The sequence below is a fragment of the Ixodes scapularis genome, unplaced genomic scaffold, assembly GCF_016920785.2.
Source record: "Ixodes scapularis isolate PalLabHiFi unplaced genomic scaffold, ASM1692078v2 PGA_scaffold10__122_contigs__length_95168666, whole genome shotgun sequence".
In the NCBI taxonomy this organism is placed as follows: Eukaryota; Metazoa; Arthropoda; class Arachnida; order Ixodida; family Ixodidae; genus Ixodes; species Ixodes scapularis.
Window position 1 is genome coordinate 4,204,652 of NW_024609836.1, and position 72,089 is coordinate 4,276,740.

The 72,089-nt window shown below is 48.0% G+C and overlaps 1 protein-coding gene, 1 long non-coding RNA gene and 1 pseudogene across 2 annotated transcripts; 2 read left to right on the forward strand and 1 right to left on the reverse strand.

The window, feature by feature from the left end:
• The first annotated feature begins 1,260 nt into the window (after positions 1–1,260).
• Positions 1,261–2,982, forward strand: LOC120840924. The gene has a single exon (XM_040211711.2). It carries the CDS (start codon positions 1,261–1,263, stop codon positions 2,980–2,982), a length of 1,722 nt encoding a protein of 573 aa, XP_040067645.2.
• Positions 2,983–8,981: 5,999 nt separating this feature from the next.
• Positions 8,982–46,491, forward strand: LOC120840925 (annotated as a pseudogene).
• Positions 13,742–16,515, reverse strand: LOC115319992. Its single transcript, XR_006076795.1, has 4 exons — positions 16,473–16,515; positions 15,470–15,689; positions 14,292–14,652; positions 13,742–13,903 (listed from the first exon to the last, which is right to left on the reverse strand). It is a non-coding gene; the product is annotated as an uncharacterized LOC115319992 (long non-coding RNA).
• Positions 46,492–72,089: the final 25,598 nt, after the last annotated feature.

The window sequence follows — 72,089 nt, forward strand, 5'->3', positions numbered from 1 at the left end:
GATCGACGCAGATTATGAGAAGTTGCGAGCGGTTCGACGTCGTGCTGAACGACGTGCCAGGCGAACTGGTAAAGCCGCGGACTGGGTGGAAGCATGACGAACCCTGGCGGTCGTACGACGACACTTAATTCGACTCTCTATGCGATGTTGGAGAGGTACCTGCGGTTCAATGGACCTTCACAAGCCGTCAACGAGACTATGGAACGTGACCCGAGGGCTCAAGAAAACACCCAGGCAGAAGTTTCCCTTCCGAGCCTTGGCACTTTCAAAAGGAATCACTGAGCATGCTGCAGCCAATGCGTTCTGCCAGCTCCAGCAGCGGCGCCCTGCGAGCGGTTTGTCACACGAGAAAACCACAGAAGCCGCCGTGCTACCGGAGCTAGACGAGGCTTTTACCATGAGGGAACTCAAAAGTGCTCTACAGGAGTGTTCCCAACACACCTCTCCAGGCCCGGATGGTGTTACATACAAGGCACTAGCCAATCTGGGACCCCTCGCCCTCGGTGCCCTCCTGCAACAATACAACGTCAGTTGGAACACAGGACAGCTCCCAGAGTCATGGAAGAAGTCTCGCCTCGTTCCCATCCTGAAAGCAGGAAAATCGCCTCTGTCGCTTGAGTCATACCGCCCCATTGCGCTCTCCAGCTGCATTGGGCAGTTGATGGAGCGTATGATCCTAAACCGTCTGCTCTGGTACCTCGAAAAGACAGGGGTCTTCCCCGAGTGCATGTCGGGGTTTCGTCGTGGCCGTTCTGCCATTGACGGCGTCGTGGACTTAAGGGCCGTTTATACTCCGACGTTGAGCGCAGTGAACGCAGCGTAGTGCAGAACGCGCGCCTTTCATTGGCCAGCAACCAGGAACTCGATATCTGCGTCCCATCAGAATCTGTGCGCGCTGCGCTACGCCGCGCCCGTCGACGTTACGTTGGAGTATAAACGTACCTTTAGTCTCAGAAGTTTGAACAGCATCGGAGCCGTCGTCTCTCCACGGTAGCTGTGTTTCTGGACATAAAGGCTGCTTTCGACAGCGTGGAACACTCAGCAATACTCACGTCCCTCATTAAACTTCGCGTACGTGGTCGAATCTACAACTGGATCTTGGATTACCTTCAAGGACGCACAATTTACCTAACCACGACAGAAGGAAACAGTGACTGTTTCTCCGTAACTGCCGGCGTTCCACAGGGGGGCGTCTTGAGCCCCACATTCTTTAACGTCGTCCTGGCCCACCTGCCGCAGGAACTTTCAGAGCATGTAAAGATGTCGATGTATGCCGATGATCTGTGTATCTGGTATTCGGGCCCGAACCGCACAGTAATCTGTGGAAGGCTCCAGAAAGCACTCAGCAGAATCGAAAGATACCTGAACTGCAGAGGCCTACACCCGTCGCCCAGCAAATGCGTCGCTATGGCTTTCACCAGGCGAAGTTGCAAGCGCTTTCCCATACACATAGGAGAGCAAATTATCCCCTACGTCAACAAGCACACCTTTCTTGGATTAGTTATCGACAAGCGGCTCACCTGGGCACCTGAAATGAACAGACTTCGATGCAAGGTCAACTCGTACGTGAACATCATGCGCTGTCTTTCTGGCTCGAAATGGGGAAATTCAGCCGCCCTCATGCAGCTACACAAATCAATGGTACTGGGAAGTCTGCGCTACAGTCTGCCTTTACTGCACCGGGTCAGTTCAACAACCCAACGGGGACTCTTGGCACAGCAGGCAAGAAGCCTCCGCGTTGTGCTGGGAGTGCCCCGAGCGTCGCCTTCTGCAGGAGTTATAGCAGAAGCGCACGAACAACGTATAGAGGCGCTCCGTGTTCAAGAGACCCTCCGGCACTACAGTCGTTTTTCAACCCAGCACGAAGCGCATCATCTGGCGGGCCTGCACATTTCACGTCCAGCGTCGAGTTTTGCAGAAGTGGTAAGAAACCACGTCGAAGCCTTTCCGGCGAACGCTGCACCGTATCGTCACCCCCAGCGAGCACCTTGGACATGGCTGACCCCAACGGTCCACCTCTCAATACCGGACGTAGGCAAAGGCACAGCCTTCGGTTTTGTGAAGCGGCTCCTCACTCAATATTACATTGAAGAGAACTACAAGAACGCCATCCAGATATACACAGATGGATCAAGCACTGCGATGAGCTCGTCCTCTGCAATCTACGTGCCGGATGCGAGCATTTCGGAAGGGTACAAACTCTCCCACCGTACATCGTCCACGGCATCCGAGCTCCACGGCATCTTGCAAGCGTTACACTACATAGAGGCAACTTCTCCGAAGAGCTATGTGGTGTGCACGGACTCAAAATCGGCGTTGGCATCCCTATCAACCACAGCCAAAAAGTGCGCATACCCGGGCCTGCAACAGGCTATACTCGATAAGAACGACACCCTGCACAAAAAGGGGTATGCCATTACATATCAATGGGTCCCAGGACATGTTGGCGTCACTGGCAACGAGATAGCCGATATGACAGCAGCTCGGGCGCACAAAAACGAAAGAACAGAGGCCATTCCCGTTGCGAAAGCTGATGTGAAGAGCTTTCTCTCTGGTGTCGCAAACCAGATAACGGTAAAAATCTGGGAGCAACCTGAGGGCCACCCTTATCACCTGTACAACTTGGACCCCAAGCTTCAAAAAAGAATCCCTTGGAGCACACCTCGAAACCAACTTTCAGTTTATTTTAAACTTCGCCTTGGGGTCGCCCGGACTGGCCGCCAACGCTACAAGTACAAGCAGCGAGATTTCCCAAACTGCGCGACTTGCCATACCGAGGACACAATCGAACATGTACTCGTTAACTGCAAACGATACGAGAAAGAGCGTGTGATCCTCACTAAGGAACTGAATCTTCTGGATGACCAACCAATGACCATGCGAAAGGTGCTAGGACCCTGCACCAACACTCGAAACCAAGCACGGGCGTTTAAAATACTGATGGATTACTTAGAATCAACTGGTTTGCTGCAAACACTGTAGACGCAGAAGGACGCTCAAGAAGGTCGCTATCTATAACAGAAACAGAGTAGCAAGAGGGGGCAAATAAGCCCTAGCTAACATCTCTGTCGCTCGATGAACCAAAATAGCAAATAAAAAAAAAAAACCTTTCCGACGTCATAGTCAGCTTTTGGGCCAATCGTGGAAGGCCGACCACAGCGACGGTTTCGGTCGCACACGTCGCCAATAACTGTCGGGGCAGTGTTTGTCGCCTGATTTATGAAGTGGAACCACCTTGCCAGTTTTCCAATCTTCAGGAAGGACACCAGTAAAAATATATTGCTCAAAAATCATAGTAAGAAAAATTGCATGTAAATTTTAGTATTCTTTAGAAACTTAGTGTTAATATAATCAATACCACATGATGAGGACACCTTGAGGTTGTCAATCAGCTTAACAATGCGATCAAAATTAAATACAAGCGGGTTCATAGGAAAGAAATCATGATTAGGGTAAGTAACAATAGAACAGCTTACATCCCTACAAAACGATTGTACAAACACCACATTGAGGACTTTTGCAGAGTAATCGTTAGACATAACGATGCCATCAGAGTCATAAAGCAAAATAACCTTGTCTTTCTTGCCATTAATAACGCTCCAAAACATTTTGACATTAGTTGATAACAGACGGAGCAAGGTATGGTTGAAAGCTTGTTTAGCGTCCTTGATTGCATTTCTGTATAAATTTTCTGCGTTGTGGTAAACCGCCCAGCGCTCAACCGTGTCTGTACGCTTAGCAGTGCGGAACAGGCGTTTCTTTTTATTTAAAAGTCTTTTCAAAGCATTGTTAAACCATGGGGACGTGGAGCTATTAGTAAGAAACCGACGTGGGACGAAAGAATTCATAAGGGAATCGACTTTATTTTTGAACATTGTCCAATTAACCTCGACAGAGCATTAAAAAACATGGGATAGGAAAAAGTCAAGGAATTGCGCCAACTCGCTGTTTATAGCCTCAAAATCAGCTTTGCCATAATCAAGAAAAGAGTTATTCTTCGCTTTTGAAAGGCAGATACAGGAGCGCTTAGGTAAAAGGGAAGTAAACAGTGACCGCTGATGGCAGGTAATTACGTAAGAGAGGATGCAAGATCAGGCGCAGTAGAAAGAATAAGGTCCAGCACGTTCTCAGAAGTTGCCGTAACACGAGTCGGCCTAGTAACTATCTGCGTTAACGAAAAATCGGAGCAGAGACTTAAAAACTCAAACACGCTGCAGAATTTGAAGATATGGTAGGATATAGACCAGACCAGTCAATGCCGGGGAGATTAAAATCGCCCAAAACAAGCAAAGTCAAGGCAGGAAACCTTGTACGAATTGTATTCAAAGCATCGTGTAAATCTATAAAAGCAATCCGTCATTCACACGATTCCTTGTAGTATTCCTTTTCATCATCATAAGAAGCGGCGCCGCAGACCTTCAAGGCATGGGCGACCTGCTTTTCTCCGGTGGTGCAGATCTTCTCAGCGAAAAGAAATATATCATATAATATTATAACTAAGAAAGTTTTTTTTTTTTTGCGCCGTTCCGGACGACGAGGACGACGACGACGTCAACGACGTCGACAAAAAAACACAAAAAAAACACAAATGTATTATTGTGTTATGTTAGCACATAGCCTCCTCTACACTCAAAAATCTTGGGAGTTCGGCGACGGGGCCATAAAGTGCCCGGTCACAGATTTCGAGCGCGAGCATCTGGTGCTCAGAGCATGAAAGAGCCATTTCTTGGGGAACTCATAGCCGTTTATACTGAAAGACTTCAGCCAATAGGCGGAACTTGTTGCCCGCTAGAACCAGCGGATTGCGCGATAGCAGAAAATGGTGTTACTTCTTTGTCTTCTTTATTCCTGAGGAATCGCATAGAGTTCCTGTGAGTCAGAGCCCCGAAATGGCGGACGGAAATAGTCATCCCCCGGTTGTCAGACTCATAGAGTTATTATAATGTACGCTAGAGGTTCAACTGGCGCTAGTGTGCTGCTGCAAATTGAAGCAGACAGCAACCAGTCCGAAATTGACTTCCGGTAATGCATTGCTATGGGAAAAAGCGGGTGCATTTTCTCGCTGCGCTCGATTATAAGAGCAAATATCACGAAAAATTCGTACGTACTAGGTAGCTTGGAACTTTTCTCAGTCACGCAGACGAAATAATTGGTCAGTTACAGCGTTTTCATTTGAAATTCGTGACACGAAAAACGATGCTAAAACCGCTTCGTACGTGTATTTATGTGCACTGTCGGACACTGTTAGCGCGAACACGGCGTCGGCACTTTTCAACATGAGGGACATACGTGCCAAACGAGCGAAGGACATGTGGAAAACCAAGAGAGACGGCAAGAACTACACAGTAACACTGGATAAGTAACTCTTTGTGCATGCAGACGATCAAATAAATTGAAAGTCACGTACTATAGTCAGATTTGTAATAAATAAGTACTGCTTTCTTCTTTCTGCTCATGAATATGTGCAAAGATGCATGTTCTGGGTTCAAATCATCACCCGCAGGCTCCAGATCTTTGCAAATGGGGAGAAGCCAGAGAACAGGTGCCCGATTAAAACTGCCCGACATAGGAAATAATAAAAAGACACACCTCTCGTGGCCCACATGCTTTATTTTTTTAGCAGACTGTAAAGATGCACGACGGAGTCTTCATATAGTGACAGAAAGGACATATTAGCAATATATAAGCGCCACCAAAATGCTATTGAACCTTAAACGCACTCTACATTCCTTTCGATTGTTATTTTGCTTAGAATCGTCGCTTGTTTTTACACACCGTCTGTTGAACAGAGGTTTGAGCCTGAAATAGAGCGAAGTTTAACGTCGTTCAGTGGTAAAGAAAAATGTTGTAACTCAATCAATTACACTTTCACAATATCAATAAAGGTACATACTATCCGGTACAACCGAAATAACAAAAGTTATTCGTGTTATTTTACGGCGAATAGACAAAATTCACGTGCGTATTCCCATAGGAATGCACAGGAGCACCGCAAAAGTAGACTGGTTGCTGTCTGCTTCAATTTGCCTCCCGGAAGTCGCATAGACACTAGCGCCAGTTGAACCTCTAGCGTACATTATAATAACTCTATGGTCAGACTACGCTGCACTGGTTGCCAGGCTGTCAAAATATCTTTAAAAAGGCCAAACTCTCTCAGTATAAACGGCTCTGGGGGAACCTGGACGTCATCGCACAGTTTTTGTAGCGGCAAGGACCCGAAACACACTTTCGAGTCCTCGCGTCTCGCCGCAATGTCTCGCGGCAGCGGCAAAACGCGTTTCGGCGTCTCGCCGCAGCGGGGCGCCAGTCACGTGGCTCTCCTCTCATACGCTGTCTGCCGCTCCACCTTTTCCATTTCGGCAGCCACTTCTTGAGGCGATGTGCGAGGCTTTGACAGTTTGTAGGAGGCTATGGTTAGCCAGATGTCCAAAATCAGCATAGTCTTAGTTTCAAAAGTATTTTCAGGAGCGCTTATCGTAGGCGATACTTAGTCGCGGAGCAAACAGCATCCGAATCGCATCGTCTGTATTTTTGTTTTCTCTTTTTTATAGGTGCAGAGGAAGAAGGCAAAAATACAAGCCAAAGTTGATGGTCAGCGCGCGTTATAGGTTCCTTTTTGACGGTGTGCTCTAAGTGTGTTAGTCATCTTTTGCGCTGTTCCCTTTACGTGACGTATCTCAGTGTCGACAGCAGCGCCAGCGCTTCGTCCTTAGCGGCTACTCCTCCTCTCGCGTGCCGATGCTCACATCTCCCCTTCCAGCCACCGTAACCATGTTTGTTCCATACCGCACAAGCAGTACCCGATTAAAAAATTTCCTTTTGTATGTGAAATTTCTGTGCCTAATAAACACATATGAATCATACAAGATGTATAAGAACATGTAAGAACCATATAAGAACTGTATAAGAACTATATAACTTATATAAGAACCATAAAATAAACTTGCAAAAAGTTTCTTATAAATTTTTTATATTTTTTTTTATTTGTTCTTATATATCTCATATAGTTCTTATGTAGTTCTTATATGGTTCTTTGTTTTTATATATCTTGTATGATTCATGTGTTTATTGGACACAAATATTTCTCATACAAATGATTTTTCCACTTGGGTGGCTCAAGAGAGCCTGGAAGTAGAAAAAAATAGTCAGTACCCAGCAATGGCGACACCTGCCAGTAACATCATGCTGGTGGTCATTCGCATTTTTTTCTTACGCTGCAAAAGGTACCTACTCAGCAGCATGGCTACTGCAACGGTAGCTGTTGGGACATCAGTGCAAGCTATAAGAACAGTGCGCTCCTGTCTGCGGTGTCGCTCGCGCTTATGGTGAAATAGAGCTATAATATCCTAGTCCACCATAATAAACCTATTCGTAAATAACCCAAGCCTCAAGGAGAATGCAGGAAATGGTATTCAACGCGCCGCACGCGCACGTCCTCCCTGTATAAAAGATTCGAAGTAAATAACCAAAACAAAGTTTTGATGAACGCGCGAGCAAGATGCCATTTGTTTTGGCTGTTGCTTTAGAATAGACTAGGGTGCCTTCATGTGCGCTTTGCTTAGGGTGGTGGCAACTCGCCATTTTGTCCCACACGTTTATGTTTATTTTTTGTTCAGAAGCGCGTGAAAGAGCGTGTCCCTGCACGCGCCTGTGGAGCTGACTGTGCTATGGCGACATTTTGTTTTCGTCGATTTCTTTGTATTTTCCCTGCGAGCGCGTGTTGTCGGCATCGGGTACTACAAAGGGTGGCATCACCCTAAACAGAAGGACATTGAGGCACACTAGAATAGACCCCTTTCAAAAGTATGCCAACACTAAAAAAATCTTGGCAGCAAAAGAAAAACATCTAGCAACACTGGGCGACCACCGCCATCGACAGCGTTTGTCGCGTTCGGTACGTTCGTCGTGCCGCTCCTCCGTTGACATACGTTTCGTATTTGAGTCGCGTACTCGTTGTGCTCTCTGTGCTATCAATGCTGGAGTGCATCATCGCCTGTTCCGGCGTTTTTCCAATCACAGGTTGGTAAACAACCTGTTGCAACTGCCTCCGATATGTGATAGTGAAGTGTAAACATTTTACCGACACCGGTCGGGCACGTACCGGTGCGTGGAACGGAGTTACAACTTCCTCGTCGAAGCTTATGTGGTGCCAACGTCGCTAAAGGCGAACTACACGCAAAAGAAGGCAAGTGTTATCGTGTTTAATGTCTACCTTGTGTCTGAAAGCTGTGTCGGAGCGAAGCAACGACCGAAAATCTCCGTCGCTCGTCGCTGTCTCTCATCGCCGTCGCTCGTCTCGTCTAAAGCTTTTTTATGCGGAAAAGTAGCGACATCCTTTGAAGAATGCCGCCAGCTATTTGGGGCCGATCCAGGTGGCGCCACAGTCGACGCACGGGTGTAAAAAAGCAAAACATAAAGATAAAAGGTGTGCGCGTCAGAGAAGAAGGGAGAAGATGTCGCTACAGTTTTTTATTCAGGGGCATTAGTTTCGTCAATCGCTTAATCGCTTACATGCGCTCTACCCTTGGGCGACTCGAACCCCGATTCTGCTCTGAAATACCATTTGGAAAGCCTTTGAGCTTTGGTGACCGCAGCCAGTATAACGTTTTGTTGTTACATGGTCTGCGAAAGGCGCTGCAAGCACATTCTTCTCTAGCTAGGAAGGGAGCCTCATCAAGAAATGTTTGGAATCACAGAAGGAGCGAATACCCTCGAAAATGGAGGAAGCTTTCCGAGCTTGTGCAGAGGGCTCCTTGCCTTCTGCACAGCAGGGTGCGGACGTTGGCTGCACAACAGAAGCCTGTGGTCATGCACCAAAGGCAGCACCGAAATTCCTTTCGCAGAAACGACCTATACCGCCTGCCGATGCGAAAATACAGGGCTCCAAGATATTCTTGCAGTTTCTGTGTGGTGGCTCATTTTTATGTGTTGATAAGACATGCTCCCCTACATAGAAGCACAAAAAGAAAAAAGACACAGTAATGGCAACAGTCAACAAAAAAGGCCAGTTTTTGGACGACAACTGTAAATGTCCTGCGGGAAGCGTGGCTTATAACCAATTAATAGCGCTTCAACGCACGATAGCCCTTTTACAGTCCAGGTGCTTCAACCAGGCACCAGCTGAACTTTCCTGTACCGACCTACTGCAGCAGTGGAGGGTTCCCCGAAGTCCACAGATTCACGGCACCTGAATCCAGGCCGTTGACTGTCGAAGTGTATGAGAGGGCGGACGCAACGCCCCGCTGCTATCACGACTCTATGACAGTAGGATGACTGTATGAAGCCAGGCCCAGCAAAACGAAGTAAGAAAGAAGTTGGGAAAAGCTCTCCTCGGCCTAGGTAGCTACACGAACTTCGGAGAGGCTTTGCTGCAGCAGGAGTACGGTTCTTTAGAGAACACAAAGTTTGGCCCGGCACTGGCCGCAGCACCGCTGTCTTACCAGCACCCAACCTTTCCCCATAGACTGTTTGTAGTAACAAAAATTCCCCGCCACGGAAGCCACCCATACGTGCCACCGGAGGACTGTTGGTTCTTCAAAACACGGGAATCATGGGACATCTCTGCTCCATTTGTGGGTAGCGATTTCTTGGAGGTAACTAATTATATTGTCACGGAAGGTACCAGTACATGCACACTCTGGGACAACATTTTGTGGAATTTCAGAGGTGAAAGTGTACCTGCACAAATTTGATCGGTGCTCAACGGGATGAACGCAGAACCCATTCTTTGGTGTTGTTGTCAGCAAAAGCTGTCGCCAAATATATGGCGGCAGGAGACTGTACAGCCGTAGCGGTCCACTTTCAGTGACAACGAATTACTTGTCAATTTCTGACGCAACATTCGTCGGATGAAGCCGAATAGCGTGTCGGCCTTCGTACTCGTGCTTCATCAGTGAAGCACTGATTGAACACAAGTCCCTGCTGAATGCTGACACAGCACTGGTGTCTGCAGTCTGCCCCATGCTCCATCAAGGTAGACTGTGCAGTGATCCTGTGCACAGGCCTTCGGTAAAAACCAAGCTTGCAGGAAACATGCTGGACAAAACATCCCTATAATTATAACCCTGTGCGGATGGCAGTTTGATCTTCCGCATCCGATCCACATCGCAGACATTGTATCCACATATGGACAGCATCCGCAATGTTCTTGAATTAGAAGGGCTAGTTCGGCTAGTTGGCGATCCATATTTTCGAGGGTAAGCGCGCTAAAAAAACAACGGACAAGTAAAAGAAACGAACAACACAAAGCGCTACTTGCAAATGAAGTTTATTCAAAGTCTTAGATTATTGTATCCGCTTCCGATTTGCATCCGCAGGCATAATTATTTTTGCATCCGCAACCTAACTGCACCTGCCAAATTCAAAACCGCATACGACCCGCATTTTGCGCATTTATTTAACATTATAACACCAAGCATGAATAAAAAAGCTGGTAGCTTCTAAGCCGTTTGCTTATCGTTGTACAATTAACTTTCCAAGTGAGAATACGGTGAATGTAATTTTATTGTATTACCTTTTATCGAATTTATATTATAAGCGATAATCATTCCAGAGATCGTTCGCGTCACTAGCAACACCTATCGGTTTCAGTTTCAAAGACAAGCCTGCAGCTGTTTGCTCGGGACCACATCCTTAGCAGCAAATTGCGATTTGTCTTGAATACAAAACGCACACACGTGCACGTTTCACTTGTCGAGGTCGCTGTGTAGAACCAGAATATCGTCAAGGATGGACTCGATGATGCACTTCATAATATCACTCACTTGAAGATTCTTCGTTCGGACACGTTTATGGGCCGCCTCGGCAAATATGTAAATCCAGACCCACGGATATCCACAGGATCTGGCATCTGCATCCGATCCGCCAAATCTGATTCATTTTTATCCGCATCTACCAGTTGCCTGCGGATATCCACGAATAAGACGTGAATATTGTCACGAAGAAACATCCAAGGAAACAAAGAATAACTGGGGGAAACTGAAACTTTCAATGAGGCGATCTTGTGCCCAAAACTAAAAAAAGAAACAGAAGATAACAGGAGAGCGTCGCGGAGCGTCCAAGTCGGCGTAACAGCAGAGTCGAACGCTGGGGCGAGACTGACTGCAGATCGCCACGCGGAGCCCCTTATGTACACGCGCTGGCTTCTGGAACAATCGACCTGGAAGGTTCGGCGACTAGAACTTTCCTACCTTGAACAAGCAACAAAGTTCTCGAATTCACCAAAAAGTTAAACTGCAAGAATAAATAAAAGGACGCGTAACTCCCGGTGATCGAACTCTGGCTCTTCGCGGGGGAGGCAAGCACGATAACAGTTAGGCCACAGCCGCGCTGCCGACATGGTCAGCTGCGCGCACGGCATTACTCCCCCCTTTAAAAAGTGCATCGCCCCGATGCAACACAAAACAAAACGAAGCACATAAAAAGAACGGCAAACTAAGGAGCCATTTGAAACACATAAGGTCCACACTCCTATCGAGCGTAGTACGGCTTCAGGCGCACGGCGTGGACGAGTTCAGGTCGTGGTGGGCAGCGTAATGATGTTCTTGTTCCGTCGGGCATCACTTCGTAGTTCAGCTCTCCGAGGCGACGAAGTACCTTGTATGGTCCAAAGTATCGTTTCAGCAGTTTCTCACTGAGGCCGCGGCGATGGAAGGGCGTCCACACCCACACCCTGTCTCCGGGCTGGAAGTGGACGTCCTTGCGACGAAGGTTGTAGCGGCCCGCGTCGACGCGTTGCTGGTCTTGAATCAGGAGTCGGGCGAGCTGGCCGACTTCGGCCCGTTGAGCAACCACCTGGGCGTCGTCGCTCTTATTGTCAACTGGCTCATGGACAGGATCGTGTCCAGCATGGTCGTTACCTTCCGACCATGTACCGGCTGGAAAGGTATGAATCCTGTGGTCTTTTGGACCACCGTATTGTAGGCGAACGTGACGTAGGGCAACACCTCGTCAGAAGTCTTGTGCGCTGGGGCGCACAAGACTTCTGTACATAGAGATCATGTCGGCGATCGTCTTGTTGAGTCGCTCCGTTAGCCCGTTGGTCTGCGGGTGTTGTGACTGAGCCGGTGGATTTCTCGGGTGAGCTGTGTCATGAACGATGATCCGCGATCTGTAATTAGAACTTTGGGAGCACCGTGCCGGAGTACGATGGACTCGATGAAAAACTTGGCGACTTCAACAGCTGTCCCTGAAGGAAGGGGCTTTGTTTCTGCGTACCGCGTGAGATAATCAGTGGCAACAATTATCCAATGGTTTCCCGGGGTCGACGGCGGAAAAGGATCAAGTAGATCCACTCCGATCTGCTGGAATGGTGCAGTTGGCGGAGGAATCGGCTGCAGGAGACCTGCCGGCTTTGTCGGCAGTTTCGTGCGTCGCTGGCACTCGTGGCATGATCGCGCATATAGGCGAACGGTTCTGGGGAGCTTGGGCCAGTAATACTTTTCACGAATACAGGCCAGTGTCCGGCTGTAACCAAGGTGTATGCACGTCGGGTCGTCGTGACATGCATGAAAGATCTTCTCTCGAAGGTGGGTCGAGATTACCAGCAGCCACGGCGAGTTGTTGTCCCCAAAGTTCTCTTTGTAGAGTACACCCTGTCGAATGGCAAAGGTCGGCAGGACTCGTGAGAAAACACGCGGTACGGTACTCCCGCACCCTTCCGGGTGCTCGATTAAGGCGCGCACCTCGAGATCGTCTCGTTGACGTCGTGCCATGTCGTCGGTGTTCACTGCTCCTAGAAAGCACTCGTCGTAATCGTTGTCGCAGCTGCCGGAAGGTGTTTCGACGGGGGCCCTGTACAGGCAGTCAGCGTCGCTGTGCTTGCGTCCCGACTTGTAAACGATAGTCATGTTCCACTCTGGTAGTCGGAGGCTTCATCGAGCGAGGCGTCCTGACGGGTCCTTGAGGTTCGCAAGCCAACAGAGGGAGTGATGGTCCGTGACTACGCGGAATGGGCTCCCGTACAAATACGGGCGGAACTTAGTGATTGCCCAGACGACCGGAAGACATTCTTTTTTCAGTCGTGGAGTAATTTCTCTCCGATTTGGTCAGCGCCCGACTTGCGTAGGCGATGAATCGCTCGGTGTCTTCTTGTACATGAACTAGTACCGCTCCAAGTCCTGCATTACTAGCGTCCGTGTGAATCTCGGTTTTTGCATCCTGATCAAAGTGTCCCCTACTGAAAAAAAACCATATGAATTTTCCATACGGGCCTTCATATAGCGTTATGGGATACGGGTCATATGGTTGGTACGGGTCATATGGGTCATATGGTTGGTACGGGTCATATGGGTCATACGGTTGGTACGGGTCATATGGTTGATACGGGTTGGTACAGTTTGTGTGGTTCATATGGTTTGTACGGTCCATATGGTTGGTACGGTCTATATGGTTGTTATGGATGATATTGTTCATGCAGTTTAAATCGTTGATGTGATCTATAGGCCCACGCACTATTTACCAACAAGCCCTCACGAGGTGTGGGCAAATTCAGTTTCTACACGAGGTGCGGGCACAGCGTGTGCGTAAGAACGACATTCACGTGACGTAAAGCGTCTGCACATGCGCCCTAACAGTAGCAGCGCCACCGTAGCGACGTGACGTCAGGGCCGCGTATTGGTGTATATCGATCGTATTAACCACATGGTTCACTCATCAGTGAAACATGAAGTTCAGCAGGGAAACACTTTCCTTTTAAAGCCTATGCAAGATGGCAGAAAGTGCATGCACAAAGAAATGCTCGAACTTCGAGAAATTGTGAACATGCATTCCACCCGCAGGCTCGTTTATTTGTCTTCAGTCTCGGGCTTTGAAGCAGCTCGTGCATGTTAATGATGCAATTCTTTGAGGCGAGCTGCATCTGCTTTCCCAGTTGGTCACAGGCTGACGCACCTCCAATGGGCGTCTGAAAGTAATGTAAACAAAACCGACAGTCACATTACATGTTCTCGTAAAATAGTTTGTACAGTATCTCTCTAGTCAGTAAACACTTATCAAAAGTCCATCAACCAACAATGGCGGTCAGCACTGCTTGCTCACGAAGTGCGTGACTGGATCTGAGTTCTCGCTGAACGCTGACGCAGGGCTCGCTTTCAGTATATGCTCAGAGTATGTGAGCAAGCAATGGCGGACAGGCGTTCGCACTGACGTTGGAAAAGGGTCTATTGACTTAATTTTTATGACTGACCTAATATTTAAAATCATCTACCTTCTGCAACTTTCACATTTTGAAAACAATCACAAACATTTATTAAGGCAATACATCACCGCATGACGGAAAATACATAACATACAACTTTCGTCACCACGGGACGTCTCTGCAGTCTCCTGGGACACGGACCTCCCACGTGGTCACACCCCGGTCAGAGCATCCCTCTCGTCCCGTTTCCCAGAAGAACGCAGGAACAGGCAGCTCTCCCGATCATACGCAGAGACCCAAACGTCTCTAGTTGTCTCCATCGTCCGTTAGTACCCGGTCCGAAGGCCGAGGAAGCGGGCCCCTGTTTCTCAGCGGGGTGTCAGGGGGGTCAGCTCCCGCTGTGCCAAGTGGCCCGCTCGGCGTCGCTCGGAAGCTGCACCCCACCCACGCTGCGTTGGTCGACATGTTCGGTGGCGCCAGAATGCCGAGCCCGAGACTCTGGTCAGTCGATGGCGCTGCAAGGAAGCCGAACCCGCTCTCTGGGTGGCCGATCATAACAGCATGCATCCACCAGGTGCACATTGAAAGTCGTTTATTTAGCTTTAAAATTAGTTTTATTGTGCTTTTCTACGGAAGACTGGTGTTTTTGAGGTTAGGGTGCAACATGCAACACATTAAAGCTAGAAAATGAGCGCTGAAATTTCGTTTCCCTACCCCTTTAACAGAAGTGTAGCCACATAATCTTAGTATAGTATAAATAAAAAATTATTCTATTCATGAACAGGAACTTTTAGTTAAGTAAATCATCCCTGCAGTCTATTAAGCACAAATTTTAGTTTAGACTAGACAAATGTAAGCCAGAAACACTCAAATCCTAGAATTACTAAGAAAATAACTTTATTTGTGCTTACTGTAGACTTATTTTTCGCGGGCTCCATATTTCGCAATTAAGGTCGAAGCTGAAGTTTTGAAATAATTTGCGGGTTCTAATTTTCGCGATGCATTCGGATCTCCATATAGATTCCAATGTGTTTACACTTAACCGGAATTGTTTACGGGACCTACTTTTTCCACAATTGTGGGCGATTCGTAAAAACGATTCGACAGCAACCTCAACCATGCGATTCGACAGCAACCTCAACCATGGGGTTGCTGTCACGTGCTTTGCTTCGACGCTCTTATTGGGTCGGGAAGGCCACAGCCTCCACAGCTCGTCAAGTTATCGTGAAACACACTAGATGGAACAGCGCGGAACAGTTGCTGCACTTGGAGTAAGGGTGAAGGATCGCAAACTCAACATGCCCAGCACCTGGAAGAAGGCATAGGACTTACACTTCGAGGTCTCCACTTGTCTCCATCATCCGTTAGCACCCGGTCCGAAGGCCGAGGAAGCGGGCCCCTGTTTCTCAGCGGGGTGTCAGGGGGGTCAGCTCCTCTGTGCCAAGTGGCCCGCTCGGCGTCGCTCGGAAGCTGCACCCCACCCACGCTGCGTTGGTCGACATGTTCGGTGGCGCCAGAATGCCGAGCCCGAGACTCTGGTCAGTCGATGGCGCTGCAAGGAAGCCGAACCTGCTCTCTGGGTGGCCAATCATAACAGCATGCATCCACCAGGTGCACATTGACAATTTTGAACTCACAAAACAAGGCTGGACAGATAGGCGGGACGGTGAAAAACCCAAAAAGATCACTCATACAGCGATATCTCTAACGGATCGCCATATTTTTAGAAAAGAGGTGCCCGGCCGAGGAGGCCGACGAGACAAGGCACGTCACGATTCTTATTCCCTCTCCTCCTCGCTACGTCCCGTGTCAAGCTGGTGAACCGAAGCGAGGAGGAGAGAAGCGAGGCCGCTTCCCTTCATTCTCAAATTCTCCCGGAGGACAGTGATGTCAAAGACCTCGCTTGATCGTGCCCTTCTTTTCCAAAAGTGCAGCGATCTGTTTGAGATATCGATGTACGAGTAATGTTTTGGAGTTCGTAGGGTCCTGTTCAACGCTTCTAGAGCCTTATTTCGCGAAATTCAAATTTCGGTTCAGTATCCCTTTAACAAGCCACACGCCAGATAAGGTGCTCCATCTGTGTTAAATGGTTCCAGAAATCTATCAATGCCCTTGCACCAGCTGAGTTGAATCGTTCATTATGAAAAGCAAACCAACAAAACTGCAAGATGTTCGGCAAAAATAGGTTACAGCCTGTGCTTTTGATTTGGGACTTCAGAGATGAGCTGAATTCTCTGGAAATTAGAAACTATGTATATTCTTAAAGAATTTCTGTTCTGCATTTCAAGGTTGTCTCGTTAAAATAAAGAAATAAATACCAGAAAAAAGTACTAACCTGATATGCACCTATGAAGTCTTGTTTTGGCTAGCAGTGACCGGCCCTGGTTAGTAATGACTCCATGTCCCCAGGATTGAAACGATGGTTAAGTAACGTCCACCCCTTATGCACTTTGTGGTACAACTGGAAGAGACAAAACATCTTGTTAAAAATTACCAATCCTTTTCACATGCGAATTTTGCAGTTCATGCTTCCTGAGAGTCATTTCCTACAATAGTGTTAAATTAGAACAATGAGAGCAAAGTTGTTTCAGTAAAGGGCCCCTGAAAAGAAAAACAAAATGTTTTTTTTTTAAACAGTCTGGTTGGGACACGCGCGTCAAATAATTAATTTTACGTGAAAAAAAAATTGGTCAGAGCAATTGTGACGGCGCGAGACGCAATTTAGTCGGTAGTCACCTCCTCTCCACATGTTTCCTCTGGGCATTTCGAGCGAGTGGAGGAGAAGGGGATCATCTTCGCCTTCGTGTTGAGGTGGCGAGAGCGAATGACCATTCCGGGACGTCATGGACTTTGCGCGCAGAATTTAAAATAAATCTCTTGCCGTCAATATTGCTCTAAAAAATTTATTATTTTCGCATAAAATTTATTTTTTGACACGGGTGTCCTTATCAGACTGTTCAATAACGTTTTTTTTTTTTCAGGGGCCCTTTAAGAGGTGTTTGCCTGATATGCATCAGTGGATTCAGGTATTGTCTAGCAATGACCTATTGCCCCCAGGACTGAAGTGCTGTTTCACTAAAGTGCCGTTCGCACTCTTGTAACCGAGTAAGACTGAGAGAGACCAGACCGGTTTTTAAGCCTTTCGCGAGTTCTTAGGACGGGATGCGCCGGAGCGGAGCTGGTTTTAAGAGATCGCAAGAGGCTTGAAAACCGGTCTCGTCTCTCACGGTCGTACTCGGTTGCAAGAGTGTGAACGGGCCTTAATGCTTCCTGCACAAAAAATTCAAATGTAAGAACACAAGCCCCAAAATCTTTGTGCCATTCTCCTCCCCCTACTTTTCTGTGCATTTAATTTGTTTCATCCCTTGGCAAATCCTAAAGATTTCAAAATGCTTATCCTACATCCTTCCGTTAGACTGAGTGGGTAACCTGGAGAATTCATTGTTCGTGAGGACACTTTTCCATTCACTCCATGCTGTTCTTCAAAGCAGAAACTCCTCTCTCTTAACCACAGTCATTAAGCACTTTTCATAGACCATACCCACAAGGTTGGCAATGCCAGCACATGCTCATGTCTTCACTTTGAGCATGGATTAAGCACATATAACTAAATCTGAGACAACGGAAGAAGGAAAAAGGAGGACACAAAAAAGAGGGCGACACACATAATGTCTTGAACACAGCTGTTGGTTCATACTAAAACCACACCATTTTATAGGGGTACACCGCAGTCAGTGCCAAGAACCATCACACCAAGTCACACCCCCAGATTGTCAGCAAGGGCGAAAAAAGAACTGCCCTCAACGCTCCCACACTTGCCAAAGTCAACCCACCGACTAACAAGTAAAAAACAAATGCAGCTGTGGTTGAGACGTGTTGTGTTTGTTGTTCTCTTTTTCGCGTCCTTCTTCCGGTGTCTCAGGTTTAGTTATGTATGCAATTCACCACCCTTGCCTGTACTTTTACTCTTCTCTCAATTAAGCATACGCCTGCAACTCGTAATATCTGATCTATGGAAAGTCTCTGTTCCACCAAGCCTTTTCGATTATGAGCAGGCATTATTTATAAAAACCTCCTTTCATTACATTGTTTCAGAGAACAATTGTTCTTTCTTAATTAGGATCAACTGATCATATTAGGATAATTGCCAAATAATGGCAAATTCGCACGATACATCGAATTGCAATTTTCATCCATGCACCATTTGTCAAGTTACCATCATGTAGGCTATTCCTGCGATTTGTCCCTCGTCCGCGGACACCCATACTGAAAGGGCAGAGCGCCTTCTTAATCGCAGATATTTGGCAAGTGAGTAACTGGAAAAGCGTTTTTATGGTAGAGTAGCAACAGCTCACCAGTATTTTTGTTTTCAAATCAGCCAAACAAAGAGAGTGGATCATTGTTTTGTCGCGCCACTCTTAAATCTCCACGCGTTAAAGAAGCTGCAAGAACTTTGCCCGGCTGACACGCCACAGGTTCGGGTACTCCTCCGGGTCGGTGTCAAGAAGCTTGGCAAAACTCGCCTAGCATGCTGCAATCTTTCCTGCAGATCCACCCAGTTTTCCATCCAGCAAGACCTTTCTTATGGCTTGTGCTGAAGAGTGGTGCACAAGCGAGCAGTGTGTAAAGGCATTTCCAAATGCCTCTCCGCGACCCCAGGACTTCATCGCTATGATGCTGAAGCCTCCTGAAGCAGGATCATATTTGTGTCATGTCGTTAGTAAAGTAAGTGACACTTCGCTCTAAACCTGCCACTATGTTTTGGCCCACTTGGTATGTAACAGCGGCACACAACGATTCCTTTTCATGATAGCACCGTGATCCTAAACGCAAACATCACTTCTGCTCTTGGAAAACAGTGCCACACTGCGATGTTGGCGTTTTGCAAAATTGCAAGGCTGCGAATAGGTACAGTATGTCCTCGCTGTCGCCTGCTTGTCTCCTTTGTGTAGATGCGCTTGGGGGATTAACGTTTCGTGGACGTCTTGTCACGTGATAAACCCATCCGCGGATTAGCACGTCGTGTAAATCAGCCATAGATGGACTGCGTAGTCTGCACTCACTTAACATTTTTGTTGACGTTGCCTGTACGTCATGAAAGTGTTTCGTATCCAATTAGATATTCTCAAAGAAACAAGAAAACTGCATAATGATGTCGCACAATATTCACCTTAACCACTTAACCGGTTTTTGTTCTACAGTTTTTCATCCTAAATTTTTTTTTCCTTTTTTAAAGCTTGTGCGGCTTGGGCCGCACGTGCCTCCACAATCGGTCGCCATCCTTAAAAACGTGTACGATAAAAAAATGCGTGCTGCCATCTCTCAGCTGCACCGCAAACTAAGCTCAGAGCGGGCCTGGGACGTCTAAAACAGCCAAGGGGCAAGGTAGGATGCGTGGACGTGCTACACTCCTCCTAAACGCCTAGGGAACGGCTCTAGGTAGAAGAGCTAGGCTTGTTTAAAACGGTTAAAGGACACATCCAAAGGAAACAAACTTTTTTTTTGAAACAGCCGGGTTAGGAAAAGGAAGTCATAAAACAAATTTACAACGAAAAAGAAAAATGTTTAGAGCTATATTTACAGCGCTAAACGAATTTGTAGTTGGCGCCCGCGGGCACCGCGGAGAAGTGGCCCTTATTTATCACGTGATTGGCCGCTATTTGTCACATGGTACTTGCACTCTTTCGGATGCTTCGTATGGTCTCGAAAAGTTACTTATTCCTCTTCGTTTGAAGTGCAACAAAAAACAAAGATTAATAAGTTACTTTTAGAGCCCAAAGGAAGCTCCTGAAAAAGCTCAAGCAGACGTGATAAACCTGTGCACCGGTAAGATGACGGCGGCGGTACCCCAGAGCACACAAACTTGCACGGCGACGGCGGCGCCACCGTGGAGAAATGGATTGAAGCAGCAGCACACAGTGCTCAGCATGCGGTGGCAGCGTGTCTCTGCGGCTTCGGCGACACAGCGCGGCGGTGCACAGGTCTAACACGTGACCAGCGGCGGCTCTCACGGGCGCCAACTACAAATTCGTTTTGCGCCATAAACATAGCTCTAAAAATTGTATTTTTTCGTTGTAAATTTGTTCTAAAACAATCTTTTTCCATCAAGGCTGTTTAAAAAAAAATGTTTTTTTTTCCTTTGCATGTGTCTTTTAAGGGTTTAAGGAGCTGCAGTACCTTCCATGTCATTGAATCTTATGTAGTAGTAAATGATTCTAAGTCACAAGACTAGGTTACAGAAAGTAACAAGAAAGTGAAAGACAGGACGTCATATTGTTTCATATTCTAATTTTTTCATCAGTCCCGTATTAAAAGGTTTTCATAATAAAACTTACAGTTGTATTTTATCTACACTTCTCTTTCTCACGTCCTGTCTACCAAATGGACCAGCGAAGTAAACTCCCCCCCCCCCCAAACATACACACAAGGCACAATAGAAATTTCTGGACACAATATTCCATGAATGTAGGGGGCATCTGAACCAAGCTGAAGAAAAAGTTTTGGTCTGAGAAAATAAAGGGTTACAAAACTGAAAAAAAATGAAAGCCGCTTACAACTCCCTGTAACGCCGAATTAGAGCGCAGCTCTTGAGGAGGAGGAGGGAAGGGCACTGGGGGGGGGGGGTTAAACTAACCAGGGGGGGTCACGTTACCTTGGGGGTCACGTGACCCCCAATGCCGATGATGTCATCACTGACGTCACTGATGACGTCATCAGTGACGATGACGATGCGGGTACCGATGACGTCATTAGTGACGTCACTGATGACTTCACCAGTGATGATGACGATGACGATGCGAATGCCGGTGACGACATCAGTGACGTCACTGATGACGTCATCAGTGATGATGACGATGACTGCGGATGTCGGTGACGTCATCAGTGATGATGACGATGACGATGTGGATGCCGGTGACGTCATCAGTGATGATGACGATGACGATGTGGATGCCGGTGACGTCATCAGTGATGATGACGATGACGATGTGGATGCCGGTGACGTCATCAGTGATGATGACGATGACGATGCGGATGCCGCTGACGTCATCAGTGATGATGACGATGACGATGTGGATGCCGGTGACGTCATCAGTGATGATGACGATGACGATGTGGATGCCGGTGACGTCATCAGTGATGATGACGATGACGATGCGGATGCCGGTGACGTCATCAGTGATGACGATGACGATGTGGATGCCGGTGACGTCATCAGTGATGATGACGATGACGATGTGGATGCCGGTGACGTCATCAGTGATGATGACGATGACGATGTGGATGTCGGTGACGTCATCAGTGACGATGACGTCATCGGGGGGTCACGCGACATCGGCGGGGGTCACGTGACCTCGAGGAGGGGGCCACGTGACCTCAGGGGAGTCACGTGACTTCGGGGGGTCACGTGACCCCCCACGAGGTCACGTGACCTTGGTGGGGGGCTCGCGCGGTGCATTATGGGACATTTCCCATGATGCACCGCGCGGTTACGCCGACGCCGACGCCGACGCCGACGCCGACGGCGACGCCGCTCAAGCCGGAAACCGGCCCCTAAGAGCTGCGCTCTAAAACATGGCAGTAGCATACTTCTCACTTTAGCACGTGTAGAAGAACCATTCATTTCTACTAGAAAGGTAGAAAAGCCAAAGGCTCAGGTTACTCACCGACAGCAACTACCAGGAAAGCAGGGGGGGGGGCATGATTGTGGAGGCAGCTGGTCTCCAATGCTTGTGCCTTTCTGAAAATTGGAAGTAGGACTTTTAAAGCAAAATGACCTCAACTATTGCCGCAAAACATTCTTTCGTTCCATTTCTCATACCAAAAAAATTGGTATGAGGACCTTTGCCGGGCTGACACGGTGCAGATTCTGGTATTCATCTGCGTCGAGAAGCTTTTGTCAAATCGTGTCTAGCATGACGCAAGCGCTTTGCATCTCCAATGAACCGTTCAGCTAGCAAGACCTTTCTTGTAGGGGTGTCGCGAACCAGCCGACGTTCGAGTTTGACCAGGTTCGACTTTTTCCAACTTCTTGCCAAAAGTTAGAAAAAGGTTTGACTGCTGTTCGCACGCGCGACATGCTGGCCAGTTGGCTTTGGATTGGATGGTGATGGCTAAGCGATGAATTAAGGGCAGCACCGATTGGTTATTCCAGTTAATACAGTACAAAAAAGCAAGTTATTACCTTCTTCAGTAGTTAGAGTTAGTTTCTTTTATTTGCAACTGTTTATAAAATTAAAATAACCCTTTGAGTGAAAAAAATTTTTTGTAGACCTAGACATGCTTGTATCATGGTCTTGCCACGCTGTCCACAAAGTCGAACAAGTCAAATCTGGTTAAAAGTTTCGAAGGTTTGTCGAACCGGTTTGACAAAGTCGAACCCCAAATGCTCGACCTAAAAATCCGGTTTGCCAAAAGTGTGCGGCACCCCTACTCTCTTGTGGCTGTGGTGTATTGAAGGCGCGAGCACGGAGTGAGTGACGGCGTCTCCAAATGCCCCGTGGCGAGCCCAGGACTTCGTCGCTTCTACGCCAAAGCCTTCTCGAGTAGGACTATGTTTGTGTTTTTGTCATGACTTCGTTTAGTAAAGCTAATGGTGCTTCGCACTAAGCCTATCATGGTGTTACGTCTCCCGCTGCACGTAACAGTGGCGCAGAGTTCTTTTTTTAAAGTAGAAAATGTTGATTTCGATCTGGGACAACTGTGCCACAGTGTGATCGCACAATGTTAGAGTTTCTCAGCAGTGCGGGGCCGCGAACATGTTTGGTACGTCCTGCCTGTCGTTTGTGAGTGTGCTCCTTTGTGTGGATCAGTTCGTCGTATGAATCAGCCATCAATGAAGAGCGCTGTTTATTTTGAACTTGATATAAATTAACTGAACAGCACCATTTTGTAGGATGGCTAACCCGCCTAAAACCCCTTGATGTGTTTGTGTTAGTTTTGGAACTGGCCTGTAAGTGCCAGTGCACGAGGCCCATGCAGCACTTTTAAGCAAATGGCAATATAGCCCTGAAAGGAGAGTACTTTGAAGTGAATTCTTTGCAGCTCGGAATTAAACTATCTCGCCTCTGCCTCCTTCATAAAGTCGACTATCATTGCCCCGACCTCAAGAACTCTTTGTTATCACCTCCAGAATGAACATCATCTTGTATATCCAGTTCCACAAACGCATTCAATCAGTCTTTTCTTTCTCAAGCCATCTGCGACTGGAACAGCCTACCATCCACCATCGTAATCCCAGAAGTATTTCCGGCAAGCTTACGGATTCATTTTTCTTGGTAAAAGTATTTTATTGCCACTATGTATGATTAATGAGCTTCCTTTTCTTGTTTGTCTTGATTTGTATAACAATGGCATGTAAGTGCCAGTGCACGAGTGGCACACTGCACGAATCGTGACCGGGCCCTTCAGGTGAAAATAAATGAAATGAAATGATTGGCAACACAGCACTCACTCGTGGCACATGTCTCTCGCATTCGCACAATAAAGGCTGAACCGCATGTAAGCGGTTTAGCAAGCAACGAGACGAGCAACTGAGACTTGTCACTGTCGCTCGGTTTTTGAATTTCTAGAAAATGTCGCTCTATGACTTGATTGCTTGCTCCCGTCGCTTTCAAGCGATTTACCTTGTCACGAAACTGACTGAGTGATAGCAAAATGGTTGCCATCGCTTATCTCGTCGCTTGCTCAATCGCTTACACGTAATTTATACTTTATGGCTGTTGGCGCTTGCAAAAATGTAAAGCGTGAATTTTATTAAAGGCTTTGTTCTTGCTGACTCTCAGACTGCTGCGAAAACTTTGGGTAACAGTGAAATAAGACCACATGATTTCTCACTTTGCTTATGAACTGAGGAGGAAAGCTGAGGAGGCAGTAGCTTGAAAATCAGCTCATGGTCTCTTCAAGTTGTTTGGAACACCTTTTTTTTCTGTTTTCTTTGGCACTACTCAATGCGCGTTTTTTTCTCCCGACCTTCACAATAAAGTATTCCCAGAGGGTTAGTAAATGAGCGCTACATATACAACACTTTGTTTAAAAAGTCCGTGCCACAGTCGAAAAATAACTCCTTATACTCTTCGCAAGCAACGTCACCAATACAGATGGTACTTCCAAAGGCGCAGGTCACGCAATATTTCGAGTAGTTTCCGAGGACGAAAATCGCACTTGGATCCGACCTCCCACAGTGGAAACAAACGGGGTGCAAATACGAGCGCTACGACGCAAACTGGTACCTTCAGCAGTCATGGGTTCCGCAAAACACACCGCCTAGTTAGGTGGTACCAAGCCGCCACCCGATTTGCAGAACTCAAGCCTTGAACACCGATCTACGAGATAAAGCTCCCCGATCACTCAACAAGCGCCTCGCTCGGCGCCCCACGCCCCCGTGGGACCTTGCCTATGGGTTCCTTCCCGCCATTTGACTGCTTGCTCAGTGACCAGGTCGGTTCCGGTACTTCCTTGGAAAAAGCTTGAGGGTCATCCAATGCGCAAAGAATGTGTGCGACAAGGAACTGCACACGTCCGCTTTCACGCTGCCTGCACACACAAGAACACGCCATACACGCTCCAAAAAGAAAGGGCTGGAAAAGTACTCACCAGGTAGACTCAAACCCACAGCTGGCTCTATGGGCACGCCGGCACCTGGGACACTTTGTTTCCCCAAGAACGTTCTTCGATGTTTTTCCGTAAGCCTAAAGGCTTGAAACCGCCCGAAATACGGTGGCCCGAGAGTTTGCAGCTTGGTTTGTTTTTGATTTCGGTTACGATGGCGATGGCGATGCGGCGACGTCGGCTGGTTTGACGACAGGTGTTACGACGAAACTCATTTGACGCAACGTAAATGTTCCTGTTTCAATCGACCTACATTACAACTTTTAAACATAAATAAAATTGTTTTAACATTTATATATTTATTTGTAATAAACTATGATGGAGTTAATCGTGTACTAAACTAAAGCTTGGCCTGGCTCAGCCTCGTTTTATTTTAACATGGCGGCGACAGTCTTTTCTGTTCGTGCTCTGTGCCATGCTGGACCTTTTGGCTGTTCATTGGTTGTCCTATTATCCACCTCCTGCGATCCGCATCAGCCGCAAGCGTGCTGTCTAAGTATTGTGTGCCCGCCGGAAAAAATATCCAGTCTTCTCGGAAGCAAGGCTGCAACTAGGGCTGCTCGGATCGTGGTTCGGACGTCGTCGACACCCACGAACCGCGTCCGCGAGCCTCACGTCGTCTGCTTGGTTTCTGCACGTTGCCGGCGTCGGATCCCCCAGCCCTGGCCGCAGCCCTATATGACCTAGCTGGTGAAAGACAATCTACGACAACACGGCGTCTTTGGAAAGCGATTACTACGATTAGTGGCTCTTAAAAACTCGGTAGCCCCCCTTCAGTGGTGAGCTCTTCGATGTGAATGCTGTTACCTTCACAGTGTCCCGACGCTCCGAACGGTCATTCTAGAGGTGACGCTGCGAGACGCGAGCCTTCTGTGTTGCTTCAACTCTCAGTGTGGTTCTCAAAATGGGCACTTGGTCCCGAATGAGCTGCTGCACCTTTACTCACTCTCGAGACTCATCCCACGACGGTTCTAGCGGTACTTAAAACGTGGATGCACGATTCGGTTTATGGCGGTCACCTTGTCGATTGATACAGTGGAGAACACTGCTTACAGAAAGGATCGTTCTAAGAAGTGTAGAGCTGTGCTGGTCCTGCTACTGTTCCGATTACCCTTTTGGCGAAGCCGTAACCTGGAGTTGGAACCTCCCACAAGCATGGCAAGGTGCTGTTATGCTGCGAGTTCTGCCCCGCCTTTCGTGAAAGCTGAGTCCTACGGCTTGCACAGCGAGCCACTGGTGCTCATTAACGCGAATTAAATGTGTGCATACTAGAAGTCTTGAAGTTGAGTCGCTCGGAGTGCAGTTCATACCATGGAACTATTTCCAGTGGCCCAAGTGCTGGGCAGTTCCGTGAGACAGTGTGCCCAGTCCAATTGTTCTCAACATATTTATTAATCGTAATAATGCCTCTCTGCAATCGACTTCACTGCTGCTACGGACAACCGGATGTTGGTGCCGCTTATCAGGTGACCCCAGAAACCACCAGGGTTTGCAGAATAACATTGAGAAGGTCTGCAATAAACATTCAGCTGCATTTCTTCTCACAGCATGTCAACAATTTTGTCCAAAACGCGTGGAACGCTGAATTTTGTACTTTGCATGCCTAGTGGAACAGGCCATAACAAACTCAGGTGCCTTTCACAGCCTTGGTCCTGCAACACCTAGAGTACTGCAGCTTCATACAAAACTCCAATGAGGTTTATCTTGTAAGATCAGTTGAAAGTGTTCACCAAAGGGCAACTACGTATGTTAAAATTTTTTTACCTTGTATATTGTATATTGTGCTTGTGTCCTGTGTCGTATCTATATGTGGTATACACTGGATGCCATATTTGAGGTGACTGCTCGTAATGCATGCACGGCAGGGGAAGAAGAAATTATCTTCTCAACGGGGCTCTCCTTTGTGTGTTCCAGACTCGCCCAGACATTCCTATTCTCTCTCTAGAAGACTAACCTGTCACTCAAAATTCGTACAAGAGCACCTTTCCGCTCTCAGTCTTCCGTGGTGGTGCGAAATGGATGATGCGACATCAGTGCAAGGCGTGTAGGGATGTTGGAAGCTTACCAATAGTGCATGCTCAGCAGTAGCAAGCTCAGCTATGACCGCTAGTGAATAACACTTATTGCATATTATCAGCATCCCTTCTGTCATTCTTATTAGCCTCCTGCCGTCCGTGAACATGCCGAAGTTCCTATGCACTTTGACTTATTTCTTGTGAGTTTTCTGGCTTCCAGTAATTCTGTAATATAATAATTAGCTAAATATTGAATTTCAAAATAAAGTGCATATTTTCATCCACCTTAGACTAGTTTTTTTTTTTACTAACCCAATTTTGTATATAGGTGCTGATTTAGGATTTTTGATTAAGCTTATTTCTCATTTATATTTACATATATATTTTCCGGCCCTCCAGACAGCAACAGATTCCAAATCCTTAGCCAAAACGTTTGGTTGTAGGCCGATGAAAATATCGATGGGTCGTAGCTTGGGTGGGCGACCTTGTTCTGCTTCTCCTTCCTGGTGAAGTGTTAGCTGCATATTTTGGTTTGCTGTAGGTGTCCTTGTTCCATTGTCGCTAGAAAAATTTAATAGTATTATTCGTCAGCGGCCTATAGCAAAACGTGAACTGCAAGGTGAGAAACGCTATTTAGAATAGAATAGAACAGAATAGTTTATTCCAGGTTTCTTTCAAGAATACATTTTCGAGAATCGTTGCATTTATGCACAAGTCGCACCCAGCCCCAGGTCGCGCGGCGCTCTGCCTCGTACAGCTTCGAAGAGAAGCTGGGAAAGCCATAAAACTTTGTGCTGTGCTAATTTTTGTATCTAGTGTTTTATCTAACCACGCAGCAACTGTTCTGGCTTTTTTAGTGCGGAATAGTCATTTCAGAAACTACACCGCTAATCCACTACTATCGCTGCTGCTGCAATGTACAACCAACACAGTGACTGCAGAAGCTTCCCGATTAAACCGACCTATTTGCCGCTAGGGGTTCCCTCTCTGGTGGGGGCTTGTACATATTTTGTCTGCTGGGTTCCTTATGTATCCTCCATCCCTAATGTGACAATATTCAAAAATATTTTTAAACCTAAAAGTACAGGAAGATTTGCCGGTAAAAGTGATTTAAGCGGCGACATTGCTGCAATTTCTCTCATTCGTAACTGACTGCTTTTGTCAAAAATGCTCTGCTGGTTCCCCAGTCTAAACCTTGCCCACGACATGGCATATTGGTGCGATATTGATGTTTTAGATGAATGAAAAACGTGCCCCCAGTAAAATACCAAGATGCTGCAACTGTGGTCAATGTACTATATGGGTCTTATGGTTCTCTATGGTTTTAATATATAGAGTCCTATGGGTAGATAGAGTTCATACCGGTTATAATGCCACGAGTGTCGCCGACCAAACGCGCTCATGGCCGAATGGTTATCGTCTTTGGCTCCTATGCAAAGGGCTCAAAGTTCAATGCCTGGGAGTGGACGCGCATTTTCGTGATATCTGTAAATGTTGAGTTCTGGTAAATTCGAGAACCCTGTTGCTTATTCGAGGTTAGAATGTTCTACGCACCGAACCTTCTATGCCAATTTTCCCAGACCGCAAGACATTCTCTTTCAATTGAGTAATTTCTCTCCGCCATGGAAAGTGTCCGACTTGCATAGGCTCAGTGCCTCTTTGCACTTAACCCAGTACCGCCCCGAGTCCTGCATTACTAGCTTCCGTGTGAATCTTGGTTTCTGCGTCCTAATCAAGGGGTCTAAGAACAGGAGAAGTCTGGAGTATTCGCTTCAGCCTGCGAATGCCTGCTGTTGCTCCTCGGCCCATTCAAACATCTCGGCATCTTTCGTAAGGTTTGTGAGCGGTGCAGAAATCCTTGCGAAATCCCAAACAAACGTCGAAAGTAGGCACAGAGTCCAAAAAATCTTTGCATGGCCTTTTTGTCTGTCTGCACTGGAAATCCCGCGACTGCACGAGTTTTCTCGGGGCCTGGGCAGACGCCTTTGTTACTAACCATGTGGCCTAGGAACATCAACTCGTCAGAGGCGAACCAACAGTTTGACGGCTTGAGTGCGAGTCCGGCGGACTGCATGGCTTGGAGAACAGCTCGGAGTCGTCGCAAGTGCACGTCGAAGCGACTTGAAAACGCTATGACGTCGTCGAGGTCAACAAGACAGGTCTGCCACTTCAGTCTCGCCAGTACGGTGTCCCTGACACGCTGGAAAGTTGCTGGCGCCGTGCATAGTCCGAAGGGCATTACCTTGAACTCCTACAGTTCATCTGGCGTGACGAAGGCTATCTTCTCTCGGTCCTGTTTGTCAACTTCGATCTGCTAGTAGCTGCTCTTCAAGTCCGTCTATGAAAAATACCGAGAGTGGCGCAGCCGGTCTAGCGTTTGGTCGATGCAAGGAAGTAGATAGATATCTCTTGATCACTGTGTTCAGCTGCCGATAGTCCCCGCAAAACCTAAGCGTTCCGTCTTCACCAGTTCTACCGGATCAGTACTACTGGAGAGGCCCACGGACCGCTTGAAGGCTGGATTATATCGTCGTTCAGCATTTCTTGTACTTGCTCCTGAATGACCCCCTTTTCTTTTATGGAGACTCGGTATTGTGACCGATGCACAGGGAGCACGTCATCCTCGGTAATGATGCAGTGCTTCTCAACGGTGGTGGTTTTGCTCACCTTCGACGACGTCGCAAAGCAATCCCGGTATTTGGCGAGGAGGTTAATCAACCGCCGTCGTTTCGGGTCCGGAAGCTCTGGTTAATGTCGTGCTGTGCGGGCGACATACTGTCTTGCTGAGGTGACGAGGACTCTTCAGTTCTTGCGGTGATTTTGGCTTAGTTCCGGAGTTCCTCGACATGGCCCATAGTGATATCTTTCGGGGGGTGTTGCGTTTCTTGTCGGAAGTTCGTCAGGAGGACCGCAGTGCGCCCATCCCGAAGTTCACTTATTTCTCCTGTGATGCCTATTCGTTTTCCCAGGAGCAATTGAATGTTGCCTTCCAGAACAACTTCTCCGCAGGTAGCTGAATCTGTTACGACAGGTACAACAACATGATTGTGGCGGCAGGTTCACGTGGTCGGCAGATACTCGGACGGTGGCTGACGCTGTTTGGGGTTTTTCTGAAGGCGGAACAGGTGTCCGCAATGTCAATCTGCTCTCTCCAAGGTCGATGACGGCGCCGTATTCACACAGAGTCCATGCCGAGAATGACGTCTCTGGCACAGTCTTGTAGAACGGCGAATTTTACAAGACACGTCTCGCCGTGAATTTTGACGCGAGCAGTGCATCTTCTGACAGGCGTGATGTGTCCTCGAGCTGTTCGTATATGTGATCCATCCCACAGCATCGTCACTTTTTGAAGGCGGTGAGAGAGTCTCCCACTCAAAACTGTGTAGTCTGCTCCAGTGTCCACAAGTGCTGATGCGTCGTGGCCCTCAGTAACGTTTAGGTTGTTGCACACTGTTGCAGGAGCGTCATTGCGATACGTGACTTCGGGAGAGTGGATGTGCTCCGGCGTTCTTGGAGGCTCTTGACTTCGGTCGTCTTCGGCAACACCACCTCCAGGCGTTGCCGCAGCTAGTTTTCCTGGCTCCGGAAGTAGATTTTGAGTGGGGGGGCTGAAGTCAAGCATTTTGTTTTTGCATATTTTATTATAGGAGACAAGGGCTGCAGCCGAATTTCTGCCATTTTATTTTTACTTACTGTTTATTAAAATATCAAATATTATTTGCATGAAGTTCCTTACTTAGCATGTCCAATCACTTTTCCTTCCTGCTTTATAACAACAGTAGGGAGTTTTAGTGGCTCGTACGCAATACAGTTGTGGGTCAGAAATGCACGCGCGTAGAATGCAATATGTACTGCCTTTTTGCGCATGCACTTTCTGACCCTCAAAGCTTTTACGTACGATCCGCCAGAACTCATTAATATGGCAAAAACACTTACGCATAGTGCTTCAGACAATTTCAAAATTCCTACGGGGATACACAGCATTGCAAAACTGAGTTTGCGGAGAATCATGTTTAATATTCTTGAAATGCTCATTCAAAAAGACATCCACGCTATGAAATGAACAAGTAAACCAAGATAATTACATATATACAATGACATCTTAATGCATATTTTGAAAATGTGCACAAAAGCGTGATGAAGGAAACAGATCCACATGTAGGCCCCAAAGCCACGTGTGTTGATCGTCTCGAGGAAGACTAAAGGTCGCCAATCGCTCGGCGGTCCTGGAGACAAATTCCTTGATGACGCCGTCCAGGTTGAGCTCGACACTCTTCCTTTTGAATGTGCAGAATGAGGAGGCAAGTTAGCCTCCCCTGAATCATGCGGCTGCATAGATGCATTTTAATGTGGCATACGGCGCTAAACGAGCGCTCCCCCGAAGTGACAGATGCAGGCTCAGAATGAAGAAGTTTCATATATTTTACGACTTGGTCCAGGAGGTCACGAATTTCGTCGGATTTTGCCTGTAGTGTCCTCAATATGGAGTCAATTGTGAGGGAATCAAGGCTGCATAAAAGAGTCGGCAAAAGTAAAAACTGCGCAGAGTCGGGCCAGGTCAAAATCACATGCATGCAGCTCCTAGGGCCTCTTTCAGGTCATCTGTTGTGACCTGTCTTCCCCCATCAGCATTAATCAAAATGCTCTCTAGTTTTACTAGCCTGCTTCATACCAGGCTATTCAAACCGCCGTTGAGTTTCACTCGGAATGCAGTATATAGCCTCAAAGTACTCCTTCCGTAACGCTGCCTTGCAATCGAGTACAACTAGTAAAGAAGGTTTGTTGCTCATTTTGAGCCTTTTTGGCGGTTTCGTCGGCTTTGCGCTGCGCAGGTCCTTCAAACCTAGCCGCATTGCAGTTGAGCTCGCGCAGTCCCACAACTCCTCAAACGCGACATCAGACCGCAGATGGGACATTGCCTCGCAGAGTCTCTGTAGCCTCTTTGATACCTGCGGCGCGAAATGTTGAACGTTGCAGTATACCTCGCAGGCCCTTCGCATGGACCGAACATAGCTATAGAAATGTTTATTCCTAGCAGTGTTTCAAACTTTTTCAGAAGTCTCCCATAACCATTCAAAATGGCCCTGTTGTTGTCTGCAATCGAATATTATGATTGGTAGCAGCTCGTTCAGTGTCTCCTGAACTAGGTTTTCAGCAAACCTTTTCATTGACTTCATTCTGACAGTCCACCTTGTTCGGCAAAGTGGAAGAAGGTTATTTGGCGTTGATCCGGCCTCTTCTGCCGCCTCGCTGACTGGAGGAATTACAATAGATGAATAAACAGCTTTGCGTGTTTTCGAAGTCGGAGGGGGGGGGGGGGGGGGGGCTCAGCCCCGTCCTGAAAAATCTTGGGGTGAATCTGGACCCCCCCTGCCCCCCCCCCCCCCCCCGGTTCTGGAGTCCCTGGGATACAGGCTCTGTCGGCGGGGTCGTGGCACTGCACACGCTGAACGTCTTGATGATGGTGAGCGGGATTCACAACAGAGAGGCGGTGGATTCACAACAGAGAGAGGTGAGGATAGCTAACATCGGAGGTATACTCTTCGATGTTGTGAGGGTGTTCGCCGTACCTCGGGCGTGGTCGTCCAGGTCGAACCCATGCAGCCCAAGTCGGCAGTAGGAGCATCCACGATAGATGTGGTTGGCTTCCTTGCAGATGTAGCAGAGCAGGCATCGGTCGGCTGTTCGCCACGGGTCAGTCTTTCTTGACAAAGCTTGTTCTCGGCGGACATGCGCCCAATCTTCCTGGTGTCGGGGATACTGCGTGGCGAGGGAGCTTCATGTCGGGGGGCTGCCATGTACGGAGGCGGAGGTGGTGGTGTTCGGCGGACCACTGCGGCGTAACTAATTGATCAGTGATCTTCTTTGGTGCTGATACGGTGACAGGAGCCTCAGGCTGGAAGTCTTGGTGAACCTCCTTTCGCACGACTTCAATGAGTTAGAGAGAAGATGCGCGATCAGCAGCAGTCTTCCCGGACGATGTCGCAGACAATTTCCCGAAGTCCGTCGGCACCGGCAGTGGTTAGGTCCAGTCGGAAAGATGTTACGATTGGAGGAGCAGTCACGCCAGCAAGTCGATGGTAATGGCTTGCACAAGACGACAGCGCGCGCTCGATGTTGCTGGCTGCAGTCACAAGACCGTCGACATGGTATCGTTGGGGCCCTGCACCCTTCTATTTGGAGAAGGTCCTCCGCTCACTGTCGATGGTGGTGGTTGATGAACGTTTGCTTCAATTCGGTGGGCAGGATTTCCATGTAGTGAAAGAGGCTTCGTGGTTATCAAACCAGTGCTTCGCAGTGCCTTCAAGCGAGAGGTAGAAGTTGTGGAGGCACTGCTCAGTCGTCCATTCGTTGTGGCGGGCTACGCTTTCATAGTGTTGCAGCCAATCCTTGATGTCCTCTTGGACCTCACCGAAGAAAGGCGTTGGAGTCCGGGGTGCGGTGGGCACGTATACGACGGCAGGGCAACCGGGGTCTGCAACGACTGGTTGTCCATCATCGGCCTCATTGGTTGCGTGTTCTTGAGTGGCAAAAGTCAGAATTCCGGGGTTAGGCCTTGGGTGCAGCGGCTTCCTTGGGCCTTGGTAGATTGTCCGGATGGTATTCTTGAGTGGGGGACTGGGCTTTGGCTGTGAAGCCTTGGAGGGGTCCGCTTCATGGGCTGCGTTAGCCCGGACCTCCACCAGAATTTCACGAATGACGATTGATGAGGTGACGAAAATTGAAGCAAACTAAACGATTAATGGGGCGAACTTGTGCCCAAAACAAAATAGAAAAAGACTAGCGTCGCAGGCGGCGATGACGGAAGAACCGCAGGATCAAACGCGGGTGGGGCTATTTTGCGGCAGCTGGCACAACAGCCCGGGGAAAAAATGCTGGCAATTTCGGACGGCGCGTGTATCACTGGAGATCGTGTTAATCCCCCGCCTGCGTTCGCGCCGCTTCGCGGCGACAGCCTGCGGCTGCTCATTAGAAGAATATCAACCCAATTGGCCCACCCATACACGCTGCTTCGCGGCAACAGGCTGCGGCTGCTCATTAGAAAAATATTAACCCAATTCGCCCATCCATACACGCTGCTTCGCGGCGGCCCGCTGGCGGCCCATGCCCCACTGTCATCCACTTTCCGTTTAGTTCAGCAAAGTTTCGTAAACAATATTCGTTTTTTTTTTTTCTTTGTTTAGTGTTAATTGTGGAAAAAAATGTTGTAAATATCGCCAAATGCCTCAGCAAAAAAAGAAAAAAAGAATTAAGCGTTGCAGGGGACTCCAAACCCTGGCCCGCTGGCCAAATCCGGCCCATCCGGCCCGCGGAGGTCTTCTGACCGGCCCGCGGCTGGCCATGGTGCTTATATTGAGCTCCGGCCCACGGCCCGCTACCGTAGGCCCGCTGCTACTAGTGCGGGCAGAAGCGCGCGTAAAGACGCGACGGCGCGACGAGCACCGAGCATACCGGAAAGAGAGAACATCTCATCGTATTTCTTGCTCGACGCCGAAGCGAAAAAGGCATTTGGAATGCTCGGTTCACACGAAGACTGACAGTGCGGTGGAAGCTGCGTGTTCGCCGGACCAATCAACTGCATGTCTCTTATCGCCAGATCTCGCTCTCCACTCGTGAATAATATGCAGAGAGGGTGTGATCACGGGGCAAAAGACCGGGAGTTGACTGGTTCAGCGGGTATGCAGCTTTCAATGCACTGTCAGCTTAGGGGTGGACGGAGGCTAGAAGAATCTCGAACGCGGCTCCAGTCGCGCAAGCGGTGCGTTGGGGGGGGGGGGGGGGGGGGGGGAGGGGGGCTGCATGATTCTTCAGCAGGCACTCTGTGGGAAATATGTGGACATGTCGTGTGTTTTAAAAGCTGTGGTTTCAGCCGTGAATTACATAAGGTCGCATGGGCTTAATCATCGCCAGTTTCGTGAATTCCTAAAAGATGGTGAATCGCAGTTTGTAGACGTTTGGCGTGCGATAACTGAGTTGCGGTAAAGTGCTGTAGCGTTTTTTCAACCTTAGAGAAGAAATAAGGAAATTTCTCGCAGACAAGAAGCGGCCCGAACCACTGCTTTCGAACAGGAAGTGGCTTTGGAAATTGGCGTTCTGTGTAGACCTGACGGAGCACGTGAATAAGCTGAATGTGAGATTGCAAGGCGAGACACGTCTTATTCATGACGTATATATGGATAATAAAGGATTCAGGGTGAAATTACAGCTCTTCGAAAGACAAGTGTGAAACCAGACCTGGGATCACTTCCCCTGTTGTGCAAAGCTCCGTACAGAGACTGATGTGGAATTCCCCTCATTCTTCGCAATGGAAATCTTCAGATACCTTCAGAGGCAATTTTTCGAACGGTTTTCTGACCTCGATAGGAGAGTTAGTTTGTAGTTTGACTTACAGTTTGTAGTTTCCTTCAGAATGTAGTTTGACTTACAGTCAAACTACATTCTGAAGGAAAACTACAAGGTAGGAAATTTGATACAGTTTTACAAATCCTTGGGCTCTGAGCAATTTCCAAACCTGAAATAAACTGCTTTTTTGCACTGCATAGCTTTGTGAGCACACATTTTCAAGGATGAAGTACGTAAAATCTAAATACAGAGCTAACTTGTCTGTTGAACACTTGAAGTCCCTCCTAATTATTGGTTCATCAAGCTTGAAGCCGCAGTTCAGCGAAATAATAAAGCCGAAGGATCAGCTACACCGCTCACATTAGTCCTGCACCTCATGTCCGAGTAAATGTGTCGAAATTCTGATGCATTCCGGCTCAAATACTGCTTAGTGTTTTGTGGCATATAGTCGTATGTTGTCATCATCAGGTTCACCGTGCTTAGCCTCCTGCTTCATATCTGTAACTACGTTAAAATTCCTTTGCGTTCTCGTGTATATTGTGATATGAGTCATGTGTGATAACGATTGCATATTGTCATCACAGTTTTACCGTTCTCGTTAGTTTTTTTATTTGTGCGAATATTCCAGAGTTCATATGCGCTTTGATTTATGCCTGGTGGGTTATCTGGGTCACACTTATCGTATGTCACAATTGCCTATATGCTGAATTTCGAAATAAAGTATATGTATTAATCCACCCTTGATTGCTTCTCGTTTTTACTCTAACTTGAGTTCCTCTATTTAAATGCTCATCACAGCTTATTAATATTGTTTTTAATGATTTATAACAAGTATTTTTTTTCCGGCCCTCGAGATTACGAGAGGTCCCCAATCCGGCCCCTTGGCCAAAAAGTTTGGAGACCCCTGCGTTATAGGAATTTGTCACATAATTCGATTATTATTATTATTATTATTTATTTATTTACTTTTGGAGTTCTTGCGAGGAAGCGCATCCAATCGCCGGACGCTCCCTTGCCCCGCGCGTTGAGCGGCAGGGTGGTTCGGGCCTCGTTCGCCTCGACCGCTTTCTGTTTTATGGCCCCCTGGCCCCCCCCTCGTCCCGAAGACATTTCTCGCGAGGTTCTCCGTTTCACCTTCCGTCCGAGCACAGCGGACGCTAGGATCCATCCCAGCCAATGCGGCGTTGAGGGAGTGTCATGCGACCTTGAGCTCCCTGTGTCGCCCCGCCCCACCGGCAGGTCACGCGACTTTCTCCCGGCGCTGGATCGGCTGGGATGGCTCGTGGCGTCCACTGCGCTCGGACTGAGGGTGAAACGGAGGGTTGGTAGGGATGGGCGACTCGCTTCCCGGAATGTTGGGAATAGCTTCCAGATGGTGGAGTGGGGGTGCGCTTTATGTAGCCACCATACTTTATGGTTAGCTGGGGTAGGCTCACTGCGGGGCTTGCTAGTGTGACGTGTGTTTTTTTTTATATGTATTTTGTTGTTACAACTGCAGAAAAACAATTATTTTTTTTTTTGGGGGGGGGGCGGGGGGGGCGAGGGAGAGTGGTGTCTGCCGCTAGAATTTGGGAAAGTGAGGACCTCAGCTTGATTCCGAGCCGAGCCAAGGGAGTGTGCGCGAAGACTTGGCCGGGGGGTGAACACAACGCGAAGTTTGGGCGGGACTGCGGTAGCGACGGAAGGCTGAGCGCGGGAGGTGTTTGGTCTCCCTGGTCCAAGCGCTGCTTTGGGCGTCCAAGTGTGTGTGCGTTCGTGGGTGTGTGCCTGTGCCGAGGAGCCACGCCGAGGAGCCACGCCGAGTAGCCACGCCGACAGCACCCAAGCGCACATCGACCTCCCGAGTTCGGTCGACATCGCAAGAGGCCGCGTCACCCCCATCACTCACCGGACTCAGGTTCGCGTCACTCACCCCCATATTACTTTGTATAGTTTATCCCTTTTAATTGTTTTTTTTTTTCTTCCTTTGAGTTTGCAGAAAATGTTCTTTGAACGAGCGCCGTGTTTTCATGGTAAGTCGCGCCTGAGCGCTTCCTCTGTGAGGCGGTCCGTTGTGCCTCGCTGTCGGGAGTTTTGTTTGTTTTGTTTTATGTCTTTCGGATTTTCAGTAAACTATCCTGTGGTTGAAAAGAAAGGAGTCTGTGTTGTTCCTTCTCCCCTCACTGTGAGTCCGTCACCAGGGCGTAGACCTATCGTCCGGTCAGCGGTCCTATCAAAATTATAAATTTGTTTGCATAGGATATCTTTTTTTTTTTTCCACCGAACCTGTGACAGGATTGAACTAGTGTCGCCAGTGTTCTACTGATTATGAAACAGACACCTTACCACTGCGCCACTTTACAACTTCGAATTGCTGTTTTCACAATTTGTTTTATACGAGACCGATATGGGACAACGGCCGGCATTTCTTTTCCCTGATGTGCCAGCTACCAGCACAATATCCACTTCCAATCAAATGCTGGGGCGAGACTGACCCCGGCTCGCAACACGGAGCTCCTTATGTACAGAAGTGGGCTCCTGAAAAAATCAGCGTAGGAGGTTCGGCCCATAGAACATTCAAACATCAAATAAGCAACAGGGTTCTCGAATTTACCAGAACTCAAAATTTACAGAAATAACAAAAAGGCGCGCCCGCTCCCAGGCATCAAACCTCGAGCCCCTTGCGTAGGATTTAAAGATGATAAACATTCGGCCACGAGCGCGCTTGGTCGGCGACGCGCGTGACAATAAAATGGAATTGTTTGCAGTCATATGAACGTAAACGGTTGAGTATATGGTACTGGTGCGACCATATGAATGTAGTTTTTTATGGGCCAGACTATACAACCTAGAGTGCCTTCATACACACGCGCGCTTTTGCTTGAGTGGTGACATCTCAGCCATTTTTCCGCCCAACCTTTTTTTTTATGCATTTCGAAGTGCGCGCCTACCGGTGTCACTCAGCTCGAGCGCGTAGCTTTGGTTAATGCATAGGTGCCAATTTACCGCTCAAGTCACGCACCGAGTGTGCGAGAGCGTCACGCACTGGCACATTCAGGGCAACAATGGATGTCCTCACCCTGAGACAGACAGACATGCAGGCACCCTAATACAACCATACGGAACCACATGTGTATGGTATGGCTCGGTATGGTTCAGTCATATCCAACTATACGGAACCATATGTGTATGGTATGGCTCCGTATAGTTCAGCCATATCCAACTATACGGAACCATATGTGTATGGTATGGCTTCGTACGGTTCAGCCATATCCAACTATACGGAACCATATGTGTATGGTATGGCTCGGTATGGTTCAGCCATATGGATCCGTATAAATCCATACCATGCCATGCCATACGGTTAACCATATGGAACCATATAGATCCATACTATTCCATATGGTTTGCCATATGGGTTCATATAGTTTTTTTCACGAGGGTCCAAGGACTGGAGGAGTCTGGAGTCTTCGATTCAACTCGTCCAATGCCTGCTGCTGCTCCTCGGCCCATTCGAACTTCTCGGCGTCCTTCGTGAGGTTTGTCAGCGGTGCGGAAATCCTTGCGAAATCCCGAACGAAGCGTCAATAGTAGCCACAAATCCAAGGAATCTTCACGCGGCTTTCTTGTCTGTCGGCGCTGGAAATGCCGCGACGGCGCGAGCCTTTTCGAGGTCTGGGCGGACACCTTCGTTATTGACCACGTGGCCTAGGAACTTCAGTTCGTCATAGGCGAACTGGCACTTTGACGGCTTGAGGGTGAGCCCAGCGGTGTGTATGGCTTGAAGAACAGCGCGGAGTCGTCGCAAGTGCTGGTCGAAGTCAGTTGAAAATATTACTGCCAGTACTGTGTCCATGACATGCTGGAAAGTTGCTGGTGCCGTGCATAGTCCGAAGGGCATCACTTTGAACTCGTACAGTCCATCTGGCGTGACGAAGGCTGTCTTCTCTCGGTCCCGTTCGTCGACTTCGATCTGCCAGTAGCCGCTCTTCAGGTCCATCGATGAGAAATATCGCGAGTGGCGCACCCAGTCTAGTGTCGTCGATGCGGGGGAGTGGGTAGATTTCTCTCTTTGTCACCGTGTTCAGCTGCCGGTAGTCCAAGCAGAACCTAAGCGTTCCGTCCTTCTTCTTAACCAGCACGACTGGAGACGCCCACGGGCTGCTCGAAGGTTTGGTTATGTCGTCGTTCAGCGTCTCTTGAACTTGCTCCTGCATCACTTCCCTTTTTTAGCGGAGACCCTGTACGGCGATCGAGGCACAGGCCGCGCGTCGCCCTCGGTAGCGATGCGGTGCTTCGCTACGGAAGTTTGGCACACCTTCGACGACGTCGAAAAGCAGTCGCGGTACGGCGAGGAGGTTAATCAGCTGCCGTCGTTTCGGGACCGGAAGCTCAATGTCAATGTCAAACTGCGCTGGCGACGTACTGTCTTGCTGAGGTGGCGCGGATTAATCACTAATCGCGGCGATTTCGGCGGAATTTCGGAGTTCCTCGACGTGGCCCACGGCTGCACCTTTCGTGAAGTGTTGCGTTTCGTTTCGGAAGTTCGTCACGAGGACCAAAGTCCGCCCATTCTGAAGTTTAGCTACGCCTCTTGCGACGCCTATCCGTCTCCCCAGGAGCAATTGGAGGCTTACCCTAAGAAGAACTTCGCCGCAGGAAGCTTCATCTATCCCGACGAATACGATAACACTCGACCGCGGTGGTAAGTTTAAGTGGTTTCCGAGGACTCGCACCACAGATAGCGTCGGTTTTCGTTCCTCCGGTAGTGCAGCAGGTTTTCGTAGCGTCAGCCGGTTTGATCTGAGGTCGATGACGGCGCCATACTCGCAGAGAAAGTTCATTCCGAGGATACCGTCGCTCGCACAGCCTTGCAAAACGACGAACTTAACAGGGCACGTCTCACCGTGGATTTCGACTCGAGCAGTGCGCCTTCCGACAGGCGTAATGAGGTCTCCTCCAGCAGTACGTATCTGCGGCCCATCCCACGGCGTCGTCACGTTTCGAAGGCGGCGAGAGAACCTCCCACTCAAGACTGAGTTGTCTGCTCCGGTGTTCACGAGTTCCGATTCGTCATGGCCGTCGATTGTAACGTTTAGGTTGTTGGACACCGATGCAGGAGCGTCGTCGTAATGCATGGCGTCGGGAGAGTGGGAACGCTCCGGCGTTCTTGGAGGCTTTTTACTTTAGTCGTCTTCGGCAACGCAACCTCCAGGCGCTGCCGCACTTAGTTTTCGCGGCGACGCAGGGGAGACAGGCTCTCTCGGCGGGGTCGTGGCGCTGGAGACGCTGAACATCGTGGCGATGATGAGCGAGATTCACAGCAGAGAGACGGCACTGAAGAGGGCGGGCGTCTGAGGTAGACCTCGATATCGCGAGGGTGTTCGCAAAACATCGGGCGTGGGTCGTTCTGGTAGAAACCACGCAGCCCGAGTCGACGGTAGGGGCAGCCGCGGTAGATGTGGTCGGCTTCCCCGCAGTGGTCGCAGAGCGGGCGTCGGTCGGCCGTTCGCCACACGTCGGTCTTCCTCGGCGAGGGTCGCTCCGGGCGGACGTCCTGGACTTCTCCTTACTGGCGTCGATGATACTGCGGCATCGGAGGGTCTCGTCAGGGTGGCGCCGCGGCTTGGCGGTTAGCTTGCGGCGGTCGTCGGGCCACGGTGGCGTAGCTCGGAGTCGGTTCCTCTGGCGTCGTCATGTTGATCGGAACCGCAGGTTGGAAGGCCCGGTGAACTTCCTCTTGGACGACCTCGGCGAGCAACAGTGAGGAAGGGCGATCCGCAGCGGGGAGTATCTTGCGGAGTTCTTCCCGGACGACTTCTCGGACGATCTCCCGAAGGCTGTCGACACCGGTGGTATTTAGGTCCAGAAGGGAAGCAGCGATAGTTGGAGCAGCAGGCGCGCCGGCGATTCGGTGGTAGTGGCTTTCTCGGGCTGTCAGGGCGCGCTCGATATTGGTGGCTTCGGTTACAAAACCATTGACAATCGTTGGAGGATTGCGTAGCGATCCACCGAAAATTTCACTCTTCACGCCATGCATGAGAGCGCGAAGTTTCCTCTCGGTAGCCTCCGGATCGGCCCGGGCACATAGACGCAGGAAATCTTCGACAAAGCTTGTCACGCTTTCGTTGGGGCCCTGCACCCTTGTTCGAAGAAGGTCCTCCGCTCGCTGCCGGCGGTGGTAGTTGATGAACGTACGGGAATGCCGCGCCCGCAGCTGGCCATGTCGGCAGCGCGGCAATATGCAAGGATATACCTATAGTTGCCAAAAGGGAGTATTCACATGATGTGGTGATTAAGTTTGGTCATACCGTCCACCATCGCTGCGTGTGACTAAATATCTATAGAGGTACAGTTGGCACGGAATGAAACGCGAACAGTGGGTGCATGGTTTTCGCTAGATGCTGCACCACCTGAACCAGATGGGAGCTGCAAGATGGCTCCTCCTTCGATGTGTTAGACTCTTGCTCAGTGCATCCAAACCTTCGGTGTTGCGTGTCTAGGTGACTCAGCGTGGGTCGAAAACCATGCAATCCTTGTTCGCGTTTCATACCGTGCCGACTGTACACTTCTGCCTATGTTTGTATTTGTTTTCACTTGTTTGAATGCCCATACGCTTGAGTGTGCATGTGAATTTCTCGGAAGACGTAGTATCTTGACAAACTTCGTAGATGTAACGGGTTGGACGCACTTGCGCCAAGTGCCGGCAGACAGTCTGAAGCTTGATTGCATGTCAATGCTGGCGACTCTAAACTAGAATTGAGCGTCCCCCATAGATAAAAAAGTACAGTGATACGCCATCCCTGCATGCCCAGAGCGAATACTATAAGCGATCATGGCACTAGAACAAAAGTATTGGTTATATTCAGGTGGCCAGTCTCAGCGTTTAGCTTAACATACGATTTCAACATTCATATACTGCGCAACACTGTTAGCGCTAACAGTTCTTTGGCGCTTCGTCCTGATTTTACCAGATATGTTAATAATGAACACAAAGATTTACTGGCTGTCATCCTGAATGAACTAATTCCTTCACACTATCTGTTTTGATAATTATTCCAGTTCAAAAAGAAAGGCAGGAAATTCTGTCGACTCTGTATCCGTGCTCTTTCTGGCGTCCAAACTATTTTGGAAAATTTACGCACCATAATTTCGCTTCAATTGCGGATTTGCATGTTCGACTTGGGTGAAAGACTGTTCATGAGAATGATGCATGGGCCACCTGTCAGAAACTGGTCACTGCAGAACCATAAGTTCTTTGTGCCCATCACCGGCTTTAGGCAAATTTGCCAGAATCACCTGGCATGCCAGTCAGTCAATATTTTCCTCTCTGTCACTTGGCATAGTGTTTAAAAAGATGGGGAAAAAAGCACAGTCAGTAGAAAAGGTCTCCCTTATGACAATATCAACACAACAACTTTCTGTTTGGGTTTCTGACACTTCTCAAAATTGGCACGCCCTTAGTGCCCCAAGTGCATTCTAGGAAACAACTGTCAAAAATGAGCTGAGTTCTTCTTCCGGTTTACTCGGTTGTTTTTGTCATCAATAACTGAACAGTCAGCGTAATTGAAGTGAGTTTGTATAGGCATGGCCGTGTATTTTAGTGAGCCACAGCTTGACATCCACCAGTGCTAGTAACTGCAGCATAAGCTTGCAGACACCAACACTGTTAACTCACGAGGTGCTGTACATTCATACAAATGGCTCTGGATTCGCTTGCATTTGTACTTCAATCCCATTAGTCGTTCAGTTGTGGATGAGCCTTCAACAAAGCAGACCGAGAGAAAAAAAAATTTACTCACATTTGTTGATTGATTTCAGTTTGCGAGTTGAGGAAAACACCAGGACAAAAAAGGTTGCTCCAGTTTGGCTGGTCCTAAACAGCTCTGTACCAACAAATGTGCAGGTCTTTATTACTTGAATACAATTGTTTGTTTGTTTTTGTATATTCTAGAGCCTATGCCTTACACCACACAAGCAAGGGACCTTGAGAGGAGCACAAGGCAGCAGGCGAAAATCTCGACATGGCGCAAGAAGCGCATGCTGCGTTTGACGGCTTCTAACCTCGGCAGAGCCTTCCGAAGGCCAGTGTGGACCGACAAAGGACTGGATGCCCTGAGTGTATTAAAGAACATCTCCAAAGTTCCTGCAGTGCGGTGAGTTGTTTAAAAGCGAGAAATATTGAGAGGCTCCGTCTTGATCCCTTCAGTTTGTGTTCATGGGGACAACTACACAAAATGCATTGCTTGTACACAGCAATCAATCGTTCACAAGCTCTAAATTTTTTACTGGCACGGCTGAGCATTTGTTGCAGTGAAGAGTTTCAACAAACACGCAAAACACCGCATCGTCAGGATGCATATTTTTTTAAAGGAGTACTAAACTGAAAACTATACTCAAAGGTAGTGGTTATAATGATAAATACCGTAGATAGAGTGATGGAGGTGCTCCGCCATTTGTGCCAGGTAGCGCCGTGGCCGAAAATCTGCTACATCTTGCGCCAAAGTACCATTTTCGCTAAGAATTGCACCACAGCTGCGCCGAGATGGCAAAGCAAGAACAAATATGTATATGATTCGTCAACTCTATTATTTAGAAAAGTAGGAGAAAAGGAAAATCGTACAAATATGTATTTCAGAGCGTCTCTACTCACCGTATAGTTTGTTGTATTTTAGGCCAGAGTACAGTCGAAGGCTCGAACAGAAACAACCGCAAGCACATACTAAACGTGCAAGTCACGGGACATTCGCTAGACTTGATTCGTTTAGTCAATGAAAGACTACGCACAGGAAGATGGAAGAACGCCATGATGTCTCGCTTTGACGCTGGTTGGTCCCAATGCCTCTAGTAGCGGCTGGGATTTAAATTTAGGTGAAGCGAAGTATTGAGAGTGCTCATCAACCACGCTGGCGGATTCATAGCCGACATCGTCTAAATATCCAGACGGCGTCGGAGATGTGACGAGCTAAAAGTTGCGAGAAAACATTGCCGAAAAGTAGGATGGCTGTAGCGGCCATCCCACAATTTGGTATTGCGGTAAGACATAATTAGGGTTCGGAGTTTTCGGTTTAAACCGATAAAAACCGATAAAAGTACGCCGAATTCATTTTTGGAAATTCGGTTTTAGCCGGAAAAGGTCAGTTTTTAGGTTCGGCAGTTTCGATTTAAACCGATAAAAACCGATAAAATTTCGTCGAATCCATTTTTTTAAATTCAGTTTTAACCGGAAAATGTCACTTTGATCGTCCAGTCGTACCGCAGAGCCGTGGCGAGCGTGTTTTCAAACTCGTTTTGAGGAAGACTGACTAGATGCAAGCTCTGCATGTTGTATTGTGCTTCAAAACGTCGCACCGTGTCTCTTTCGGCGAATTTGGCTCAGGCAGCGCGTCATCTCCTCAGCCTGCCAGCGTCCAGTGCTAGCGTTGAAAGGGCGTTCTCGAAGCTCAGGGTCATATATTAACAGGAAAGAAATAGCGTGGATCAAGAAGGAGAACCTGGGGAAGTACATGTTTGTGTGTACTATAATGAGATCACGTATTCCTGATGTACAGAAGGTGAGGTTGCATGTTTTTGGGGCATAGGCTTCATATCTGACTTGTTTGTACTTCTGCGTTTTTTCCTTGTTTCTTCTACAGTTGCACACATTTGCCAAATGAAGTGTCCATTTCTTTTTCAACGTACCTGTTCCGTTATTCTTTGAGTGATCACAAATATCAGAGCTACGTACAAGGATCATCTGATCCGGTGTCCGTTGGTGTTTATTTTATATTCACCGAAAAAAGACAATAAACTTTTGCGGGCATAAATATACGCCGAAAAAAACCGAAAATTGAATTTTAAAATAAACACCGAAAAAAGTACCCCGAATTTTGAAAAAATAGAAACCGAAAACGCAGAACCCTAGACATAATCAAGGTCTCGTACTCCTGATGAGATTACTTAATTATCATGTCGGCCACATGCCTCCTTCCCGCTACTCAGCAGCGCGCATGTTGAGCTTCCCCACATTTCACCGGAGTGCTAGGTGCAGCGACTGACCTGGATTAGCGCCTGGGTTACAGTGATAGGCTCATTAATTATGCTCAGCACTATTTCAGGTCTACTTGTTTTTCTTTTTTTTTTCTTGGTGGCAGGTTTATATTCAATCTTAAAAATCTGTACTGTGGAAAAAATGCAGGCCTATATTTGAATAAATGGTAGTCAATGTTGTTCCCGTGTAGCTCTCGATCGAAAGAACAGTGAACCTTGACTTCCCTCTGGTTCCAGTGCCTCTAAGGAGCACTCTCGCTTGCAGAAGTGTAGGCTTTTATAATATTTGGGGGTAGTTGTTTTTGGAGTTCATAAGATTATCTTGAGTTTGTTAGGTTCATAAAACTGGGGGGACGCATTTTTGTTGGTAGACGAACTGGTTTTTGCAGGTATTTTACTGAGCTTATTTAGTACATACGCTAAATAAATTACCGGCTTCAAAACTGTGAGAAAAGAGAAGCTTTATCCCAACTAAAAAATTTATGAAAGATGAATCATAGCGCAACGCTTCAGTGTTGCGCTATGATTATTATTTTTTTTTTATAAATGTAGTACTCATTAGAAATTGAACCTTCTTTTCATTGAGTTTCTTTTTAAGAACACCCTGTGTTTCTTTGGCGCCCTATCTATTCTTATTACAAAAGGCAACGTGTAATCTGCTCCAATGTAAAAGAAAAACCCTCAGTCATTACCGAAAAAATGAACTCACTTATCGATGCACTTCACTTGTCCATTTTCAAGTGATGTGCAAACAGGTGTTGGCATCTGTTCAAAAAGAATCAGTTCTTGCTTCAAACGAATAATTTGTTTCCTATAAAACCTGCTACAAAAAGGTCAAAAGCTGCTTTCATCAGCCATTCTAAGTTGTAATCAACTTTTCAGACATGGTACCATCAACGAGCCAATTGCAGCAAAGAACTCTGAAGACGTCTTAAGGAAACTGGGGCATCAAGTCACAGTCAGTTCATGTGGACTGTTTGTGAACCCCAAAGTTTCATGGCTCGGAGCAGCTCCAGATAGGATCGTACACGATCCCACTGAAGACCCTCCACATGGAGTTGTAGAGATTAAGAGTCCCTCCTCCCTTTATGAGAAAAGTGTGGAAGAGCTGGAGAAAGCAAATGGCTCCAAAGTGGAGAAGGGTTGCTCGGAGCTAAGCATGTATCGCTCGGAGCTTTAAAAAAGCCACCCGTATCATTATCAAGGCCTCAAGCAAATGGCTCTTGCTCGGCAGCAGTAGGGGGACTTTGTTGTGTACGGGAGAAGTTTGTCTTAATTGAGCGAATAAGGTTCAATGCAGATGAGTGGGAGAGTGTTAGCATGAAGCTAGAATACTTTTATTTTAATGTGTTGCTGCCTCACCATGAATTCACCACGTAGCTGTCTGACACGGAGGTACCGTAAGATACTGATCCTGTACCCGTATTTCAATAATCCCCCCACTACATCTTAAATGTTTAAATACTAAGCAGAGGACACATCAATCATTCGTTCCAGACTTTTTTGAGCCCGACTCATACTGTCACGAATGACAATTGATGACGCGATGAAAACTAAAGCAAACTAAACGTTTGATGGGGGCGAACTTGTGCCCCAAACAAAATACGAAAAGGCTAGCGTCGCAGCCGTTAAGGGCGGCGAAAGAGCAGGATCGAAAGGTGGGTCGAGTAACTCAGCTCACCTTGCGGAGTCTCTTATGTACACGCGTGGGTCTCCGGAAAATTCGGCGTAGAACTTTCGGCGCCTAGAACATTCAGAACTCGATCAGACGAGAATGTTCTCGAGCTTACGAGAATCCCAAGTTGAGAGAATAAATAAAAGAACATTCCACTGACTGGAATCGAACCTAGAACTTCCTAGTGACAGTCAAGCGCGGTAGCCATTCACCCACACACGCGTCGCTCGACGAGGCGCGTGGCATTACTTCCCCCTTTATAAAGGGCATCGTCTTGATGCAGCTTGCCGAAAAATGACTTAGAAAAACAAACCAAAATAATGGCAAACTAGGGAGGCTCGTTGAACACAGTCCTATCAAGCGTAGTACGGCTTAAGGCGCTCGACATGGACGACTTCCGGTCCTGGAGCGCGGCGTGATCAAGTCCGCGTTCAGAAGGGCATCACCTCGTAGCTTAGATCCCCGAGTCGACGAAGCACTTTGTAGGCTCCAAAGTAGCGCTTCAGGAGTTCTCCGCTTAGAACGTGACGGCGAATCAGTGTCTACACCGACACCCTGTCTCCGGGCAGGAGGTGGACGTCTCGACGACGAAGGTAGTAGCGGCCAGTGTCGACACGCTGTTGGGCTTTCATCCGGAGTCTGGCTTGCTGACGAACTTCTGCCCGTTGAGCAACCACCTGGGCGTCGTCGTGTCCGTCGACAGCCGGTTCGTGGGGTAACATCGCGTCTAGCATCGCCGCTACTTTGCGACAATGACCAAGATAAAAGTGTGTCCCCCCGGTGCACTCGTGCACGGATGTGTTGCAGACAAATGTGACATACAGCAGCACCTCGTCCCATGTCTTGCGCTCCACGTCGACGTACATGGAGATCATATCGGCGATGGTTTTGTTGAGTCTCTCCATCAGCCCGTTCATCTGCGGGTGGTAAGCCATGGTATGAGACAAAAGCTTTCTAGCGTCACCTGTGCTATGAACGATGATCCACGGTCTGAGATCAGAACTAAGGGATCGCGCTGCCGGAGGGCGATGGACTCGATAAAAAAACTTTGCAACTTCCAGAGCAGTCCCTGAAGGAAGGGCTTTTGTTTTGGCGTACCGCGTGAGATAATCTGTGGCGACGATTATCCAGCGGTTTCCCGACGTCAGCGGCAGAAATGGGCCAAGTCGATTCATTCCGATCTGCTGGAAGGGTGCAGCTGGCGGAGAAAATGTCTGCAGGAGACCGGCCGGCATCGTCTGGGGTTTCTTGCGCCGCTGGCACTCGTGGCATGATCGCACATATAGGTGAATGGTTTTGGGGAGCTTGGGCCAGTAATACTTTTCACGGATACGGGCCAGTGCCCGGCTGTAACCAGGATGTCCGGACGTCGGGTCGTCCTGGCAGGCTTGAAAGATCTCCACTCGAAGGTTGGTCGGAATTACCAGCAGCCACGGCGAGTTGTTGTCCCAGAAGTTCTTTTTGTAGAGTACACCTTGTCGGATGGCGAAGGTCGGCAGTGCTCGTGAGAAAACACGTGGCGTGGTATTCCCGCGCACTTCCAGGTGCTCTATTAGTGCGCGCAGCTCGGGATCGTCTCGTTGACACCGTGCCATGTCGTTGGTGTTCACTTTAATGTTCACTGCCTCTAGGAAGCACCCGTCGCCATCGTCGTCGCTGCTGCGGAAGGCGTTTCGACGGGGGCTCTGGACAGGCAGTCGGCGTCGCTGTGCTTGCGGCCTGACTTGTAAACCCTAGTCGTGTTGAAATTTTGTAGTCGGAGACTCCATCGAGCGAGGCGTCGTGACGGGTCCTTGAGGTTCGGAAGCCAACAGAGCGAGTGGTGGTCCGTGACTATGTAGAACGGATCCCGTAAAAGCACGGACGAAAGTCCGTGATTCCCCAAACGATCGCAAGGTAAGCTGTGGAGACTTTTTTCTCCGCCTTAGACAGTGTCCGACTTGCGTAGACGATGACTCGATCGGTGCCCTGCTGCACTTAAACCACTACCGCGCCACGTCCTGCGTTATTTTCGTCTGTGTGAATCTCGGTTTCCGCATCCTCATCGAAATGTTCAGGAAAACGAGGAGTCCTTAGTCATTGCTTCAGCTCGTCGAATGCCTGCTGCTACTGTCGGCCCATTCGAACTTCTCGGCGACCTTCGTCAGGTTTGTGAGTGGTGCGGAAATCCTTGTGAAATTCTGAACGAAGCGCCGGTAGTGGGCACATAGTCCAAGGAACCTTCTCACGGTTTTCGTGTCTTTCGTCGATGGAAATGCTGCCACGGCGCGAGTCCACTTTGGGTCTGGGCGAACGCCTTCGTTACTAACTACGTGGCCTAGGAACTTCAGTTCGTCATAGGCGAACCGGCACTTTGACGGCTTGAGGGTTAGTATGGCTTGGAGAACAGCTCGGAGTCGTCTTGAAGTGCTCCTTGAGGTCGCCGGAAAACACTACGACGGCGTCAAGGTAGACGAGGAAACTCTGCCACTTCAGACCTGCCAGTACGGTGTCAATTTCACGCTGGAAAGTTGCTGGTGCCGTGCATAATCCAAAGAACGTCACCGTGAACTCGTACGGTCCAGCCGGCGTGACGAAGGCTGTCTTCTCTTGCTCCCATTCGTCGACTTTGATCTGCCAGTAGCCACTCTTCAGGTCCATCGATGAAAAATATCGAGTGTGGCGCAGTCGCTCTAGCATGTCGTCTATGCGGGGGAGTGGGTAGACATATTTCTTACCCACCGCGTTTAGCTGCCAGTAGTCCACGTAGAACCTAAGCGTTCCGTCCTTATTCTTAACCAGTACGACTGGAGATGCCCACGAATTGCTTGAAGGTTGTATTAAGGCCCGTTCACACTCTTGCGACCTCTTAAACCTGGGTTCCTTAAAACTTCTTAAACCAGAAAACACACTGGCGCCATCTATTGGGAAGCAGTGTAAACTCGGCGGTCCGGCATATCTTTTTTTATTTCTCGAGCATTATCCTTTTTTGCTTGGCTCGAAAAACTTTTGTCAATGTTATAAACGAGACGTTCTATGGGTATTACGCACATTTGACCTCGGAAATCCCGCAAAACCTTCGCTCTTGTGAAATGCAGTTCCAGGGTCACCGCATAGATGGCGCCACAATGCCAGTGTGTTCCCGCATTCTAAAAACATTTAAGAAGTTTTAAGAGATTTCGTCTCTCTCAGTCGTACTCGGTCGCAAGAGTGTGAACGGGCCTTTATGTCGTCGTTCAACATTCTCTGCACTTGCTCTTTGATGACCTTTTTTTTTTACGGAGATTCGGTATGGCGATCGATGCAGAGGGACCGCGTCGTCCTCGGTAATTATGCGATGCTTCGCAAAGGTGGTTTGGCGCAACTTCGATGACGTCGCGACGCAGTCGCTGTATTCGGCAAGGAGGCCACTCAGCTGCTGTCTCCTTGGACACTAAAGCTTAGGGTGAATGTCGAGTTGCGCTGGCGACGTACAGTCTTGCAGAAGCGGCGATGATTCTTCAATCTTCACAGCGATTTCGGCGGAGTTTCGGAGTTCCTCGACGTGGCCCACAGCTGCGCCATTACTGAGGTGGGGTGTTTCTTGTCGGAAGTTTGTCACGAGGACCACAGTGCACCCATCTTGAAGTTCAGCTACTCCTCTTGCGACGCCTATTCCTCTTCTTAAAAGCAACTGGAGGCTTTCCTCAAGGAAAACTTCGCCACAGAAGGCTTCGGTGATCCCGACGGGTACGAAAACACTCGACCGCGGCTGTAAGTTTACGTGGCTTGCAAGGACTCGGACCGCAGATGACGTCGCTTTGGACTTCTCCGTTAGTGAAACACGTTTTCGTAGCGTCAGCCGGTTTGATCCGAGGACGATGACGGCGCCATACTCGCAGAGAAAGTCCATTCCGAGGATAACGTCCCACGCACAGTCTTGCAGAACGACGAACTTCACAGGGCACGCCTCACCGTGGATCTCGACTCGATCAGTGCATCTCCCAACTGGTGTGATGAGGTGCCCACCAACAGTTCGTATTTGAGTGGTTTACCACGGCGTTGTCACTTTTCGCAGGTGGCGAGAGAGCCTCCCACTCAAGACTGAGTAGTGTGCTCCGTTCTCCACGAGAGCCGACTCGACGTGACCGTCGATAATAACGTTTAGGTTGTTGGGCACCATTGCAGGGGCGTCGTTGCGATGCGTAGAGTAGGGGTAGTGGAAGCGCTCCGTCGTTCTTGGAGGATCTTTGCTTCGGTCGTCTTCGGCAACGCCACCTCCAGGTGTTACCGCGCTTAGTTTTCCCGACGAGGTAGGGAGGACAGGCTGTCCCGACGAGAGCGGCGGAAGAGCGAGAGCACACGTCGAGGCGAAGGCGAACAGGAACTTCCGGGTGGAGTCGGCACCGGGGAGAGGGGTCGTCGGAGATAGTCCTTGCCACAGTTTATCATACACAGTTTGCCCACTGTAGAATAAGCCTGTGGTAATCGCAAACCACGTGATCGAGGGCCTTGTGTGAATAAAAGTACATTGTAGAACTAAACTCATTAGATATTACTCACACAATATAAATTATATTGATAACCAAATGATTCAAAAAGACCGAAAGTTCCTTAAAATATTATTTGAATGAATGAATGAATGAATGAATGTTTATTTTTCCGGAATCAACCGAAATGGAGACAGAGACTAAAGGCTCAAAGCCTGACAAAGGTCTCTGTCTCCAAAGCAGCGTAAAAACGCCCTCTCACCACGGATGGGGTAACTAACCACATTTTATGCTTCGTTTTTATTGTTTTGCTTTTCAAGATGGCGGCCCCTATGGTATTTTGTGTACCCGCTTTTCGCGTCCGCTTGCGTTGCGTTTTCGCTTTATTATTGTGACGTGCGCACCACTGGACGACGATCACAGGTAATTTATTCACACAAAAGTTATTTCAAGCAGGCAAATGTTTATTTTCGCTCTACATAGTACAATTTATACGAAAACGTTACAAACAGCACATGCAATGATGTGGTTGCTGACGGGTATTATCGAACAGACACGGTAGTACAAACAGTTTGAATGTTAGCTTTCAAGCTATGTGCATAAAAAATGATAAACCTAAGATCAACAAACATAGTCTAAGCAGGTAGAAATAAAGTCACGGTGGGTCCATATCACAAGAGAGAATGACATTTTAGCGAACGGCGACATTTGAGCGAATGGTCGTTTTAGCGAATAACGGGGGCGCGCGTTAACCCATCCGCCGCGCTCCGCTTTACGCCGCTTCGCGGCGACAGTCTGCGGCAACTCATTACAAAAATATGAACTCACTTGGCCCACCCGAAAACGCCGCTTCGCGGCGTCCTACTATTCGCTAAAGTGTCGTTCGATGAAACGTGGGCGTTCGCTAAAACGTCATTCGATCAAGTGAGTGCCTCCCGTTTTACATAACGAGTGCGATTACAAACCATATGCTTTAACAGTAACTACAGGCTAATCTGGTAAAGAATAAAGCTGTGTTTGGAGGTGCATTTGACCTGCCCGTCCTTTCCTCCCCCCCCCCCCCCCCCCAAGATGAATGTTCAACACACCGGGGGGGGGCTATGTTCGACAAATGTTTTGTTTCTCCTCAAAAGGAACGGAAGTGATGGAAGTGACGATATTGCGCCTGATTGGTTAGAGGCTCAAATGAAGTTCCCTCTTACGTCATTTGAGCCTCTAACCAATCAGACGCGATATCGTCACTTCCATCACTTCCCTAACTTCTTAGGAGAAACAAGACATTTGTCGAACATTGCCGCCCTGGTCAGTTTTCTATGAGATATGTTGGATCTAGCCAGTCAATTTCTTCAGCACAATGTTTAGCTGTTAGGTTCAATGACAGTGCGCCTTTACAACTCTCAGTCTCCTGATCTGTCTAATGGGGCTACTGGCCCTTCGATAGAAATATCACCTATCGACAAACCGTAAGCACCTAGAATGCCACTCTCCGACTGCAGCATCACCGTCGAACATTGTCATCCATGGAAGAAACCTCCTGGCTGAGCATTCTTCACTCGTCGCCCTTGCCAACAACCTCGCCTAATCCCGTTATTGCTGATCACTGCTGATGCACGCCGGCGGCAACATGAAGGTGGACACATACCTGGATTGTTGCTTCTTTTACGGCTCCCTCAAGCTCCATTAACTCTCAACGTCTCAAATAGTATGTGGCTTGGGGTCTAAACTTTGCGTTCTAGCCCTCTTCTGGAACAGAGCTTGTTCCAAAACTTGCAGGAGCATCAAAAACAAGAAGAGGGCTGTTCACCTTCATATCGCTCATGGGTGTACCTTCAAACTCCGGCTCACGTCCCACCTGCCCCTGCTGTTCGCCGTCTGTATTCGACAATGTCGCCACTCTCCATTGTGACGTTTGTGATTTGTGGTTCTATCAGAAATGTGAAGATGTACTCTCGCTTTGTATAGACGCCTCTCCTCATTATCAAGTGAGTGGCTCTGTGCGGCGTGCCAGCTCCCACCCCTGGCCGATGACCTCTTTCGATCCCCTAAGCAGCACGGAGTCCCTGCGTACCCCACCATCATCGCCAGCTCTACCAGGTAGTTCTCCGACCCGCCTTCGGCGAGCAACATCGGCAGCGTTCACCGTTCGCATGACAACTCCGCGTTTGGCATAGTTGTCGTGCGAAAAGTGCGCGATCGGAGTCTACAGACTCCAATCACGTTTGGTTTTCCAACGTTTGCTTCCTAAAGAACAACTTTCCTGACTTTAAAGCGCTGAAGTAATCTTTCCCAAATACAATATTCGCTGTGCGAGACATGGCTGGACGCTTGTCTTCGGTGGGTAATTAATGGGGAATTAATCAATCTCGCACAATTCTCTTTATTCCAGCAAGACTCTCCCTCGTTGGGGCGAAGGCGTCCAACCTCGCCATGCCAAAACACCCACCCTGCCAACGTCTCGACTACCTCACCCCTCCGGGTCTAGAAGCCATCTTTATCGAGGTATTTTGCAAACATGGAAAGCTTCTTCTGGTGTCTTCCTACTGCCCACCCTCCCTCCGTGAACAATCGTACGCCCTCCTCCAAGAAAGCCTACAGTGCGTCGACCCCAGCAAGCTCTCTGCACTGTTCATCTGATCCACTTGATGACACGCTGTTAGACGTATTGGAAACTGCTGGCCTCACCCAACTTCATGACGCCTCATTCTACATTTCTCAAAACAGCAACGCTACATTCCTCGACCTCGTCCGCACCAATAATCCCACCTTATCTTATTGCTGCACAGTGAAATCCAGCCTACCAGGCAGTGGTGATCGCAGTGCTCTCCTCACCAATATCCATTGCTCAGCCACTAAGCGAGTTCATCAAGTCAAGAAGTTCCCGCAGTTCTAAAAATTCGATTCCCCTCATCTCAATCAGCTCATCCACCTCGCTCCCAGGTTCATCGTGTTTGATCACCTATCGGCTGACGAGGCCGACGACCTCTCACTCAACATATCAGCAATTCAGCACAAATATGTTCACCCTAAAGATCAACAGGAGGCACGGCAGCCTTCCATGGATGACAAAGAAGATTGCAGTCTTAATCAGACGTAGACACTGACTATTCAAGAAGTGCCTCTAAATCCCACTTATCTTAACTAAGCCCACCAGGCACATACCGAAGTCAAGCATCTCATCCATATCTCCCATAATGATTACCTACAGTAACTAGGAGCAAAAGCAACCTGCCAGCCATGTCTTGGCCATGTTTTCACTATAAAAAAAAATGTTCCACGCGCCGGTCTTCACACATCACGGCAGGCCCTATTCTAATCTTGACGACATAGCAGAGCTCTTTTCTTACCACTTTTCTCAGGGTGCAGCATTACTTGACCCTACCGCACCTAACCTTTGTCTCACCCAACCCATAACTCTGCCAGTCAAGGCCACACCAGCAACCACACTCTCTTCCATAGTCATTCTTCAAAGTGAAACCTACGAAGCCCTTGCCTGTGTCAACTCCTCTCAACACCCTAGACCAGACAGCCTCCACCCTGCATTGCTTAAGTCCAGTGCTGGCGGTATCCCCCCCTTCCTCACTCGCCTCTTCAACGATTTTCTCTCCCACAGCTCTGTTTCTAAATCCTGGAAAGTTGCGTCAGTAACGCCTCTCAAAAAGGGACACAGTGCCCCCTCAAGTCTAACATACACTCATACTGACCAATCTCCATAACCTCCATCGTACGCCAAACAATGGAGCCCCCACCAATACGGTTTCTGCCCGGCAGGAGCTACGAATCGGCCCTTGCAGCTTTCACCCATGCACTCAGCACCAGCCTCGACAACCGAACTCCGTGCGAGATTGTCCAGTTAGACTTTAGAAAGGCTTTTAATAGTGCAGACCGCAGCTTGCTCCTATCCAAACTCCAACAGATGGGAATCTCCGGAATGAGGAATTAAAAATTTACTTTTTCACAGCTCTACCTTATTCTTCAAGGGCTCTTTTCGTGATTTAGCACAAACTGGAAACACTACTAACAGGTAGGGTGTCCACTGAGCTAGGTTATGTGTGCCATTGCATGTCAAAGGGGCTTTGAGAAAACTAATTGGAGAACACTTTGTCCAAGCTCAAGAGAAAAAATCTTGTTCTTGACCGCTGGCTAACATAACATGATGGCAGCAACTGGTTATTGTTGTTTTCTTCAGGTGACTTCAGAACGAGGCCTACTGGCACGACAACCAGCTGTGGTTGTCGTGCTGATGGGAACTGTTCCAGTATTCAGGAGCTCGAAGTTACAATTGCCAGAACTGCTCCACAGCTTGCATGCCAAATGCTGAGACCACTCGTACAAAGCAGGACTTGATCTAAGTCGTCCTCACAGTCTGCAACCTGGTTCGCAGCTTGCAACTCCATAAGGTTTTCCTTCTCAAGTGTCTCATAGATGCCGGAAACTACTATGCGTCGGTGGTATCCCAGAAACTCCCTTTCAGACTAAAGACTTGAAAGGGGTTTTCAAGACAGCCCTCCCTAAGACAGATAGTGATGAGGAAGAGCTAGAGCCCTCCCAGCTACTGTTTTTTTCCCACATATGCAGAACTGCCATTACTGCACTTACCCAACCATTTACGCAGTTTGTCATATGACGAGTTGCAGATTATTGTCAAGTGATCACTTGTGGCTGCGACATTCATAACTGCATAAGAGATCATAGAATAGATGCCAGAACCCTCATGAGGAATGTTATGCCGCAATGTCAATGTCGGTGGCCACATTACGGCTATAATCTGTTTCAGCCTAATTTTACAAAGAAAAAACAAACACTGCCGCCCTTTGGAGCTAATCAGAGCAACGAAGCAAGTTTTGTGAGAGCTCTCTGTAGGAGGAGTATACTCCCACAATATGTTGTCCCGTCCCTCAGCCAAATGCTCCAGTTGTCTTGTTGGTGCCGTAGCTTTCGTAACGCCCTGTAAGCTGCAGAAGGATGAGTCAACCTAGTTCCAGTAACAGTTCACCTCACGTGCGAATATGACCAGAAAATGCTCATGCACCCCAAGGATGAGGGTCGACAAATTTCCCAGCGTACGGTCTCAGATTTTCTTCTTGTGGCCCAGATGATGAGCTGCCTCTTCAGTTTTCTCACTTCATCCCCCTGGTTACTGATGGTCCTTGTCTCTGGTGTCCGGCCCTTGCAGCTTGCCTCCAAACGTTGGTCGCCCTCGTGGCATTTGCTGTGGTTCTCCGAGGAACAATCGTACTGGAACAAGAAAGTAACAGCATACAGTGAATGGACGAAGTGAGACACACCTTATACTCAGGGGCTGATCCAGAACTCCGTTTGGGGGGGGGGGGGGGTGCAGAAAATTTGTAAGGATACTATTCTCCCCTTCTTTCGTGTGCACCGGGGGGTCCCCAGCCATTTCAAGTTGCCCTCCGAGAAGGGGGGAGGGGGGGTTGACCTTGTTTGGGGGGCGGCCGCCCCCATCGCCCCCCCCCCCCTTGGATCTCCCCGTTGGATCCGTCCCTGCTTATATTTCTAAATTAGATAAGTACTGTGGGTCTTACTGCATAACGTGCCAAGCGGAGATAAATGATGTCTGGAGCTTAACGGGGAGAGGGGGGGTCTCGACGGCATGCTGAACGACAGGTGCCAGATGCTGCCATACCCACAGGGTATCCTGAGGAGAGAAAGAAGACAGGTGTGAGTCCAGGAAATTGGCATGTTTGAGCAACACTTTTTTTGGAGGTGCCTTCCCGTTAATTCCCTTCAAGGGACATCCATCTGACTAGTTAATTCAGAATTATGTTCAATGTACCCAGTCAACTTGCTTAGCCTGTTTGCAAATATATAACTGGTAAATTTACTTTCTATAATGTTGCGTGTTTTTTTGTTTTGTTTTTATATCTTATGCTATGATGCCAACTTCTCTATTATGATTTTACAGATTAGCAAATTCCAGGTTCGGTCCTGATCCGCGTCATTTGCCACGATATTTTTTTTTCCGGTAAAGTGGTGTGAAAGTTTCGATACGTGGAGGTTGCGCGTGAACAAGCAATTCATTACGTTCGACCGTTTTACAAGTCACGTCCGACGTACACACGACTAAGAAATTAACCGAGTCACATACACTGCGTTGGAGAAAAGACGATAGCGCCATGGCCTGACGCGAAGGACAGCACGAGCACTTTAAAATGTTTGCATTCACCAGCAACGAACTTGAAGCGGAATCCCGGAATCTCGAACGGCGAAGTGAGTCCCCGGCTTTTTGGCTTCTTGCCTGAGCAGGCCCATTTAGAACACATTCATAGCGTGATTCGGTAACTCACGTGACATTAAAACGCCAAGCGAGGATCTAACCGAAAGGGAAATGTACTATTAAAGAAAATCGCAGAACAGCAACACCGACAACGCCGACAACGCGACCGGCGACGTTTAAAAACATGGCTTCGGTTAGGGCAATGAACTTTTTAAAGGTAACGGTAACTGCTCGATTTTTTCTTTCTATATTGGTTTATCATTATTACCTAGCTTATTTTGTTTTCTAAAAATATTAACATTAACGCACTCAATTTAGTCAATTGCGATTCTTTTTGACCCTGTTTTTTTGTTTGTTTTTGTTTTACACCTTCAGTTGTCGCCATCCGGCTTGAGGAGCGCTGTGTAGGCGCGATTACCGGAAGTGGCCTTGAGTGAACCACTGGTTATGATTTCACTGTGGTCCTTGCTGTCTCTTGGTCGCTCCCCAAAACGGGGCCACGGGTCGCTCGGTGCAAAACGTCGCAGGTCCATTTGTCGGTACGGGCACCTCCGGTACACATGGCCGGCCCCGCCGCAGTGATAACACAGCGGTCGTTGATCCGTTATGCGCTACACATCCATCTTCCTTGGAGCCGGTTCTTCAGTATACGGATGAGCTGGAGCCGCCCTTCCCGACGTCGGAAGGTGTGCGGCTCTGGCTCACATCGCGGATGCGTGGAATACTGCCGGGCAGCTGGCGCCGGTCTCCGAGCTACTGCGGCGTAGGTCATGGAGGGTTCCTTGGGTGTTGGCGCGCTGGCAGGAGCCACCAGATAAAATGCCCGATAAACTTCCTCGCGGACAACTTGGGCGAGTGACAGCTGAGCCGGCTGGTTGTCAGGAGGCAGGAGCTTTCTCAGCTCTTCCCTGACGACGTCGCGAATGATCTCGCGGATGTCTGGGATGTCGCAGCTGGAAGGCGAGAGGGCAGAGATGCCGAGGAGTCACTGGTACTAAGACGCCCGTGCTTGAAGGGCACGTTCAATATTTGTGGCCTCAGTGACGAATTCTTCGACTGTGGAAGGCACAAGTCCTCCGAAGATGTTTTCCATCCCTCCTGCCTTTGGGCTGTGCCTCCCAAAGAGAAGTGGATGTTCCGCAGGCTTTGTTCAGCTCCCCATCCGTTGAACCGGGCGACGCGCTCGTTCTGGCTTAACCAGTCGTCCACATCTTCGTCAAGGTCACCATGGACAGTCGCCGGCGGCCGTGGTGGGGCCTGCACGTAGACGATGGTAGCCGATGGAGTTCCGTCTTGCTGCGATGTGGTGCTCATCGTGGCCGCAGTTCTGGTTCGCTTCGACGGTAGAGGAACGACTTCTGCAGGGAGGCCTTGGGTACAGCAGCTAGTCCGGGTTTCAGGTTTGTCAACAGGGATAAGCTTTCCGGGACTTGAGAAAGATCAAGCCCGACAGATTTTCTGAGTTGTACGTTTCACTGACATGGAACGTGGTACCCCGCCCCTCCACCAAAATGTCACGAATGGCAATTGATGAGGCGATGAAAGCTAAAGGAAACTAAACGTTTAATTGGACGCATTTGTGCCCCCCCCCCCCAAAAAAAAAAAAAAAAAAATATGACAAGGCTAGCGTAGCAGGCGTCAATCGCGGCAAAAGAGCAAGATCGAAAGCTGGGGCGAGACTCCACTCGCCATGCGGAGACAAACTCCAGGAGTGCGATGAAGGTTCTATAGACGCTTTACACACGCGCCAAATTACAGCCGCCATTGCTGACCTTCTCTTGTCTTTCCCAGATGCCGAGCCACTAAAGCGGGCCTTGACAATCCTCCAGAAAGGCCAATGCTGTGGAGAAGGACACAGTAGAACCTAAAATGGTGATAACCTGCCCTGCTGTTGTCATGATGACGTGAAGAAAATATAATAAGAGGAAACAAAAACTGAAGGTCAGTTATGGTGGCGTCCATGCACAGCTGCTGCAAAGCGTCTATAGTTGGGCAGTCCGGTGTCGAACTACATATATCTTCATCGCTCTCGTGGAATTTATCGATGCTGAAAGGCATATGTTCGCCTCTAGCACTTTCCAGCTTGCAAATGCAATCTCGAGCTGGGCCTGTAGCTTGTAAACTTGGACCTTGCTCTTCCTGCGTTCCGTCCGCAGTGCGTCGATCTGCTTACGCAGTCTTCTCTCTGCGTCCTTCTTTAGATTCAGCTCGGCCTCCAGGTTGCATGTACAGCGGTGTTGCTCCATGGAAACTAGGCTGGCTGCTGCAGGTACGACTGGCAGCTCGGGGACAGGGAAAGAGCTTCATTCTCTTGGAGCTGTGGTCCAGGCCCTGTGTTTGAATCTCAGTTTTTGATGCTTGGCGAAGCATGCGGCTCAATTGCTGGCAGAGGTCTCTTTCTGGGTGCCTTTCTGGTAACTCGAGGCTTGTTAAAGCTAAGCACCGATGGCACGGCTTGTTCATAAAGTAGCCTGCGCCCACTGGCCACATTTCGCTCAAAGTCTGTTTCAGTGAAGTGCTTAGTACCTCTAGAAACCTTAAACAGGTTACCTTCATCGCGTTTGATGGCAATAATCAATTTCTAATAAATTTCTTTAGTGTCGGGGAACCTACGGAAGGACACCTGAAAAAAAAAAGTGGTACATAAGAAAATACCCTTTGCACACATTATAAAAGAACAACAAACGATTTGTCCGAAAAGAGTGATTGTTAGACACGAGAAGATACAAATAACGCCCCTGCAAGCGCTGAGCAGCTTCGATATGAACTGCCGTCGGTGTCACTTGTCGGCTTCCATTCAGCTACACTTGCTCTGGAGTAGATTTCATAGGGCACTGCAGTCCCCTCTACCGTGTGTCCACCCTCTACGAGGGTGCATACACTCGCTATTGTAAACCAAAGGAGCCTACTTGTGAGTGCTCACGATCCTGGCTACCCGCTGAGTGATTACCTTGAACAAGTTCCTGTCAACTGGGGTTGCCGTTCGCGCACCCGCAACTTGTAAGAGAAAACATTCCTACGCGACGTTTGTACGCACATGTGATACACGATTGTTGTGACAGCACCTAGAGAATGCTTGCTATGGCTCGACATCGGAACAGAGCAGCGTGAGCGCCAACCGGCAAAAAACGCGCACGCGGACTCCTTTTCTCAGAATTATGTTTATAGAGACTTTGCTTGACACGTACCTTGCTTCCGCGGTCGTCGACGTATTCATCCTGCGCACAGAAAGGCACGCAACAGTAGGACGGCATAGTGCCACAGCACGTAAACAGAGAACAGCGCCGCTGCAAAGTATTCGTTACGCAAAACTACTGCCGGCTGGGTACTCGTGTATACTGGCGGCGCACCCAGTTGCACTTGCATGCGACAGGTGGCGCCGTCCTTAGGAAGGGGTCTACAGTTATTGCTGCAGACGCCAGCACGCGACGGCGCGTGGAACACCATTCCTTGCATTCTCCTTGATGCTTGGGTAATTTAGCAACAGGCCCATTCAGTCGTGAGCATAGTTTACACGCTCATGCCGAGAGATGCCATTGTCTCCGTGTAATTCGCAAACACATAAAAGAAGGTGGACCAGTGAATAGCTCAGAGGTAACAAGCTGATGCTACAATGTATCCGAGACACTGAGAGCATATAATTTTTTGTTTGACCTTGTCATTTCCAGAGCTCGAGGTCACGCAGTGCTGGGTTGGCTGGGATATAGTGGCTCGAGAGTAGAACGTTTTCGTAGATAGTTCCGATACCTGCGATAACTATACGATAACTATACGATGATTGCGCAAAGGCATCCGCGGTGTATAGAGTATATATCAAAGCCATCGGAAAGATCGTGGTGTCCTTTTGAATGTTAAAAGAAGACCATCAGCGGCGAGGCATTGCGCGTTGCCATGGCATCATTCCGTCATTATACCACATCAGAAACTCAGATGAACGCCTTTCTCGAACCCAGTCATAACTAAATGAATGTTTTTTCTTGTAACGAGCGCCGTCTGCGGAGTTGTCTTGGAACGACAAATGAAGGGCTACCCAACTTGCCTCCACCCGTCAAAATACATCAGCACCGTGCTGTTGCGCTGATTTTCGTTGCCTTTTGTGACCCATACTAGCGCACACTCAAACAAGAATCGCCAGAAAAGACGGAATACGCGCACAGATAGGTGCTGATTATGTTGGTCGGCCGGACCTTTACCTTCCGAAAATGGAGCCATAGGGAAATAAGTAGAACGGGTGTACGCGTGCGTAAAAGCTTTCTGAAAAAGGATATTTGAACACCAACGACGTGAGAAACGCAGGTACCCGTGCTGCAAGCGTTCGCCTTTCGTGTGTCAAATAAACGAAGTAGATAATAAAAATAAGGCGTTTAGGAATGCATGTCCAAAGTGCTATTTGATTTAGATTTTCGCTTTCGAACTCTTACTGCTCCAGACGCCAGCGTGTGCAGCGCGTGTGCCAACGTTCCTGAAATTCTCAATGATTCTTGAGTAATTCAGCGGAAGACCGGTTCCAGCTAGAGCCACTCTATATGGCAGCGTAGCTGCCAGAGTAGCGACACGACGCAAAATTATCGAGATGCACGACGTCAGAAGCGCTGATAGTGATCTCCATTTTGGGCCTGGGAGGTTGCCATGGTAACCATGCTTCTAGCGACGCCGGGCGGCAACTTTTGTAGTCTAGTTGATATCTCCATTCGTTCATTGAAAAGTGGTATAAGACGCTTGGCATCGCTATACGGCAAGAACCTCTGGAGGAACGGTGCCTGTTTTTTTCTCAAAAGTGAGACAATTTGCAGCCCGGGGACTGTCGGGCGACGAGAGCTGCTATGGTATCGTACGTGCACGGACAAGGCGAGTGGTTTTCGGCGCCGCCGGGATGCCGGCCGCTTCGTGGGACGAACGTACCGTCCTATAGTCGGTTGCAAGCTAAGAAAAAACCGGAAATGCCTCTCAGAGGAAAATGTAAACCTACGCCGAGAAACGCCCGCCAATCGTTTTCATGACGTCACGATTCCGTGGACCAATCGCGATCCTTTTGAAAAAAAAAAGCTCAACATGGCTGCTGGCCTTAGCAACGCGACGCTAGTTTCTCGTGACAATTATTCTGCTTTTTTGCACCGTGTTTTACGTGCCCGAGGTTACGCCACGAAATCTTAATGGTATCGGCTTGCGTTTGCAGCAGTTTTTGCGCGACAACGTGAGAATCCAGCGACGCTATCGCCAACGAAAATTTCGAAGCGGGCGCGAGGCTTAGCACTGCTGAGAGGCTTAGCACTGCCCGCTGGCCGCTGTTCAAAACCCGACCTCGCTTGTGCTTCTTGAAGAACCGCTTTGGGTGTCGCCGGTAAGGCTGCACCAGGCTGTTTCGTCCAAGAAGAATCAGGGGAATCGCTTTCCGATGTCACCTCAGTGGGATCCATGACAGAAGACAGAGAGAGCGGGGCGCGGTGGTGGTGTCGATGACTTGGGAGTGTGCCGATTTGTCAAAACCCGAAAAGTATAATTATTCTTGTTATCTATTCATCCAACAAAATAAAGGCACACATTTCGTGCGCAAAGCCCACAAAACTAAGTAAATCACTAAATATTTATTATTTGCAGGAACTATAAGTGCTTCGCTTTCCCTCAATCGAAGGCGCTGGAAGACGGTGTGTTATACAGTATCTTGGACAGAAAATGAATTGGGAAGACGGTACATTGGACATGACTTTCTTTCCTTACTAAACAGCTATTTCGTTGACAAAAACGTATTCTAACTTATTTAAATGTCCTGAATGAATTAAATAAATATTGTAGTAGTTTAAGACATGTTTCCTGGAGGAAGAAAAAGCAACGTTGCAAGCGAACTACTTTCTCGACGGCGGAGGCACTTCAGATGAGCGCAATGCGCTTGTGGGTGGAGCTAAAAGATTGTTCTCAGGTTGAATCCAACTATAGTACTTTCGGACTTCGCTCCGATGGAACGAAGTCCGATTACGCCGGCCACGACAAGACGATTGGCTCGGAACATGACTGCTGCTCGACTGCCCCATAGTGAGCGAGTATATGTTTAGCATCATACCTCTTCAAGACCCGATCATCCCTTCAAGATGAGATTTTCTCACCGACTGGTGAGGAGCGACGTCGACGGGGTTCAACCAAGAAGGACGGCATGGTGGTCTCTAGGGAATTGTTGACGCCATCAAAAGAGACGAACGCTGGATATGAGGTGTTCTTGGCGACAGGCCAAATGGTCGTTCGGAAGTTTACCGGCATTCAAGAAGTCAATATTGTTATCTGGTGTAGCACACATATCCGTGTTAAAGGGGCCACGTAATTATTTTTAAACTTCTTCTTCCTTACCTGTAATCCTCAACTCATAAGAGAACTGTGAAATCACGCAGTCGTGACATGCTAGGGCACCGGTGCGATGACCCCGAGCTTTCACTGTTCTTTTTGAGCACACCATCGAACTTGGCCTTCGCAAGTGGCGATAAGTTTTGTCAGGACACTCACTGGTCAGAAACGCGAATTCAAATATCCATCGACGAATTGATTGCTGACAAGCGCATACATCCGAGCGACGCAGTTTTCGTTTTCATTGCGTGAGTTGGGGTCGGCTGACGTCATTTTGGCCTTTGTAGGCATTGTAAAGGGATATTTAGAACCATACACACATGTTGATAACGTCATAGCACACTGACATTAAGGAGCAGAAAACGGGCCCAGCTACAGAAAATAAATATTACACTCGTAAGAAATAAATACGTCTGTAACTTGTTAATTACAAAGGCGAACACACCTCTGAGCATCTAAGTTTAATAGTATGTGTTGATGCATCGTCATATAGCAGGACATTTCATACTCTTCACTTGAGCAAACGCCAGTTTTTCACTTGAAAAACAAACCAAAAAACACTGCGATCAAATTCAAGCTATTGCAACGAAAGCAAGTTGTATCAAAATCTTCAGAACTGCCAATTCGTAAAATTGGCGATTAGTGAAAAAGGCTAAATATCGCAGGAGCTTCCTCGCTAAAAAATGCTGTGATTATTCGGTGACCCAGGGCTGAAACAATTTTCCCTAGGCCCTACACGCGCCGTATACCTTTCGTTATGATTCTCAGAAATTCAGACTTTCAAAGGAAGCTAGAAAAATGCGAAAATGTTATCCTAAAAGCTATGTGGAGCGCGAGTTCGTCTGCTTCTTTTTGCAGGATTTGTGGTGACGTCAGAACGCCGAGATCTGAGTGGCTCCGATTGAAGGATAGTGAGTAGACCTAAAAGCAAGTTGATTTGAGGTCTACCCACTATTCTCTACTCAGAACCAATCAGAGCTCGGCGTTCTGACGTCACCACAACCCCTACTAAAAGAAGCAGACGAACTTGCGCTGCGCATATCGTAAGATCATTGATTAGTATACTTGGGAGTTGTGTGAATATTTATACAGCGTGTAGTTGGTCAGCCATTTCAAAGTTGCGACGAGTCACTCGCTGTAGATGAGCAATTTAGCCAATGCAGTATAACCGCTAGCCGGGAATATATAGGTCTTTAACGTGCACCACACCGTAGTGATACACAACCGCAGGCTGGTACGATGCTCATCCAGATAAAACGGGCAGGGGTGGCGACTGAACCAAGGTCCCCTGGTTGATTAGTACAAAACGTAAACATCGCATGAGCTTCTTCGCTAAAAGTTTGTGATCATGCGGTTACCTGGGGCAAAAACGAATCCCCCAAGGCCCAACATTCGACACATAGATTTTGCATCGATTTTCAGACACTCCAACGTTCAAATAAAGCTAAGAAAATGCGAAAATTGCGTGTTAAATGTCTTATCGATCCTCAAACGTATCCGGAAACCCGAGCACCGCTAAGGCAATATTACTGATGCTGTCGCACAGGTGCCAATATCCAGAGCGATCTTGCACAGAAAGGGTATCAAGCATCATTCTCTCAGATCTTCACGTTATACCTACGTCAGAAAGCACGAAGAGGCCCTAAATCGTCGGCAAGCTGCGGCACATCACGACTCCGCGCACCGAACAAACTCCCATCCACCAGCTCTGGGCGCTGCCATCTTAGCGATGACATCACGGCTCTTGAGAGGTCACGTGACGAGTCGTCACTCGGTTGCTACGGAAACCGAGCCAGCTCAGCTCGTTGCTATGGTACCGCGTGTGACCAATCGCGGTGAGAGGCGGCACAGGGAAAAGCGTGGCGCTACTCTGGCAGCTACGCTGCCATATCGAGTGGCTCTAGGTACTCCAAATCACCCTTAGCAAAACGCACGTGTAGGACCCCCGCAGTGTACTATTGGCGGCGAGATGTTTTGGTGGCGCCCTCCTATGGTTACCTCTAGTGACGTCATTACCTTGTGCACAACAAGTTTGATGGTGTTTGTTAAGAGCACGGTGGAAGCTTGAAATCATTGCTCTCTCAAAGCAACACTGCCAACGCCGTCAAAATTGAAGTTCTTACATTCTTCTTATTACCGTCAATGGGAGATCCTTTGCTGACGTCATAGTCAGCATTTGGCCTATCGTGGAAGGCCGATCACAGCGACGCTTTCGATCGCGCACGTCGCCAATAATGCAGGGTAATAGAGAGATTTAGTAGATCGTTCCCATGACTCCGATAACGATACCCGATACTCCACCACCGCCTCCCTTGCGCATGCATAGTATCGTTATTGGGGCTATCGGAGGTATCGGAACGATCTACTAAAACTCTCTAATGTTGGGACCGTAGCGGCTCGCGCGAGGCGTGTGGTGTAGATCGCAACAGGTGTCGACACGAGCGTACAGGCAGTAACTTGAGTATGGTGACAGTAGTGTGCGAGGGCGGCACGAACGCTCACGTGCGGTGGCACTTCTGACTGCAGCGTACCGCTTCCCTGGTGGGTGATGCGCTGCGAGTCTTCACTACAGGCTCAGCCTCGCAAGTTCCCATGGCCGGGCCACTCCGGTCTAAACACTACACGTATTCTAGTACATTGTAGCTGCACTATCACCACCCTCCTCTTCTTCCTTTTCAACAGATGTGACAGAACTGGTAAAACGTTGGATGCACATGTCGGCTATGAGCTCTACATACTTGCGCTCGTTGCCCAAGAAATTTAACGAAATACAATTACAAAATATTGAGCCCGGACTTTTGCAAACGGCATACTTGTCATTCCGAGTGTGTTCGTTATGCGTTCGTCGTCTTCAATAGGCACCTCGATGCGTCTTGAGGACCGGAAGTTGCCGTCGCAAATATTTTCAGAAAGAGACGATTCTCGGCAAACTTCTTTAATGGCAGGGATGGGCAGTATCTCAAATACATGTATTTCAAATACGTATTTTAAATACTTTGTGTATTTTGCATTTGTATTTTATTACAAATTGGGTAATGTATTTGACATGTGTATTTAAATACTAAAACGTGGGTATTTCAAATACAATTTTAATTAAATACATTTTTGTGGGCGAAAATACATCCCTCAAATCTATTGTCGCGACTCATTTTGCTCATCCTAAGACGTGTCCAGAGCAGGAAGAAAACTACGTTCTGCACCGAATGCAGTGTCTCTCAATCAAGCGCAAGCGTTTAGTGACTTTGTGATTACGGTGCTTGTCTAGGGCAAGAATAGTGACGAAATCGACGTTCACAGGCAGACTGGCTAAATAAGTGCCTGTGACAACTTGCGATACTTTCCAGACTGATTTCCAGCCATATTTTTGCCTGGAACATTCTAAATGCGCGGATCGTCCAGATTTTCGTAACTGACCTGAGTTGCAACAATAAAAAATTATCTAGCTAGTGCTGCGCGTCTTCGTCGCAACAATAAAAAATTCTCTAGCTAGTGCTGCGCATCTTCGTCGTCTCGGTTCTTTGTTGGTCTATACCAAAATGTAATCGACAAAAAAAGCTGGTGAAGCTCTGTACTTTTTTCACCTATTACGTCCAAGCTGATTACATTTTCTTGTGATTATAATTTTATTACGTTACGAGAGCCTCGCACACTAACTGCCTAGTGTGCGATGCAAAATTGAAATGAGATACGCAGAAACCCGTTGCAGGTGCCCTGAAGTCGCTGACGTAAATTTTGAGGAATTTATTTGGAAAAGTATCTGAAGGAGACCAAATACATTTGGTTGTATTTGTATCTCGTACTTAAGGCCACGGTCCCACTGAATGCGGCAGTTTAGGTACTTTTTGGCAGGTCATTACTCATCTCCTTTTAAATACTGTTTTCTGGGATTGATGTCATTCGAAAAACAATGCAATCCTCTTTCATTTGATATATGTATGTGTTGGTTTTTACTGTACATGCGCAATTGTAGCATTGCGAATATTATGGCGTGGACCCTCACTTGCTCCGCTAGTTCATGTTTTATGAACGATCCGTTAAAGGTAGCACGGTTCCAATATAGCAGTTTTGTTAAGATGATGTCGGAGCAAAATGTAACGATACACTTTTTGATATTTGCACTACTTTGTTTTTTTCATCCCTCCAAATATTGCCCTAAAATTGACATCTTACAGCACAAATATATTTTTAATGACAAGCGCTAGGGTAATAAAATTAGCTACAGATGTAGTGCTTATAATTGGTAATATGCAGAAAAAAATTTATTGTTGTGTAAAATTTTTTTGTTTAGATATTTTAAATCAAACGTAGCACTCTTTCGTGCTTCGAGTCATGGTACTTCAAATGCCGCTGAGCAAATAATTAAACTATGATAAAATCTTTTATAACATTTAGAGCTACAATGCTTGCCCAAGAGGTGGACGATGGCGTTTTTTTTTTTTTATTTTCAAAGTCATAACGCTCCAGGAGCACTTCAAACTTACCTGTTTTTGACGCATATCTTGTTCGGACATCGAACAGATTTATTGGCATCTAATAACATTTATTGGTTGGAATAGATATACATTGCGATGTATTACATTTTCACAATGATCTTGCTTTGGTTTCTTAATAGGTGTAGAGCTTAGCTAATTTTAAAAACATTAAACATTGTTTGGGTGTTTTGTTGCGCTATCTGGCGGATGACAGACAAACTGCTGATTTCTAATGTTCAAAAAATTTCCGAGGGCGGCGTTGGCGTCTGTATCATCATCAATCTCCGTGTCTTTTTACCTTCCCATTTAAAAATATTTTGAAAGATTTACTATCGATAAATGAATGGTTTAAGTACTGGGTCAGGTTAATAAATCTAAGAAAAATAATTTTACAAGCGTAGCGTGATATAATGTGTTCAGTATTCGATATGGTTGAAATCAATAAACAATAAAGACGAAGAGGAAAAGAATACACCCGAGTTCACTTCATGCCTAGAGTCAATGAATGAGCTTTAAAGTATCGGCACTCCGTTCCCCAAAATTGTTTTGGGCGCCGCCATTTTGGGTCTTGTTCAGAGCAAGCGCAACTGCCAATCCTCATGATCCAAAAGTACGACTTCCCCAGCATTAGATGCGGTGCTAGGAAGCTGATGCACTATTGCAATGCTCTGTCGAGGGTTGTCTAAACATTTGTGGGAGACGGAAAAGCGTTTCCTGTGATTTCAGATAAAGCTTCAGATAACTGGCAACCATGATTTTAAGCCACAATATGGCCAAGTGTCGTTATTCTGAACCGTAGCTAATTTACTGGCACAAGCGGGAACAATGAGGAAGAGGCAGGTGTCAAAATGTAGTGGCTTGTGTAATACACGGGGCTTACGTCATGGCCCCTACAGGTTATACAAGCCTCTTAAACAAGAGCATGAATAGAGTCATTAAATAAGCTACGCTTCAGAGTAGCGACACTTGGCCATATTGTGGCTTAAAATCATGGTTGCCAGTTATTTGAAGCTTTATCTGAAATCACAAGAAACGCTTTTCCGTCCTCCAATTTAAACAGTTTGCGACAAAGCAAAGCAACATTACATGAGCTTCCTAACACCGAATCTAATGCTGAGGATGCCGCACTTTTGAATCATGACGATCGGCAGTTGCGCCTGCTCTAAACAAGCACCAAAATGGCTGCGTTCACAACACTGTCGGGGAAGAGAGTGCCGACACTCTAAGCGCAGCTCATTTATTGGCTCTAGTTCCCGCGAAACTCCTTTTCCCTGACTGAAACTAAAAGTAAATATGAATAATACACCATTATTATAGCTTATGTAGTTCTAACCAACTCCACATAATGAGAGGAGGAAGCGGCCGGGTAGGAGAAACGCGGGTTTTATGTGCGACCGTTCTAACCGTCTCAAAAGAGAGAACGCGCGAGCTTGCGGTGGTTTAAAAAAAAGGCATCCAAAGAAAAGAGGCGGCACGCTGTGTTCTTTGTTATTATGCGTCTAATTGCAAATTGTTGTGTGTATGTTTATACAGCCGGAAGTTAGTCTGCCTTAGTGGGCGTCTGGTGTCTCAGCTGTAGATGAGCAATTTAGCCAGTGCGGTACAACCGCAAACCTGGGGTCTTTAACGTGCACCACGCAGTAGTGATACATGACCGCCACGCCGGTACGATGCTCTTCCAGATCGAAACGGGCAGGGGCGGGGTGGCTTCTGCAGCGCGAGCTTTCGCTCCAAGTGCTCCGAGCTGGTGTGCGCTAGACCATGCACTCGGCCACCGACCCCCGCCCCCCTTCCCTTGTGCGCCTAATTTATATACAGGTATAAGTATTTGAAGGTCGACGATGGACGTCGATAGTCTCGAGGTAATGTAACGTAATAACATTATATGTATAATAAACTTGTTGAAGGACTGAACGACTCAATTTTTTAATTCTTGGATTGTAATATGGCCGTAGCCTATTGTACTAGCTGTTGATGAAGAGCAATATGAGGTGACGAGGTAATGATTGAATGATGAGGCTCTATAAAGACGACGACATTAGTGAGTGTCGAACCACAACGTACAGTGCCATACTTGTTTCAAGTATCGTGTACCCACAGTCTTTCTTCTCCCGCAACAGAATATGGTAGAATCAATGAGGATGCTACTTTACAACTGCACGTGGAACAGGAAAACTGCACTGTACAGAAGTGCGGCTTATTCGTTAATAAGAGGGACGGATTTCTAGCAGCATTCCCTGATTGACTAGTTGGAACAAATGGCCTCGCTGACGTAAAGTGTCCCCGTTCCAAAAGATTCTTGAAGGATACTTAAACCGCAAAGGAGTATGAGGCGAAAAATAAGAAAAAGGAGCCTCGTGTGAAAGGTCCAGATCACCACCATAGCTTCTACTATCAAATAGAAGGGCAGTTACACAATACACAAAGAGAGTTTTGTGATTTAGTTATATTTACACTCAAGGGCATTGATATCCAACGTATTCAGGGGGATGACACCTTTTGGTCAACCAACATAAAGCCTTTTCTACTGAAGTTTTACATGGAAGGCCCGACTTCCGCTGAAATTCCTCACGTAGACAAGTTGTCCGACCGAATAAACTGCCATTACTCCCGATCTGGGAATCTCTCGATCTTCTTTCGTAGGCCATAGTATCATAAGATTGAGTGGTGTGGCTCTTCGTCCGCCGGATATGGCTTCGGCGCGCGTTTTTAGCGAGTAAAATGAGACCGTCGCGTGCTGCTGGAACAAGAACCTGGCGATTCTTCACTGAACTGCTCTTTCCGTAAGCTTCAAAAGGTTTTTTTTCCGTTTCGCACATCATCTGTTCTGCTTGCCCGTTAGCTGCTGGATGCTATGGTGCACTAATTTGATGCCTGATGCCAGTTTTTTTTTTTTCTGCAAAAACTTGTTTATTTTATTTGAAGCAAGATTTGGCGCGTTTTCAGAGAAAAGTATTTTCGGTAGGGCAAAAGTAGGTAAAAGAGACCGTAGAACGTCAATGACGTGTTTGGACATCGTGGCAGGCATCGTGTAAACTTCCAGCCACTTAGAGTACGCATCGACCATGACTCCGCAGATGCGGATACGTTTCGCCACCCAGCGACTGAATAGTGGATCTTTTTCAGTTATTGTTCATGATGGCGTTGGACTCAAGGAAGTCTTCAAGTCTTTCCACAAAGTTAGCCCAGGTGCCAGGACTTTTGTCGAAAGCCGTAAGTGTTCGAAACGTCGACAGGGTCGGTAGCCAGAAAGTGTGCTTGACAGTGGACACTTACCATTTGCTAAGAAGAAGCTTGCTTGTTCGTCTGCCACGAGTCGTCCGATATCAGGTCATCACCGCAACACCATCTCCCGACAAAACTGGTCTTCATTAGACAGTTTTAGTATAGCGCTGCTGGATCTTACGTACGCAATACGCAATAGTATAGCCTACGATAAAAATGACCTGCTCGGACCGAATTTAGTTGTGCGTTACGTTTTCGAGTGAACACCGCGCATGATCTTGATTAAATTTGCTAGAGCCGTAGAATTCCGCATGCTTATAGCGCAACCATGCCTCTAGAAAGAAACATTGAAAAAGAAAAAGTGTCCAATCATTTTATTTCAAATTAAACCAAGCCACAGCTGCCTCGTCAAGCGCGCTTTTCTGCGGGGTACAGAGGCTACGAGTACGAGTGCGTAGCCAAATTCGATCACGGAGCCTCCGTCAGTCGTCCCGTGGAAACGGCACCTTTTATCAATGCTATAGCGGAATGAAACTCATGACCCTGATGTCCAGTGCATAGCGAAAACTTCGGCGATTTCTTTTATAAGA

Bases quoted from the DNA above. Each gene is read 5' to 3' on its own strand.
- LOC120840924 (XM_040211711.2), top strand. From the start codon at position 1,261: ATGTCGATGTATGCCGATGATCTGTGTATCTGGTATTCGGGCCCGAAC.